This window comes from Lepisosteus platostomus, chromosome 16 (assembly GCF_059453375.1).
Source record: "Lepisosteus platostomus isolate fLepPlt1 chromosome 16, fLepPlt1.hap1, whole genome shotgun sequence".
Taxonomy (NCBI): Eukaryota; Metazoa; Chordata; class Actinopteri; order Semionotiformes; family Lepisosteidae; genus Lepisosteus; species Lepisosteus platostomus.
In genome coordinates, this window is record NC_142626.1 from 26,691,686 (window position 1) to 26,752,633 (window position 60,948).

A 60,948-nucleotide genomic window follows, 5' to 3' on the forward strand; every position below is an offset into this window, starting at 1 on the left:
CATACATCAATACACATTTTTCCAATGCTGAATGAAAACCTTCTCATTAAGTGGCCTTCCATTTCTGCTCAAATGTACAACTGTTCAGTTTACCGGAACATGTTAAATCATGAAATCTAGAAGATAGCAGATAGACTTGTACTCTTTTCCTTATTGAAAGTGCTAATCTACAGTATGTTTCCAAGATGGCACCTGTGAATGTGCTAAAGTTAAGTACGGTAGCTGGTCTCCTGTAACAGGCTTGTCACAATGTGAGCTGCCAATTACATTTGTTAAACCCGTAGTTGATTAAGGAGATGAGTTTTAATATCCTTTTCCTGACATTTAATTGCAATAAGGTTAAATGCTTCAAATGTTACACGAGAAATGTAACCCAGCCTGGTTAAGTGGAATTATTATCACATTCTTAATATCAGCACCACAATCATTGACTAAGTCTAAGGTCTGCTTTATGCAGAGCCCGTTCTTTGCTTTTTGAAACCAGCAGACTCAAGTAACGCTCTGGACCAAACTGACAATTTGTTTTATTTGAAAAACAGGAGGAAGCAATTCCTGATGATCAGCTAATCATTTGAACTTCTTTAGATTCTAATTACCTTCATAACTGATATGGAAGCAGTAAGGCTTACTGTTTTACACAAGGCTTCTGAAAGTTGTCGGATTTTTTTGTTGAATAAATCATGACAAAGTAAAATAAGTGTGTGCTATCTATCATGCGAGGTTAGATATATCTACTGGTAGGAGTTGGTGAGGACTTGGTGAAGTTCAGATATGTCTTAATAAGTAAAGCCATAGAATCATAGGGGGATTTTTACATCACTATAGTTGATCCTTATCTAAATTAAAACAGTAAAGAAAGAGTTTCAGTAAACAAAAAGGTTGAACGCAATACTAACAAAAGATGCATAATTGGAAACCATTATGAGTTTGTCTTTGTGGTATTCAGCTTTATATGATCATTTGCATGTACAGGGTTAGTCAAAATGCTGTAGAGAACTGACAGTTTATTACAAATTAATGACATGGGTTACTGTGACAAATTCATGAGACATAGGAGCTCTGTGGAGGCAAGAAAAGAGTTAAGTTCACTTTATTGGCCAATTTTCTTCTATTAGGGATTTGTCTTTTCACAAACCCCAACTTAGTCTCCATGAGAAACACAGACACATACAGGGAGAGAAGCTTGGAGCCTAAGCACAGGGTCAGCCATTTATACGGCACCACTGGAGCAGTTGGGATTAAGGGCCTTGCTCAGAAGACCAAAGGAGTAGGATTCCTCTGCCAGCCGTGGGATTTGGATCTGCAACCTTCCAGCCACAGGCACAAATCCTTAGCCCCAGAGCCACCTCACTGCCCCACATACACGTACATCTACAAAAATGCATACAGATGCAGCCATTCTAAATGAGCGAGGCACACTGCAGTAAAACTCAGTGGACGTGGCGTGTCAAAACGCATCAAAACACATCATACCTCAGTTATGATAACAGTATCACCTTATAAATCAGAATCAGAATCAGAATCACCTTATAAAACCGCCGGGTGGTGCTAATAAAGCTTAACCTCTCATGTACAGCATTGGAGCTGTTGCCAGAAAACGCATGGTTTCAAACTCGTCACTGCTGAAGGACAATCTTTTTCCAATTAAGAATTTAAGTTGTATACTCTTTAGACTTTTAATTATTTTCAACTGTGTATTACAGCATGTTAATCATTAAACATTAAAAAGTCGGTATATTTTATAAAAGCAAGATTGCTCAGTTGGACAAAAGTACACAACCTACCATCTTTATCATACAGATGCAGCCATTCAAAACAAGCGGGCGATACCGCATCATTTTGCGGTGCGCTTTACGCAGTCTACCGCGAGTTACCGTAAATTCTCCTATAATACCGCAAGTAAAATAATAGTATCCGGAATTTCCGCAAGGTGGACTTTTGAGCTGTCGCCATCAAAGTCTTTAATGAAGATATTACTAATAGTATTAATAATGAATGACCTTGGACAAGCTGTAAATTCAAAGTATTGTCCTGGTCCACATTCTTTTTTTCATTGACCGTCTTTGTAAAAGTAACACCACAGCATTTCGCAATCACGCATTTGTTTCCAATCATACAAAGTACAGTAATTTTTGAGAATCGATTCACCATGCCTTTCACATGCTCATAAAAGAGATTGATTTAGGAACATAAACATATTACTGTATGCAAACTGTACTGTATACAGTATATATATGTATATTTAATGTCTTTACTGTGCCCGTTTAAGTATTGAATATTTATATGGAATTTTACCACTGAAGGGAAATCTTAGTACCTGAACATAAAAAGAATAGGAGCATACTGTAACGCATGTGAAGGCCATAAACGATATTAATTTTGGAACTTAAACATACAGTATATGGCTGGTCTCGGTACTTTAAAGAAAACATACACACCAGTATTCCATTTCTCCCTAAACATTTTAAGCATCGAAGTCTTTAACTAACGTGATACCGGAGTCAACAAGCATACCTTTAGAACTTGATTAAAAGGGAATATAATATGGAATCGCGAATCTAAAGAAATTAATAACGATATAATTATATTCATGTACTGCAACACAAGAATAGTACACGCTGTACATTGTCTGTTGATAATGTTTCTGTAGTGCTTTTTCAGCCCTCTGCATCTGACTGCGCTGGTGGCGCTGTGGGTTAGGTTCCTGACTCCAATGTCACACGCTGTGTGTTTGAATCCTGCTGGAGACATGACTTTTTTTTTAACAAACATTTCCTTGAAAAAATAAAAAGTTTCCCTGGCTCAGAGATTAAATAAAACCTCACTCGCACCAAACAAATTTATATTTCTAAATATCACAACATGATCGAATTTAAGTCATTTTAATAACAATGAATAGTCACCTAGGCGTTACAATATAAACATTTATATTGATTTAAATCGCGTTTTGATTTAAATCGCAAACGCGGGTTTAAATATATGTGTTTTTTGATTCACAATCAGACAAATGCAACATAAATTGATATCTTTGTCTTCCAAGCATCTTAATAAACTTTCAGCATAGCTTTCTCCCCGTTTAGATTTATTTTTCTTGGGATCTTGGGATCAAACGTGGAAAGATTAGATTGTAATCGTTTTTATTTTTAAAATTCATTTTAGAAAAGTGTAATCTATACTAAAAAGCTGTACACCACCAGCTAGAGAGAGAGAGAGAGAGAGAGAGAGAGAGAGAGAGAGAGAGAGAGAGAGAGCACAGCCAGGAGAGACAGGCATTGCGTATCTAAGGAAATAGCAGTATAACCTTGTTCATGCACAAACAGTGGCATTAATTTGGGTGTCTCCTTTTGCCAGAAAGCTCTAAATTGCATTTTGAGTGTGGTTTTTGACTTTTTTTTAAATTGCAACCCATAAATAAAGCTGATACTGTTTAGACTTCTAATTATTTTAAACTGTTTTACAGCAGCACAATGCACAATGCAAACGTAAATTGCAAAAATGCACTTGGAATCTGTCCAAGCCCTACTTTGTCAGGCATTTTCTTTTACTGTAACGGACATAAAAACTCCCTTGCTTTTAACAGAGTGTTTCATAATTTCTAACTATGAAAATTATTTAAACTGCGACACTTATCATTCAACCAGAGCTCGAAATATCACAAGGATCCTCAAGAGCACAGCAAAGACTATATTAAAAGTATATTAGTGACATACTTTAGATCTTTTTTCTGAACCGGGGAAAATCTGATCATGTTTCTCTATAACAATAATAAAATACATTATTTTACATATCACCTTTATGTGATATCACCTTAAAGACAGCACATACAAGGGTTAATTGCACAATGGACCACGCAAAGAAATTTAAAATTGTCTTCTTTAGGTGTGAGGGCAGGAGTGGATCGCAGCAGGCATAAACAGCAAATTAGGAAAACAAAGAACAGGACAGGTGAGACGTGTATCCAGGGAGCGAGTGATCAGAAAAAGAAACAGCTGTTACGCCCAGGTTTTACGCTCTCTCTCTCTAATCTAAGTGGTGAGAAAGCTGTGCTCAATGATATTTAAGGGACTTAAAAGTAAAAGGAGATGCTTCATATTGCTTGACTAATTTTAAGAACTAAGTTATAAATGCAGACGCTCTCTCTTAATATCTAATATCTTTTAGATTTTTATAGAGAAAAAGAGGCTGTACAGTATGCGTTAAAATATAAACATTTACTGTCAACCTTTAAATCAACAATTGATTTAAAGACGATCTGTCAAAGCGCAATGAAACTTATTACTCGATTCTTATGGACTCCCAGTCCCGTCAGGGATTAAAAAATAACATGGATTTGCGTATCTAAAGAAATAAAAGTATATAGACCTAATTTCCATAGCCCTTATGCAAAACCAATACCCCTCCCCTGTTCTCTCTCTCTGCTGGCGTTTGTAATCGTTTTGATTTTTAAATAAATTTTAGCAAAGTCATGTATTTTAAAAATCTTAAGATTTCTTTATTTATGTCATTATTTAGTGGTTTCATTAGTGACAAAGGCTAAACTTTCTTGGAAAAATGTATTTTATGTAAACCATGTTTGCTATTAATTCATTTAGGGCTAGAATATGTTCATTGTCTTCCAATGAAAGAAGGGTTCCTTTCGTCGGGTTGACATTAGACATTAGAAGCTTGTCACGCCTGGACTGTTACACCAATGCATTAGCATGTTAAAGCGATTTCATTGAGGAGCCTAGCTTTTTTTAAATAGTAAGTACTGTACTTCCTTGGTTTTGGAGGGGGGGAGGTGTCTTTCGCTGGAAATCTCACCCCCTTCTACTTTGAAAATACCTGTGAAACCGGTTTAATTCGTCACAGCCAGCACTCCCGCTGGCCGCCCACGTGTTATGCTCTTCCTTAATGTCTAAGCCGGAACACATCATTATATCTCATTTTGTATTTCTTTAATTTTTAATTTAATTTTTACTGTTGCCCAGTCTAACAGTATTGTTGTTATTGTTTTTATCCTGTAAAGTGTTTTGAGGTGCCAGCTTTAAAGGCGCCATATACAATAAAGTTCATTATTATTACTATTGTTAATTTGCTGGACAGAGAGGTGAACATTATTACGCAGAAGACAAAGATAGCGATTTACGTTGCATTGTGCACTGTGCTGCTGTAATACAGTTTTAAATAATTAAAAGTCTAAACAGTATCAGCCTTATTTATGGGTTTTAAATAAAGGCGATTTAAACGCTCCTATTCTTTTTATGCTCAGCTACTAAGATTTCCCTTCAGTGGTAAAATTCCATATAAATATTCAATGCTAAAACGGGCACAGTAAAGACATTTACTGTAAATCTTTCTACGACCGACCAACGGACCACGAGTGCCCCTGTCAGTCAACCAATAACGTACCGCGGTATTGTGCGTCATCGCGCGTCACGATGCGTGTCTGTACGTGTCTGTACCGCGCACTTTGAACGGCTGCATCTGTATGTTTTAAACTTTCCAAATATGACTCCCTGCCAGTTTTTAAACTTTCTATCACAGAGTAGATGTAAAAATACTTATCAATTACTTACAAATTATCAGAACTGTCTTAGGTCTGGAACACTTTACAGAATTTACAATGAGAAAAAACAAATTAATATATTGAAAAGGAAAAGGACTAAAGTTAACTTAGTCAAACAACATTAGATTGATTTTGTTTGAACCTTAACCTTGAGTATTGTGTGTCAATGACTTAAGACAACAATGTGCAAAATATCTCAGTAACTGTCATGTGCTGTTAAAATACAACAATAGTTGAATTCTGAAATTAATTTAATCAAAAACAATGGACAAAATCATCCGGAAAACATGAAGTAAACTTGGGCACAAGGTTTGCTCCATGGTGTGAATCTTGGAATATCCCTGTGATAAAGTTGCAAAAACACTGTGTTATTTATCATTCAGAATGATGCAGCAGCAGATTCCAGCAGACCTGTCTTCACAGACCTCAGTGCATAAATTGTGCTTACAGCTTTTAGCAGGGGAATGTTATACTGTCTGGGACTCTTCAGGATGATGCCACCTTCAGTAACAGCACACTGGACCCTGTAATATAACTTTTTGCATGTAACTGCATCTCAGGGATGTGCAAAAATGTTTTTTACAAAGATGAATGAATGTATACTGTATGAGTGAATGATGTAATGGCCCTGCTCAACTATAGCAGCTCTACAGCTGTTCTCAGCCTCAGTCCACTGTGGTACCTTCAGTACACAACAGACCAGGTAATGAAATCAATGACTCTGAAACTCCCACTCCCACTCTCTTGAACAGACTCACGAGTTTGTTATTCACCTCAATCATGTCAAAATCTCAGGTTAGTGTTTAGAGTTTGATTTAAATGTCTCATCTGATGGACAGCAGCTCCTACAGCACTGCATCCTTGTGCTCCAGCATCATTCTGGGATTGTTTGTAAATCCTGGTTCAGCAGCTCCACTGACAGCAGGAACCTGGTCTTCCTTGGAAGTTTTCCATTATGGTTCTGATCTGGCCAAGCTGTGCTTGGCTTCTGAGATCTGATGAGACCAGGCTACAAGGGGGTAATGCTGTCCTTTCTGAACAATATGATTAAATAGCATATGTATATTGTACTGTCTTCATTTAGTGTTGATTGTTAATGACATGTGAACTAACTGCCAGGTTTTTAAGTTTCTGTCACATTGAAGATGTCAAAATACTTACCAATTACTTTCAAATTATCAGAACTGTTTTGTAAGAGTTTGTCTGAAATACTTTACAGAATTCACAAAGAGAAAAACAAATCAATATACTGAAAAGGAAATGCATATTATTTTGCACAAAATAATTTGGACTTAACTGTTCTCCCAAAAAATCTTTGGGTTTTGTCTGGATGATCCACAGTCCAAAGACAAGCTGGTGGATTAATCATGAGCTTCTGGGAAAATTGCCCGTGGTATTTTGAGTGTCTGTTTGCCATGTGTCCTGTGCAGGGTGTATCCCACCTTGTGCCCTCTGCTTTTTAGGATGGGCTCTCGTTCTCCTGTGGCCCTGTATTGTATAGAGTTTAGAAGATGGATGGATGAATTTTAAAATGATTAAAACATCTCTTGTTCATGATTTTTCTAACACAAATACTTTAGTTGCTCAGAAATAACACTAAAGCACTGTGCAGGTTTTATTGATCTGCCTAAGAAAACACATTTATTTCTTTTTTTAAATCTACCCATTGTGAGAGAGAATTATGCTAGTACTAAAATAGTGCTAAAATAATAAGATTAAATAGGATAGGATTAAATTTATTTTAGTCAAACAATTTTACATTAATTTCTGTTTCAATGATCACCTTGAGCAAAGAGCCCCAGTGTCCTCAGCAGTAATTCTTTTATAGCACGTTCTGTCTGGACTTAAAATATCTCCCACTGTCTGACAAGTCAGGGCTGGAAAAACATTCATGGCCTCCTCTTGTTTCCTAAATATACTGTACTGTAGGTACAATAACAAAAAGACAAGCTGCAGGAGAAGCACAAAACAGATTTAGTGAATTTCACCAAAGTCCTTTTCACCAAAGTCCTTGATTTCCAGGAAAATAAATTCCAGCTCTTTGACACTGATCTCAAAATACGACAGCCAAGTAAGAAGCTGTTGATTGTAAGATTATTAAACAAGAGCAAAGGGCACATAGTGTAAGTCAAAGTCAACTTCACAGCCAAAACAACCGTCTTGGGTGTTAGTAATTTTTTGTGATGCATATCGGAATAACAGATACAATAAAAATACATGAAAAAAAATACAAAGAATAAATAACATACTGTACATGTATCATAAACAAAATAAAATGCAATGCTACAGTACATTCCAGTGAAAATAGAAATCCAACAATTTAACAATTCATACTCTTATAACAATCTTGAGTTAATAGCATCCTGCCATGTTGTTATTTAAGAAAAAAACATCTTTAGGAAATCTACTTAAAATCTTTTAATAATTTAAATTTAAAAAATCAGTTCAGGTCACCTGTATCAGCAGCTGTTCTCAGTCTCAGTCCTCTGTGGTTCCTTTCGATGAGCCCGAGAACCTTCTGTAGAGCTGAGGGAGGTTTTTGTACAGACATGTATCACTGTATGAATGGGTAGCTATAGTCCTGCTGACAGTAATAATCTCCTGCATCTTCAGCCTGGACTCCAGTGATTTTCAGTGTGAAGACTGTCCCAGAGTAACTGCCAGTGAATCGATCAGGAATCCCAGTATAACGGTTAGTTGCATCATGTACCAGGAGCTGTGGAACCTGGCCAGGTTTCTGCAGGTACCAGTGTACATCATCACTAGTAGACTGACTGGCTGTACAGCTGATTGAGACAGAGCTTCCTGGGAGAACAGTTTGAGCTGGAGACTGAGTCAGAACAATTTGACCATGGCAACCTGAAATAAAATAAGGACATTTTCTAAAATGAAAATCTTAAACATGTATGACATTATTTAATGTGTGTACAATATATATATAATTGAATACATTACAAATGTCTTAAGAAAATTGAGCATTAAGCTAGTACAAACATTTAAACGTATTTTCTTTTATCCTCACCTTGAACAAAGAGCCCCAGTGTCCCCAGCAGTAGAATCAGTGACATCATTGTCCTGTGTGTGTTAATGACTCTGAAAGAGCTGAACAGTGATTGATCCACACTGTGAGTCTTAAAGTGTTTGGAGCAGTGAGGCGGCACAGGTATGCAAAGCTTCTTCCTGTATACAAATCCTGTCACAGACAGTTAGAAAAGGCCTGAGCTAGGAGAACAGGTGCAATCTGCAAGTGTTTGGTTACTTTCTACTATTTTATTTTATTTCTGTTGCATTACTAGCAGTGCACTGCAGTACTGTTAACAGTTTGTCCCTAAATAATTGAAAAGCTTGCACATTCCTTAAACTTTATAACATTTTCTGTTTTAGGGCAGTAATACTGTAGCTTTAAAACTAATACTGTAGTTACTTACTGTAGTAAGCTTTTATTTACTTAGTTTAAGCAAGTATTTGATGTAGAATCCTTCTTTAAAAAAACACACAAATGTTACTCATTTTAAAACAGTTCTGGAGCACAAAGTTGAGATGAGCATCACCTTGTGGCCACTGTTGTGTCCTGCAAGCAAGCCCTCTGGGCTCTCAGGGTTCTGTGAGATCTGAAGGCTCTTTTTTTCTCTGGATTTCTTTGGAACTCATTTATACAAATTTCATGACAATGACACACCTGTTTAAATATCATATGAGTTATTTTACAAAGGAATGTGTTTTTAACCTCTATCTCTTACAGTTCACACACTGAAGCAGCTCTCTACTAGAACTTCTGTTATACCTGCCACAGATACTGAACCCACAATGTACTAACTGTAGCCAACTGTTCAATTCAATTCAAGGTGCCTCATCTTCACACTTTAACCCCTCACAGGCTGTCAGATCTCCCAGAGCCACCAGTGTTCCACAGACAGCACAGGATTTAATATAGGACATTTATTCTTCAATCACCCTCTCGATTACTAGAGAGTGAGTACAGCTCATAGTGTCCTCATTACTCTGTACAGTAACTTGCTTTTGTTATAAGGGTAGGTAAACTATATAGAAGATGATCAATATATTCTTAACTAGAGGACATTGCAATGAAAAGTTCCAGATATGAAGATCTGGTACAAGACAGCAAAGGAAAAGGGGGGCAGGAGTGGTTGTTCCAACTGCAGGCTGGGTACAGAGGATTCCCTGCACAGTCAGTTTGGAGAGAGATGACAGCTGTGGGGCTGACTGGAAGGGTCAGACAGACAGCAGTCTGAAGGCTGGAAGAGACAGTGGAGAGAGAGCCTCAAGCTTGCTCTGGAACAGGAGAGAGGAGCCTGGTCTTCATACCGTAATGTGAACTCTGAACGCTGCAATATAAAGGGCTAAACCAACCAGTAAGATTCCATCTCACCCACAGAATCTTTAAGTGAGTATTCCTCCAAGAAATCTTCAAACCTGACACATATGACCATTTCCACACGGGTGGGGCTGCTTCATTCAGATTCCCATGGAGAGACCAGAGACAAAAGCAGATACTGTAAGCTCTACAGCCCTTGGCAAAGTGTCAGGTAACAGGTGGACAGTAGGGTGCCCCTGATGTGATGTCCCTCCTCCACTTCTGTCAGCTTGCAGACACATTGTCCATCATCGGTGTGGAGAGACTGGACTCCTTGTACTGTACAGCTAAAGAGCCCGAGACAATGGGGTGTCCAGGTTATGAAATAGACGGGAATCTGAGAGTTTGAGGTTCGGTTGGCCGGAGGTTTCATAATGGTTATCAGACCAGTACATCTATTCTCTACGTAAACCTGAATGTGTCAATTTTCTGTGAAAACCCATAGAGATGTGAAACAAGCTGGCAGTGGCAGGCCAACCTTGTCAACGTAAGTCAACACGCAGTTTCACAAGGGGTTTAAATACTTGCTTACATGTACAGAGGTGTTGTCCAAGTATGCCTGGGGCTTGCCTTTATGAGACAAGTTGGGCAAAGAGATGGTGAAAAAGTTTTATATTGACTCATGCTTACTTTCCCCAGAAACATTAGACTGAAAAGGGTGTGGAATTTCTCCCACTTTTGATACATTCAACAACTATAATGAATTTGATCTGCTCTCAGAAAATGGCTGTAAGAACTGGAACTCTTCTACACCTGCAGGGAGGTACAAATTATGAACAGATAAATGTGATGAACATGTTCTACAACAAAACGTTGAATATCCAAAAGTTTACTTCAAGTGTAACCCCATCAGCAGAAATGTTAAAGAGGTTCGTGATAAAAATATCACTTTGCTCAGAGGAGAGTGAGCACGTGTTACAAGGTTTGAGGCAGCTTGAGAGGGAAGAAGTCACCCCATCCTGCTGATCACCTGAATTTAATACCCTATCCTGCTACACAGACAACATCACCAGTTACTTGGCTACACTTACAAACCTATCCTGCACTGTGTACTTATCCAAGGATCAGAAGGATTGCTCATCATGCCCTCCTTCAATAAGTCACATTATGTTCCTGTAAATGTTGAGCCTTTCAACACAATAACGACTGAAATAAGAAGTGATTAGAACAAACCCAGCAACTTCACGTATGGAAAGTGATATTCAAGTTACAGCTCAGGCCTATGAAGAATAACCAATTAGACCCTATGGAGACTCTGTAATGTATTGGGACTATCACCAGTATCAAGCCAGTTACAGATTGACTGGTTTCGAAGGCTTGCCAGTCCAGTACTGGAGGGGATCAGTGATATATTCAGGGCCCTATTTAGGAAAGCAGTACTTTTTTGAGACATTGTTGTGAAATTGCAAAACCGCACATAAAAAGCAACAGCATATATTGCTAAAGACATGTGCAGACATGTTGCTAATGCTGTGATAAATAGTGGACCCTCAGCAGCAACAGGGTTCAGGACTAATGTTTATCAAACATGGAGTCAAATCAAACTCAGTCACAAGAAATGGGCTGTGAGAAAGAAGAAAGGTCTATGTCTGACGCAATAAGACGGTGAGATATTTTAACCATGGACACTGCAGCTCACAAGAATGCACAAAATCTGACTTTGTAAAAGTATTACCAACACAGTCAAGCACCGAAAAATGTTTAAATGGAGTCTCACTGCTAACAGGTCTTTCAAGAATTTTTTGTAACGGGAAACGGCAATGATTACATGAACTTGAACAACACCATGATCTAGCAAACAATATAACCAATATTATCAAAGGAAATGGTGACAAGATTGCAGATACCACCAGGGTAGTCGTTTTGAATTACCCTGTGGCATTGCTTTTCAGACAGATGGGCATCACTGTTGGTGACTGCGAGATCAGTCAGAGCAACAGCCCTTAATCTCACAGGGTTCTGATAGAAACCATCCTTAACTACAATGAATACACCCTGAGAACACAGCTCTCTACAGCACTGTTTTACAGAGATACTGCGGGAAAGCATGAAGTCACTACATTGGATGGCGCAAACCAAGGTTTCAGAAAAAGGAACCAAATTCACAACCGGCAATAATAAAGAAGACCTGTTGTGACACATCCAGGTGGACCTTTTTATCCAGGACAAGATAATGCTGAGCTGGGTGCAGAAATGAAACTCATGAGCAACAAAGAGTACTTCTGCCTTGTGGCCAATGAGCTGACTTTAAAATTAATGTTCTCTCAGCATCGCTGTTTGTTAAAAGGGTGAAAGTGGCACCATGGGTATGTCATTCCTAGGCCTGCTTAGGCCCAGCAAAAATGAACCCCTTTGACAATGTCCATTTGAAAATCTACAGCCCTGGTGTGAGAAGCAGAATCTATAACCAAGAAAACAACTTGGGCAGCAGTCAAAGATGCTTGTGCTGGGGTTGTAGACAATGAATCCTTCAGAGGAAGCTACACGGGAAACTACAACTTTCAACATTACAGCATTAATTTCTTGGCTTTGTACTAGGATGGCGAACACATACTGTACCTGCAAAGTCACTACAACCTGTTTTTTGTTTCCGGGGAGATCTGTGTTTGTGAATATTTTAATCTAGTTCAAACAGCAGATAAACATCTGTTTATGTACTGACCAGAAGTCAGTTCTGGTCCACTGTAATGATTTAGCAAAAGGTTACACCTTGTTTGTATTCAATCTAACCAAGAGTGCAAGGGTCATTATCCTTCAATAAAAACAGGAAACCTGAGAGGTGAAGTGCACTTCACACAACACCCATCAAGCCCTACCAGCCTTGCTTTCTAGAGTGTGTAGACATCGCTGTTTGTTTTTCTGCTCCAGAGATGCAAAAGCTTGTCTTTTAACCAAGCTGGGGAATTCCACCCCAGAAACAGTTGTGGCATTACATGGGGGTGTGTTCAGTGTGGAGGCAGAGCCCTGGATTAAGGCCGATGGATTGCTGCAGCAACCACTGCTGTGGGGGCACTTAAAGATACACTGAGCACCTCCCTGAAGGGATGCGCAGACCCCCTCAAGGGGAGGACCTTCCACCGACAGTCCTGGAGGGGATTGTGACTGAGCATAAGGCCCTCTTTTTTCCTTTTTGTTTTCTTTTTGCCGGGTATAGATACCCACCGTGTATCTATATTGGTGCAGACTGACCCTTTCCCCCCCCTCTCCTGCCATGCATCTTTCACCGAGACAGGTTGAGGTTTTATTTTTATTTAGGCCTTACGCTCCCTGCTCTCCCAGACTAGACCCTGTTAAATAGGGTATGTCCAGCCTGGCCACTGCTGTGCTAAGCGGTGTATTTTTTCTTTAGCATTTTTTAAAATCTTTTTCCAGCCCTATTTGTGTTTTTTGTGGGGGTTTTTTTCGCTAACCTCACACCAGTGTCTCTGCCCCCTCAGATGGGGCGGTGACTTTTACCAGTACTCACTGTGGCTCCTCCCACTCCTGCGCTGTTAAATAAACAAAAAACAAGTAAAACAAGACAAAAGTATCAGAGTTTGATTCAAATTTATTCAAGTAACTTCACTCAAATTTGTTTTGGCTCTAAAAAATTTAAAATGTACAATGACTGGAGATATAAAACTGTTGATGCAGAATAATGTGTTGGTGTGCAATTCTAATAAAACAGGCAAAGAAATTATATGTGCAATTCTTTAATTTTAATAATAATAATAATAATAATAATAATAATAATAATAATAATAATTACTTGCACATACATAGGGCTTTTCTGGACACTTCACCAGAAGTTCTTTGCAGGTAACAGGGGCTCCACCTGGATGATACAATTTCTTGCTTTAGGAATTTGTTTTCTCACATAATCCATCTTGCTCTCCACAAGACACACAGGCAGAGAGAGAAGCTGGGGGTCAGCCATTTATACAGCACCCCTGGAGCCTTGCTCAGGGGCCCAACAGAATAGAATTTCTCTGCCAGCCATGGGATTATAACCGGCAACCTTCTACCCTCAAGTGCAGAGCCTTAACCACAGTGCCACCATTCCACTCCATTATAAGCTTCCCAGTAGTAGTAATGATCATTTTGTGGGGGAGAGGTCTCATACTTCACTATGAATAATCAAGAGGCATCACATGTGTAATGTTCTTTCATTTACTGTGGAATGTTGTTCAAGGCATGTGAACTGACACCACATTTTTGAACTTTCATTTTTTTTCACAGACTGGGGGTAAAAATACTTACAAATTATTTAAAAGAAGTGCTTTGTGTAAGAAGTTTGTGTAAGAAGTGTTTCCTTCCGGTTTTTATTATATACACACCATTTAAATTATTAAAATATCAAAATGTTTCAGACTAAAATCCTTCAAGTGCTGAATAAGAAATCTAAACACGGTGCAGTTTTTACATCACTAGCTAGGAGGAGACAAATGTCAGCAATGGGAGAAATGGGAGTTGACGATTGTTGGAAATTAAGCCTGTTTCACTGATGAAATCATGGTGCTGTTACAGGGGAGACAGCACTGATGTGCCCTGCATCCCTCTTGAGGTCAATACTAATAATGGTAGTCAGTGTTTTTGTGGTTCTGTTTGATTAACACATCTAAATGAAAAACATCCAGATCCCCAGTGTCTCACAATAGCGTCTGTGATCTGTCTTTAGAAATGGAGTTGATTGGATTGCATTTTATATAATAAATTTTATATAATAAATATTACAAGATAAAAATAGTTATCTAGTTATGCTTAAAATATTAAATATTAAAAGGCTATACTATTAATTAACATAATTTATTTTATTTCCAATTTTCAGTTTCATAGCCTGTTAAGCTTAGTACTTAAATACATCTACACACACAAAATGATTATCAGTGTAGAGGCTGTTCCAGACCCACTGCCAGTGAATCAATCAGGAACTCCTGACTGATGGTTTGTTGCATCATAAACCAGGAGCTGTGGAGCCTGGCCAGTTTTCAGCCAGTGCATAGCTGTAACAAATCTACTGGGTGAAGAGACTCAGAGCACTCTGACAACAGCACTCTGGAAATGAAATAGTAACAAAAAATGAATCCATGTTTTCTTACTGTAAACATTTGTGTATTGATTTGCCTATAAAAACAAATTTGCTACATTTTCATTCATTTTATTTTTTAAATTTACCTATTGTGATTGAGATTTATGTTAGTATTGTTACTGCTATAGGTGACTAGGAAGTGTCTCTAAGAGTTTAGATAAAGTGTGCAACACCTGACATTGTAAACATTTCCATCTTTAAAACAGAAGGGGATGTTTGCTGAGGGGGGTTACCATTGTTGTAACAAACAAATAAGTTCTGGACCCCGAGATGAAGTTGAAACAAGTGAGTTTAATTGCATGCTAGGTACAGTATATTCAAAGAGTTGTTCAAAATTATAGGTACAAAGCTCCAGTTTATATAGCAAACTTCATCCATTTCTGACGCAAATTGTTACCGTGGTAATGGGGGAAGGTCACCTGTGTTTGGACATTCTCTAGATCTTGAACACTTTGAATGGCCAGTCTTATCTTCCCATAGTTAGGGAGTCTCTATTTTATACTTGGAATCTCTTATCAGTTAACTCCCATCCCTGCCATAACTCAAAAGAGCTTAAGCATGGAATGTTTTGTACCAAAAGAAGTCTTTGTGCATAAAGAAACAAGTAAACCATTTTTTCACATTTCCTATCTTTCTTCATTCCCCCCCTTCAGTACTACACAAACAACATGAGGCAGACTTCGCCTTTTTAGGAGTACAGGCATGCATTACCATGACTTTGTGAGTTACACGATTACAGCAAGACGTGATTAAAATCTTACCGCAAGTGACGATTACAATTGCACATACTGTATAAGCAATACTAACCCTACAAATAGGTACTGTAACAAAGTTCCACCCCAGAACCCAAACACAGACTTCAGCCATGTGGAGATCAATCATCAGGATCTCGGTATAGCAATACAGACCCAACATTAACTTTGATTATAATTTGTGGCTGATAGATATGACAATGCCAAGAATGTGTTGATACCATATTCCCCAATATCAGAGTGATGTTCCTCAGGCCTAATAAGCACACTGTTGGCCGCTCTTAGGAAGCCCGTAAGACACAGAAAGAATAGCAACAGCATTATTTCTGTTCACTCAGTCTCTGGTGCAGTGGCTCGGTGACAGTGCAATGCATGGATCCAGCGATCTCGCCCAGTCATTCGGATGGCAGAGTTGGTAGTCTGTAGCACTTGGTATGGTCCCTCTCAGCTGGGTTGCAATGTCAGTCAGGGCATCTTTTTCACTCACACCCACTCGTCAGGTATCAGGTCATGTCTTCCCTCTACTGTGTAGCGGCAATGCTTGTTAATAAGACAGAATTAAGCGTTGGTATGCTGTCCTAAAGGAGGCCCCATCTCACCCTCCATCTCTGTGGTGCAGCCACAGAGAAAGTATTCATGCAGGCTGATTTAAGATGTTTTCTTTTGATAAGGAACAAGCTCCCAGACGGGGATGCACTTAGCTAAGCCTGGCTATCATGATCAATGGTCATCCATTGGCGCCTATCAGTCTAGGGAGTGCCGAATGGACATCTGGACTGCATTCCTAAGTGTCAAGAGTAAGTGACTTATATCTCACCTTGACCAACCAATCAGGGACTGGCAGGGCGTGGTAATACCACGTGGGTCTCCAATGCCCGCCAAACTCTCAACCAATCAGCACACATCTGTGTCTTGGTCAAAAAGGGAGCGCAATCTCAGATCTGGGCTCTCCTTGGCCATTTTCGTGCATCCTCAGAGACAATCACGTGACAACTGCTGTTGTCTGCAAAAGGACTTGGACTTTGTTCTAAGCGTGAGGCAGAGGATCCCGTACATACTCAGAATTCTACTAACGTGAATGCTCCGCTTGATCAACAGCAGCCTACAGTTGGACCCTCATCGACAACCTGAATAGCTTATTCAGAAGCAGCGCTGGACCGGGAACGAACCAGCTTCTTCCCAGGCAAAAGAGTGACTTGTGAGGACTCGCGGTCACACTCTGTGCATAGAGACTTTCTACTAGCCAGCCAGACTGCTGGTAGATCCCCTCGGAGCAACGACTGCCCTGCGCACCGCAGTCAGATTCCTCCGCCCGTTCTACTCTGAGCTGCACCTCGACTGGTGGGCCGGTAGCCAGAGGACGCCGACACAACGCCCATTGGACAACCGCTGGAACAGAGGCTCCAACAGAGCCTGTCAGCTGGTTTGGTGTTCGTGCCGGGAAATTCCAATTCCAAAGTGGATAAGTAAACCCCATGTTCTACATTGCGTCTTGAGAATTCAATTGTACCTCAACACAAGTTGTTATCAATTTAATTCATGAGTAATGTATTTACTTCCGAGTTTAGAGTAACAGTGGGTAATAACACTGATTAGCGATTTGGTAACCGAACGATATATATTGACATATATTCTCTGTTGTGTATCTCTTTGTGTTTGCATCTCTTCGAGATTATATACCTTGTATATTGATAACCCTCACAGTAAGGTCTGCCGCTCGTATCCAGGCAGACTAGTATATGTTTGGTGCACAATTTATATTAATAAATGTATCTCGTGTATTGAACCCGTGTGTGTGCGTTGTTAGTTGTTCTGACGATTGATTTTCTAAAAGCCCCAACGAACAATCTTGTGATTACTGCTACAATTAATAATTGTCTCAGTAAACCCATCAAACCACTACAACTGGAAGTCCCCAAGCATCCAGCACCTGTTCACCAGCCCCGTGCACCACTTTAGTTAAGAACCTACAATACTGCAATAGAGAATTAGATAGCAAACTCAACAATCTATTAGCCAAATTTGGCCCTCCAGGGAGTTTCATTGGTTGGCCCATGATGATCTCAAATGGGCTCAGTCCCACAGTTCTGTTTGATTTAGCCAGCAGGCTACACAGGACCGTAGGCAGAGCATCTACCCACAGTGTTCCTTCAGTCATTAGATAACATCTTGTCAGTCTTTCAAGTTCTGTTCATTCGTTTCACCGTTCCTGCAGACTGAGGGTGATGGGGGCAATGAAGGTCCCATCTCACCCCTAACAACCCAGCCACAGCCTGACACACCTTCCCTGTTAAGTATGTCCCTTGATCAGAATCCAAGCGGCTGGGCAGTTAAAGAGGCAGTGGCCTCAACCCACCGGGAAAACAGATCCACAATCTTTAAGAGTCCAGTTTTCCCTTTACATACTGGCAAGCTACAATTGTCAATTTGCCAGTGCATGAAAGGTCCCTCAGGAGCAGGACGTTTGAGCTGTAGCACCCGCACCTGAGCTGTAGTTGACATAATTATCATGCAGCCCCACATTCCTTTCTAACCATTTGCATTTCTCTGTTCTGGAGGCCTCAGCCTGAATGTCCTGTAACTGTCCCTTTTCTACCAACAGAGGTCTCAAGAGACTCCTGCACTCCCAGGGCTGCCCGCCTCCCTCATGCACCAGAAAGGACCCATCGGTAAACAGTATTAAATCTTCATTAAATCTTCAAGGCCACCCCACCCTTTGGCAACAGCATCTAATGGTCCTGAATAGTATCCCACCGGGAGGTGCCTACCTCCATGCTCCTGCGTCAGCACAGCTGCCCAGAACCCATTTTCCACACTTACATACAAAGGAATGGTTGATCCATCTGAGGAAACTCCAGTCCTAGCACCTGTAAAAGAGCTTGTTTCAAATTATTACTGTATCCAAGGCAATCTTGTTCTTGGACTGCACTCCCCCCTTAAGCAGATCTGTTATGAGGTGTGCTCACTCTGTAAAAGGAGTCCATCCAAGCCTTGTTAAAATTACACAATCCTAAACACAGTTGGACCTTATCGTAACTAACTTTATGTCCCTTTTTAGCTAGAATCTCCAAAACCTGATGCAGCTCAGACTTGTGGGTTTCCTCATCAGGGGAAGCAATCAGAATATCATCGACATACTGAATGATCACAGAGGTCAGTTGCGGTAGGTCATGTAAGTGCTGTCTCAAAGCCACATGATACACTGTTCTGTATAAAGTAATTCCCTGTAAATGCTGCAGGGCATCCCAGTGGAACCCACCCACATTTGAGTGATAAAGTGCACGTCTCCTCCTAAATCAATGTAACGACCTTGTATTTAGAGAGCACAGCTCGCTGCCCCCCTACTCCTGTGGCCTCCTGCTGTCTCCCCATATAGAGATACAAACAAAGAATATGCTTCAGTATACCATTCGGCTATACTACCATTAATCAGTCTACATTAGCTACTCAAAAGTAAATACATTACTCATATGAATTGGATTGATATCAACTTGTGTTGAGGTAACAGTTGAATTCTAGAGATGCAATGTAGAACATTGGGTTTACTTTTCCAGATGTAGATTTGTATTTCCTGGTACGGATACCAAGACCAGCTAGCAGCTACGTCCAATAGCCAATAGGCATCGTCCCGGCTTCCTCTGGCTTTTTGCCAACCAGTCTTGGTGCAGCTCGGAGATGGACGAATTAGGAGGAGAGATTTCTGCTGTGGCGACATGCCGACAGCGTCTCTCTCAGGAACCTACTAGTAGTCTGGCTGATTAGTAGAAAGTCTCTATGCACAGAGCGTGACCACGGGTCCGAGCAAGTCACTTTTTAGAGGGAAGAAACTCGGTTTGCTTCCGGTGTAGCGCTGTTGCTGAATAAAAACGTATTCAAGTTGTCGACAAGAGTCCAAACGTATACTCTGGTGATCAAGCGAAGCGTCCACATTGGTGTCGGCTAGCAATTTATGTACGGGCATTCCTTGGGCCGACACTTTGCTGAAACAAGGTTCCAGTCCCAGACAACACTCACTGTCACGTGATTGTCTCTGAGGGTGTGAAAAGTGGCCGGAGAAGCAAAGTCTCTGAGCTGTGCAGTGTCTTTTAAACCAGGACCAAGACAGGTGGTGATTGGTCGAAAGTTTAGTGGCCATTTCTGACCCACATGGGGTTACCACGCCCTGCAGGTTCCTGATTGGTTGGTCAAAGTGAGAGATGAGTCACAATGACCTCTGACATCTAGGACCGCAATCCAGATGTTCCCAAGAATCTTACAGACAGATAGGTGCCAGGAATGGCCATTGATCATGATAGCCAAGCATGGCTGGCCACATCCCCATTTGGAAGCTCTTCTTATCTCAAAGATAAATCTAAATCAGAACTGCATGAATAGCTTCTCTGTGGCTGCACCACAGAGATGAGAAAGAGAGATGGGGCCTCATTTAGGAAGCACAGCAACACTTAATTCTGTCTTATTAATAAGCATTGCCGCTACAAATGTATATAAAAAGAACAGGTTAATTCTCAAATTAATTCTCAAATCTGGTAGGGATTCAGGGAAACAAGTGTGAATTAATTATTAAACAGAAAGCAGATGATACAGATAAGGATGTGTTAGTTTGACGTGATGTAATCTAGTACCACAGGGATCTCTACTAGGACCACTGCTCTTTATTAATTTTATATCTGTGACCTAGATTCCTGTTTAAATATTGAAATGGTCATATTTTCAAATATGGAGGAAGCAAACCGTAGAAGCAGCAAATGAAATTTCAAAGATTTAGAAACAAATCACGACTAAGCAAACACATTTATCATATTGTTGTAGAACAATTCTGTTGTAGACAAGATCTACTCTGAGGCTGTCCATTATAAAAGTATCATCACAATACCTGCAGGAAACACATATGTACCTAAAGCAATAAGCAATAAAAATAGAAAAATATATTCCACTCCAATTAATTCGTAATACTATAATCAAACTAATAATATTACTACAGAAATGTGTATACTGTATTATTGCAGAAAAAAATATATTAGTTTCCGTGAATCCAAACTAACTACCCCGAGCCCGTTAATTCCCATTGAACAAATCCTGCAGTTTTCTATTAAGCAATGTTTTCCAGTATCATGTCTATCATGTTATAGTATAAGCCTGTATGACAAAGAAGCATATTTTGTAGGACTCGTACATTTATTTCTTTGCATTTTCAGCAGGAAAATGTAAGAGCTAACAATACTGCCCCTCATCTTCTTCTTCTTGAGTTGACATCTTCATTCCCACTTCAACACATTGTCTAACTTCTTTTATCTCTTCCTCAGAGGCTGGGGGCAATGCTCCATTGAGGGCTTTTTCAATCTTCTCTGTTCTTGATTTTGTATTCCTTTCAAATTCTATTTTATTTTTCAGTACAATTGTTTTTATTCCTGCTTCTGCTTCTTCACAGCCAATCTGTAACTTTTTCCGTTCTGTATCAAAGTCAGATTTGCTGGGGTCTAAGGCCATGAGTTTCCCCAAGCCGCTGATTCTATCCATGAGGTACAAGTTGGAGATCTCTGTGTAGGTCCCAGAGATCATGTTCACCAAACTGGAAATATTAGATGCTTGGAAAGCTTGGTTATACAGCAGATCTCTCAGGAATGATTTTGCTGAATAGCCAAGCTTGGAAGAACCTGCTTTTTCTGCAGTTTGGACAACATCCTTTAAATGTTTGTTTAGGTTGGTTTTGATTATGTTGGAGAGCATGTGGAAAAAGAATACCATCTTCTCCCATTGTTCCTTTACTTTTCCCATCGCATCCAGTCCCTTCGTCAGCATTTTAATAGTGGTCATGAAGTCGATTTCTTTCACCTCACAGCTCCTCATTGTGACTAGGATTTCAGTCAGGTCACTATGATATTTGTCCAGATTTTCCAAGCTTTTCTGGAACATCTGTTGTGCTTGATTCATCTGAGCTCGACTCTGCTCTATGCGAAAACGGGCGTTGTCAGCTGCGACGTCGCCTGCACTTTTTCTCTGTGTACTTTGCTCCTCTTGCTGTTTGGCCAGTTGTGGGGGGGTTACAGGAAAGGCAGAGGCACCTGTGAAGCCTTTACTCTCGGTATCAAACTTCATAGCCTGTGTTTTCAACTTTTTTAGTTTTGTTATTAACTCTTTTTGTTTGCTTTCTTCACAGACATTGTCTGGAGCAATATCTGTTAGACAAGAGCAGATTGTAAGAATGTCTTCGCACATTTGCATTGCTGTTATTTTTGGCTTGCAGTCTTCTTCTTTTTCCAAAGATTCCTTAACTCTTTTCACCTGATCTGCCACCCACTCAGACTTTGCACATTCCTTCTTTTGATCATAAAGTACGCCCCAATGTATTTTGTCTTCATGAAAAAAAGACTTAACTAGTTCTAGGAGACTCAAGAGAACCTGTGATTTGGCATAAACATTGCCTAACGCAATGGGATTTTGCTCCTTACTTGTTTTTCTTCCAAGCTTCGTTACACTTGCAGTACAAGCACTATAACAGATATTAACTAAATTAGTGAGGCCCTCCACAAAGTTCATGCCAACAATATCCCAACCACTGGGCAGAGAGTCCATGGCTTTTTTATATTCTTGTTGAGCTTCATCCAACTGCTTTTGCATGTTTTCAAATGTCTTATTTGCTCTACGTTTTCCTTCTTCTGCTGTTTGTTTCCTCAACTTGGATTCCTCTATTTTCTGCTTCAGTTCTTCTAATTCTTCACTATAGGCTGCCTTAGCATTCAAACAGGCCTCCATCAGCTCTTGAATCAGATCAATGACAAAGGTGAATTTTTTCTCTGTGAGCTCTGACAGGATTTTACACTCCTCTGCTATGGAGCTGATGTTTTCTAGCTGGTCAGGGAGCATGAGCTCGATGAGCTTGTCGTCATCTCGGACAATCAACTTGACTGCTAATTTTACATACTCTGGCACATTGGCAGAGTGGAGACGAATTTGGTCCATGTTCTTATGGGCCTTGTTGAACGCACCCCATCCAGCATTGCACACTTGCATGAGACAGGCACGGAAGGACTCTGGGTAACGAATGAATTTAAAGCCATCTTTTGGGGGATTTTTATTGATAGAAAAGTCTGTATTAGAAGAGATAAAGACTAATTCTCCTAAAATGGCTATGGAAATTGGAGCTGGCATCAAAAACTCTTCCCAATTAGCATAAGGTTTCATTAGCATTTTGTTGTCATTTCGTACATCTTCAGCCTTGGTGATTTTTTTGGTACCTTGTATTATTTCCATGATTCTTCTTCCTAAGAGTAAAGGATAGAAAATCAATTTGTGATCTGCAATTATGTGTTCATGTGCACTTGTACACATGGAAACCTTTCCTAAATATTCTGGATATAACATTGTTAGGAGGTGATCCTGTTAACATTTTGTGTGACAAATGGGGGCTTATAAAATTTTACAATTTTAGCATTATATTATTGTATCAACATCAGTTCAGAAAATATTTGGATACTTTTATTTCAAGCAGAAGAAACAGTATTTATTTTTATCCAGAGCTGTAATGATCTGATTTATCATTATTAAATGTGAAGGATGCTGAATGTCAGCAAAAACTGTAAGAAGATATACAAATTGAAGTTTAGTGATAAGCAAAAGGTTTCAGACCCATAATTAAGTACAATAGAGTCGCGTTTATCTGACTTTCATTTATCTGACATTCCGTTTTATCCGACATAGCCAATTACCATAGTGTACAGTATATACTGTATGCTATGCATGTGCATGAAAGATCCCCCTTAGAATTTCTGATCTTGCTATTCACTGCTTCTATAATAACATCTTTAGCAGTGCACTGAGATTTGTGGTTGGGTTTTGATCAATCATCATGCTGCAGTACAGCTTACCAGCAGCTACAGCAAACTGATGTGAGTTAATTTGATCCTTTTCTCCTGGCAAAAGTTCTACAGTTTTCTGGGCATAGCTGATGGAATTGCCAAGTCTTACCATGAATTTCTATAGAATTTTTCTTTTGCAAGTTAACTTCAATGTGGCCGTGCTCTAGTAGAGGTCATTGTCTTGCTGAAGAGTACATTTTTCTACCTAATATAAAATTCTTAGATGACAACAAAACGAAATAAGTCATTTGAATGTCAGGTGTATGTCTCCTTAAACAACTCCTATAGGTAATAACTTGTAGAGTAGGGATTTTAGAATGGATGTACCAAAAGTTAATTAATGCAAATTATTGTATGTATGGATCTGCATATCTCTGACACAATAAAAGCCCTTTTTATTTTAATTAATAAAAGGTACCTCAAATTAAAATATAATATTTAAACTTAGTAACATGCATATCAGGCAACCCAGTGATCAGCATTGCTGCCTTGAAGCACTGGGGCCCTGAGTTTAATTCTAGTCCTTGCTCTGTGTTTGCATAGGTTTCCTTTCACAAAGCAAAAACTTACTGTTAGATTAAGTGACTTCTGAGAAAACTGGCCTTGGTACTGTATAAGTTTGTTTTTGTGTTTGTGTGTGCCCTGTGTAATGCACTGGTGTACCATCTAGGGTGTATTCTGCCTTGTGCCCATTGCTTGCTGGGATAGGCTCTTGCTCTGCAACATCACTGTATTGGATAAAATGGAAGGAAATGGGCCAGCAGCTATATCACCCTGCAGCTCTCAACTGGCTACCCACTGAAGCTAAGCAGGGTTGACCCTGGCCAACCTGGATGGGAAACCTCCTCGGAAACTACGTTTGCTGCTGGACAAGGTGTTAGTGGGACCAGTGGGGGGCACCCACCCTGCAGTCTGTATGGGTCCTAATGCCCCAGTATAGTCTTTCTGATGAGACCTTCAACCATGGTCCTGACTCTCAGTGGTCATTAAAGATCCCTGGGCATTTCTCGAGAAGAGTAGGGGATCATTCCAGTGTCCAGTGTCCCTTACCGTGGCCTCCAAATTGTCCCCATGTATGATTGGCTTGCACTTGCCTCACCGCAATCCTCACCAGGAAAAGCAGAAGTGGAAATGGATAGAAACCCTATAGTCTCTCTTGATAGTCTAAATATTGTGTCTGAGATGATAAAGTCCATAAGATTTTAAATTACACAATGAATAGTGCTGTGAAACAGATTGTTAATCTATACTCTGTACGTCTCCTGATGCAGACTTTATGTGTACATATACTTGCATATACGTGTGAGTGCCTTAAGGCAGATCAAGTAACAACAAATTTCATTATCTACACCACTGTTGTCATAGTGTTATAAACATCACAAATAGAACTCCTATCACAAGATTTTCTTTTTATAATTTGTAAAGTACAAATGACCAATTTTCTTATTAGTTTATTGTAATTATATACTTGGTACAAAATACCTTTGATGGTTTGAGATTATTTTGGTCTATTAATCTCAAATACAGAGACTTAAATGTTATAAGTTGTTGTGAAAGGTATCACTACAGTGAAAGATTAAATTTTGGAGTACAGACATTAAACACACAGAAAAGCAGAAATAGCATAGTTTTGCAATGCTTAAAAGAACTGCTCTTACCAGCCAGCAGCAAGAAAAACTCTCACAATAATGAGTGAAGGTGGAGTCCTGACTGATAGAGGCCAGGAAGATCAGGGTGGGCACCTGAAGTCACAGACTCAGCTGAGGAAACATGAGATAGCCAAACACTTACACTCACATACCATTGTATTCTAAACCATTCATTTCTAGTCACTTTTTATCCAATACAGTAAGTACCTAGTGGAAACCTAAACAAACATGCAGAGGATGTACAAATTCCATGTAGACATCACCCAAGGAAGTAAATCCAGGGCCCCAGCTCTACGAGCAGCAATGTTAACTGCTAAAAAATCATTTATGTTTTATAAATGTTTTACTAGGATTACTTGAAGTAAGAAGTAGTTCAAGTACGTAGCTGCATCAGCATCTGTAGGCTGCAAAGGAACAAGTAAAGGTTTATTCTCTGTTAAAAAGAGAAGAAAAGAAACACAATGTTTTGGCTGTGGAGCCTTCTTTGGGTTCCTCACATGGTGCAGCGAATTCCTTGATTTTCCTGTGAGAATCCAAAGAATGTGTCTCTCCTGATAAAAATAACTCCGCCCTTTGATGACTTCCCTGTGCTTACAATCTCAGCTTTGCTACAGTTATTAATATTTGTAAAGAGTTATGGCAATTGTATTAACTTCTATCCTGACTATAGAAAATATAGAATCAATAAAATGAGTATACTAATATACTCATTTTATTTCCCACTCTTTTGTAACATATATACATCTGTATTGAATGCAGAATTTATGTATCAAGCAAATGCTGTATTTATGGAAAATAACATTGAAATTATACAGTGTTTAAAAGAAGAAAAAAAGTACCAAAAGTAATGTTAAAGTACTGTTACTGTATATGTTGGACTTGAACATAGTGCACTGCAGTCATCTAAGAGGAATAATGATAATTTTGTATATATTTGCTTTGTCTCTATTTGGTTGATTTCAGACAATTAAAACTGCAAAGCATAATGCCGTCATTGCTTCACAGAAGAGGTAATGTTCTTTGGAGGTTCTGCATATCCTTGTTAACATTTTACCTTTCCATTACTTTGGGAAAGGTTCATCCTAGTCTCATCTGTACATAAAATTGCAGATGCTCTAAATGTCTTTTGACTAATCTTCAAAGCTGGTAAAGGAGAAGCATGATTAAGGTAAGGACATCTTCAGCCACCTCCAAATCTGGGAACAATGACAATAATAAATCTTCAATGACCCAATTAAATCACCACCTACTGTATAGTCAGTTAAGTAAAATATTTTAAGCACATTCTTAACTCAATTTAAAATAAGATGTTAGGTATTTCTTCCATGTTTACAATGTGTACATGTATCAAAACTGTTTTTTTTACCTTTGTTTATGGTGTTAATATCTGCAAGCAACGTAATCTGTAGTTTCTTCTTGTGCTTCTGTGGACTCTGGCTGACAGATTCAGTTCCCAGTGCTGCACACCGTGCTCGTGTTGGATTCACTGCTAAACTGCTAGGAGAGGATACAAAGTTGCAGAGGCCCATGGGATGTTTTGCACAAGGCTATACCTTTCATTGTATCTCAGGTTGTCTCAAATCATAAATTAAGGTATGTAATACAGGTAAATTGATCAATGTTCCAATAATCTTAACAAATGTCTATGACCCTAATAGGGATGACAGGAGCCTAATTAACTTTTTTCTTGGATTCTCATCACTTGATGCTTAAGGGAGACTCTAACTTTGTTCTAAACTCTACATTAAACTGTTGCTCCTCTAGGTGTATTCCTGTCAATAAGACTGCATTAAACTTTACATCATTTCTTTATTTTTACACTATCTCTGATGAGTGGAGTTTTCTTACACTCTTTCATGGCAGTTTTCAAATGTCCTCCTTTCTCTCTTTCAACAATGTCTATCTCACACAATAATTTAATGCTCAAACAGTAATTTCATTTTCAGTTGCAAATAGTAAAACTCCCCTATTACAGAACTAAATCTATCAGTTGAAGATCCTACATGTCCACCTTTGGAGAATCAACCTGTTGTTGTTCTCTGACCTGGATTTTATCTAATTTATTATTTCCCAGATAGAAATACTTTTAGACACAAACACCACCCCAGACATTTCTTATGGAACCTTATGGGAAACTCTTAAGGCTTCTCTTTGGGAGCAAATATGTCCTTCTCCTTCTTCTTAATACCAATCATTTGTATTTCCCCTTCTCTCCAAGAATGATGGGGGAAAGATCTTCAATGGAATAGAAACTAGGTTGTGACAGTTCAGCATCCACTTTAAAACAACATTTTAATGTAATTTGAAGAACTGAAAGAGTAGAGTGATACAGTGGTGGTTAGTATTGCTACTCTTACAGCTGAGGCCCTGGGTTCCATTACAGACCTTATCATGCTATCTACATGGACTTCAAATGTTTCCTCCAGGTGCTCCAGTTTCCTCACATAGTACAAAGACATACTCATAGGTTTATTAGTATCTGGATACATAGGCCTTGGTCTGAGTGTTGATAGGCTCTGGCTATTTTACAGATGCAGTCATTCAAAATGAGCGGGGTATGCTGCGGTAAAACACAGTGGGCGTGTCACCTCACAACGCATCATAACGCGTCATATCGCGTCATATGGTATAATACTGCAATTATGATAATAGTATCAGGAATCACCGCCAGGTGGAGCTAATGAAGCTAAACCTCTCATGTACAGCATTTGAGCTGTTGACAGAAAATGCATGCTTCGAAATCCCAGTCACTCCTGAAAGACAATCTTTTTCCAATTAAGAATTTAAGTTGTATACTCTTCAGACTTTTAATAAATGTCAACTGTGTATTACAGAAAGTTAATCATTAAACATTAAAAAGTCAGTATTTTTTAAAAGCAAGATAGCTAAGTTGGACAAAAGTACACAACCTACAACCTTTGTCATAAATATTTACAATTATGCAGAAATATTTTATGCATCAAAGTCTTTATGGAAGATATTACTAATAGTATTAATAATGAATGACCTTGGACAGGCTGTAAGTTCAAAGTACTACAATGGTCTACTCTCTTTGTAACTGTTTGTAAACTAAAAGACATTATTTTTTCATTGACAAAAAATAACAGCACAGCATTTCGTTGATCTGATCCTGTATTCATTTCCAATCATACAAAGTAAGTCTTGAGAATCTCCGATTCACCATGCCTTTCACATGCTCATAAACGATATTAATTTAGGAACATAAACTTATTATGTAAACTGTATATGGCTGGTATTGGTAGTTTAAAGAAAAAAATACACACCAGTATCCCACTTTCTCCCTTAACATTTTAAGCCTTACATGTGGTTATTTCGGAAACGTTTTTCTGTGCTCCTTCTGACCATATTACGTTTATATTATAACGCATACGGCCATCAGGGTGTGTAAGAGCCGGCTTACCAGAACGGTGACGTCGCCGCCCTTCCCTGTGATAGCAGGACTACAGCTACTAGGCTGTAGAGAGATCTCTTTTTGGCTCACCAGACTGGGTCCCTGTTGAGTGACACGGGAGTCCTGGGTTCGATCCCCCGACGGTGGAGGGCCAACCTAATGCAGCAAGGGCGCCCACCTGAGCCCCCGTTGCGTTACAATATACTTTATGAGAAAAGTGAAAGTTTAAAGCTTTTCTGCGAATACGCCCATTATCATAAACAAAAGCATACTTTTAGAATTTGATTAATAGGGAATATAATATGGAATTGCATATCTAAAGAAATTAACAATATAATTATATTAATCTAACGTAGCACAAACTGTTTGTGGTGTGATGGCTTAAGTGACTGAAGCTCTGGCTTAAGTGATAGCCTGAGGTTGGGTGTTTAAATCTAGCTATTGTCATGAGTTTTCATTTAACAAATAAACATTTCTTTGAAAAACTAAAATAGCAAATATTATGGACACTATATTGACATTTTTTATATTTCAAAATATCACAACATGTTCGTACTATACAGATGCAGCCAATCAAAATGGGTGGGGTATTTCGCGGCATACCCCAGTGGGCGTGTCGCAGTATCACGCGGTGTCACGCAGTGTCACGTGGTTAATCGCGCGTCATTTGACGCTCTGCCGGAAACTATCCGGTGTCACCTTGTAAAACCGCCAGGGGGAGCTTAACCTCTCATGTACAGCATTTGAGCTTTTAATTTTGAACTGTGTATTACAGCATGTTAATCATCAGTCATTAAAATGTTGGTATATTTTATGAAAGCAAGATTGCTCAGTTGGACAAAAGTATACAACCTACCTTTATCAGAAATATTTATGCATCAAAGCCTTTACCGAAGATATTACTAATAGTATTAATAATGGATGACTTTGGACAAGCTGTATACTCAAAGTATAATTTCTTTAGCACATTTGTACAAGCACTTGGAATCTGTCCAAGCCATACTTTGACAGGCATTTTGTTTTACTTCAACGGGCATAAAAACTTCCTTGCTTTTAACAGGGCGTTTCATAATTTCTAACTACAAAAATGATTTAAAATGCGACACTTATCATTCAACTAGAGCTCAAAATATCACAAGGATCCTCAAGAGCACAGCAAAGAGTGTATTAAAAGATACTTGTATGTATCAACGCTTTCTTTTCCGTATACCAGATTTTATGGAACCACTTCAGAAGGGTGTCAGCCAGTCAGATTCCAGGAATCGGTACTTTAAAGGAAAAATACACACCAGTATTCCATTTCTCCCTAACAATTTTAAGCATCGAAGTATTTAACTAGCATGTGAAATAGCGTGTGAAAAAGTGGTAGTTTTAAGCTTTTCTGCTAATATAATATGGAATTGCGTATCTAAAGAATTTAATAACGATATGATTATATTCGTGTACTGTGACAGGGCTGTGTAGGGCTGTTTCGCCTCCCTGTTCATGCGACTTGTCTTGTAGCCTACTGGTCTACGTGCCTGACTAACAACACACAGGTTGTGTGTTCAAATCCAGCTGGTGCTGGACTTTTCTTTTAACAAACATTTCTTCGAAAAAATAGAATAGCGATATTATGGACAATCAATTGACTTTTATATTTCAAAATATCACAACATGATCGATTTTAAGTCATTTTTGATAACAATGAATAGTCACCTTCTTCCCTTCTGACAACGGTTCCTGCTTCTATTGTGTGTGTGTGTACAATAGAGTAAATTTTTATAGAGAAATGGAGGCCCTACAGTATGCGTTACAATATAAACATTTATATTGATTTAAATCGTGTTCTGATTTAAATCGCAAACGCGTGTTGAATTATGTGTTTTTTAATCATAATCAGGCTAATGCATTTCTACATTTTCTACAGCTTAGAGGTTCATACAGAAAGACAGCTTGTGTTTAAATTGAGTGTAAGGTAATTTATGCTTCTAAAGTCATGGTCAGCATTTATTATTGTACTGTGCTGTAAACTTGTTCTGTGCCTAATCACATTATTTTATAGCGTTTTTATTGTGTTATTAAATCCGGTGGACTGTGTGTTAGTTTCCTGACTCCCATGTCACACGGTCTGTGATTGAATCCCATGGAACTATGACTTTATTTTTTAACAAACATTTCTTTGAAAAAATGAAACGTTTCCCTTGGTCAGAGATTAAATAAAACCTCACTCGCACCAAACAAATTTATATTTCTAAATATCACGACATGATCGAATTTAAGTCTTTTTAATAACAATCTTTTTAATCACCTATGCGTTACAAAATATACATTTATATTGATTTGAATCGCGTTTTGATTTAAATCGTAAACAAGTTTAAATATATGTGTTTAAAGGCAATATACTGTATAAAAGCGCTGATTCCTATGGAGTGTGTTCCGCCGGGGATTCAAAAAAATTATTTTAAATAGGCTGATAAAGCTTAGACTACTGTAACTGTATTCTAGCCTGTATTACAACAGAACATTGGACAATGCAACGTAAATTGCAAAAATGCACTTGGAATCTGTCCAAGCCCTCCTACAAAAATTATTTAAACTGCGACACTGATCATTCATCTCTAAATAAACTTTATTTTATATAGCGTTTTAAGCGAATAGGTAATTAGATTGCTCATAAACCTAATCGCTTTTTCTACATAAACACAGCGTGATTGCTCTCTGAAAATGCTTTTCCTTCATATTTAGGCTCAGATTTCAACTATAGATCGTATTATTATAAACTTTCTTGGAAAAATGTATTTTATGTAAACCATGTTTGCTATTAATTCATTTAGGGCTAAAATACGTTCATTGTCTTCCAATCGAGTCGAGTTGACATTGGAAGCTTCCCACACCCGGACTGTTAAACCAACACATTAGTACGTCAAAGCCCATTGAGGGTATTGAGCCAGTATTGGCTTTAGTATTAGCCATACAGAACATTAAAGTGCCCCTTTTCCATTCAGCGGGTGCCTGAGCCGCTGTGTCCTATCTTCTGACAGTCGCCGTTGTGAATGTCTGTAGAGTGCATCTTATTTTTAGTACTATATTTTTGTATTATATTCCCTATTAATCAAACTCTAAGAGTATGTATCGGCTTGTCCCCTCCTCCCGCCCCTCTCTGTGTGCAGTGGAGCCTCCTTTCCAGCCAGCACGTGTCCACAGACATTTACAACAGCGACATATCATAAAACGTTTGCACATATAGTTAAATTATTAGTTGTTTTTCAGGAAGTTAAAAAAAACACTTGAATTACTTATCCAGTCTCTCGAAATAAAGTTATTTTTCAAGCAATGCAACAGACGTCGGGCAATGTGTTTTTTTTAATCCAACATTGACAGCCACATCTTAAATCTTGTCAGTCAGGTCTTTTTTTCTCTAGTTTAATTGTGGTTTACACATCGCACGACTTTAAAAGCTAGAAAGATAGGTTTCGATTCACATTAGCTGGCAAGCCTTGTTAACAAAAAAACTAATAATAATGTAACATGCCACTGTTTGTTCATGAACAAAGTTAAACTGAGATTTCCTTAGATACGCGATTAAAAAAACAACAAAAAACAATTTGAATCCCCGGCGGAACACATTCCATAAGAATCAGAGCTTTTACAGTATATATCGCCTTTAAAGGTGGCTTCTCAAAACGCTTTACAGGATAAAAACAACAAGAACAGCAACAACAGCAATATTGTATTTCATTGAACTTTGAAAACCAAGTCATAACTTAACTATACGTGCAAACGTTTCATATGTTGCTGTTGTGAATGCCTGTGGAGTGTGTCTTATTTGCCTTGAGTTCTGGTTATCTCTCTTCCCCTCCTCCCTCTCTCCCTCAATTCAATTCAATTCAAGGTGTTTTATTTGCATGACAGATGGGTACAAGCAGTGTTGGGTATGTATATTTTGATATTTACACCCGGCGCGGCACCGAGGGAGCGTCTGCATTTATAACTTAGTTTTTAAAATTAGTCAAGCAATATGAAGCATCTCCTTTTACTTTTAAGTCCCTTAAATACATTGAGCACAGCTTTCTCACCACTTAAGATTGCTTTTTGATACCATCCTTACAAAAGCAGAAACTTTCCGATGACTTGTGGGAAAGATTACAGATTTTAATCGTCTTTAATTTTGTTACGTTATACGTTTTAGGAACGTTTCATCTAAACAAACACCACCAAACTATTCTCGATTGTATTTCTGAATGTTATGTTACACACACAGTAGTTCACTGCTTTAAATACATCGAATTAAGAAGGTAATGTGTAGCACTTTAGATCTTTTTTTCTGAACCAGGGAAAATCTGATCATGTTTCTCTATAACAATAATAAAAAACTTTATTTTACATATCACCTTTAAAAGTGGCATCTCAAAGCAATACAGTAGATCGAAAAACAGTTAAAAGGGACCAAAGTAAATACCAGACAAACGCAAACGCGTTTTTAATAAAATGCTCTTATTCATTCAGCAGAGAGTGAGAGGGACATCCAGCAGAGAGAGACACACACACCGGTTTCCATTGACAAAATTGTTTTTTTTCAATTCCTCTTGTCTAACAGGAATGTTTTGTTTGTGGACAGACTGTTAGACTAGAGGAAAAGAGCGCCTCCTTCTACGAAGCATTTCGTTGATCCGATCACAAATTCTTTTCCAGTCGCATGAAGTAAGGGTAAACTTACACCATACCGATGAGCTAATGCCAGGGAAAGACACTGTAACGCCCTCGCCTGGTGGTGAGGAGGAAGCGCCCCTAGGCGCTCGTAGTACCGCTGGGCATGCTGGGAGTGGTAGCCGGGGAGAGTCTGAGGGTCAGCACGATGACCGGTAAAAGTGTAGTGTGTTGTTAGGTAATTACCACCCTAACTATGTGTACGTGTTCCGTCAGTCTCCTCATGTGTGTGTAGATCCTGTGTTTGGTTTTGTGTGGTTATAAATGAATAAAGCTAACGCTTGTTTGTTAATCGCGTCTCCACTCCACTTCACTCGCGTCCTTGTTCTGAAAAGAACCTGCAAACGCTACATTGGTGTCAGAAGCGGGCAGAATGGACAACTCGTGGCAGACAGTACCCGATTCTATTAAGCGCCGGCTGACGATGGAAGAAACAAAACCCATCGGCAGCGCACATAGGGAGCCTGATCAACTCCTGGGTGCGACAGGTGGCCACAGCCCTTACCAGGGCTATTCAATAGTGGTTCCGCCGGTAGAATTGGGGCGACCGGCCGCTACTCCTGGTCAGCGAGCACCCCAGAGAGAGGATACTCTCCCTGCCGGAGCCGATCAGCGATTCCCACACCCATCGGCACGGGTGAGACCAGGTCACTGCAATGGAGAAGCGCCGTGGGAAATCTACGAGGCGCAGTTCAAGCTCGCGGCCCGGACGAATGGCTGGAGCCGGGCGGAGATGGTCGGCCACCTGGCGGCGGTGCTGGAAGGAGCGGCCTGCCAGGCGCTCCTGGACGTCCCGGAGGAGGACAGAGGCGAATACACGGCGCTGACGGCGGCTCTCCAGCTGCGCTTCGGTGTGGAGGAGGCGCCGGACTTGATGCGGGAGAGGCTGGCCCTGCGGCGGCGCCAACCAGGAGAGCGACTGGGCCCGGTTGCCGCTGATGTCGCGTTCCTCGCCCGCCGAGGATACCCAACTTTCCCCCGGGAGGCGCAGCGGGAGATGGCTCTCCAGGCCTTTCTCAAGGCCCTCTCACCCGAGGAGCTGCGGCGTCACGTGCAGCTGGCCGTGCCAACATCGCTGGAGCAGGCCTTGGCCCTTGCTACACGGGCTGAGGCCGTGTTCGGGGTGGCTGGAAGCGCCAGCAGACGCAGTGCGCCCTGCCGGCTGACCGAGACGGCGATGGAGGGATCCAGCGAGGGGGAAGAGGAGCCAGCCCGGGCAGCGACCCCCGCGGAACAGCCCCGCACGCTGATTTGCAACCGCTGCGGGAAGAGGGGACACCGAGCCCGGTTCTGCCGGGCACCCGAACCTCGCACTCCTCGATCGGCGTCGGGAAACGGGAACGGGGCGGCTCAACGCGGGGAAGGCCGCCCCTCGAACACCTCAACCCCCACTCTGGAGAGCGCTGTTAAGACCGGAGCCCCTCACACCACCGTGGGGCGAGTCGGCTGTAGCCGGGGCCTGTATCTCCACTGCAAGCCTGCGGCTAAGGACCATGACGGGACAGCTCGCTGCAGTCCGGGGGAAACAGGTGCTTGCCTTCCATCTAGGTGCAGCGATGGTGCGCCACCCCTGCTACCTTGCACCCATCCAGGAGGACTGCATTCTGGGGCTGGACGTACTGCAGCGAGTGGGGACCAGTTTGGACTTGAGCCGGCAGGAGTTGGTGTGGCAGGGGGAGCGACTTCACCTGGTGGAGGGTGTAGTGGTTTGATGGGTTTACTGAGACAATTATCAATTGTAGCAGTAATCACAAGGTTGTTCGTTGGGGCTTTTAGAAAATCAATCGTCAGAACAACTAACAACGCACACACACGGGTTCAATACACGAGATACATTTATTAATATAAACTGTGCACCAAACATATACTAGTCTGCCTGGATACGAGCGGCAGACCTTACTGTGAGGGTTATCAATATACAAGGTGTATAATCTCGAAGAGATGCAAACACAAAGAGATACACAACAGAGAATATATGTCAATATATATCGTTCGGTTACCAAATCGCTAATCAGTGTTATTACCCACTGTTACTCTAAACTCGGAAGTGAATACATTACTCATGAATTAAATTGACAACAACTTGTATTGAGGTACAATTAAATTCTCGAGACGCAATGTAGAACATGGGGTTTACTTATCCACTGTGTTTGGATTTGGAATTTCCCGGCACGAACACCAAACCAGCTGACAGGCTCTGTTGCAGCCTCTGTTGCAGCGGTTGTCCAATGGGCGTTGTGTCGGCGTCCTCTGGCTACCGGCCAACCAGTCGAGGTGCAGCTCGGAGTAGGACGGGCGGAGGAATCTGACTGCGGCGCGCAGGGCAGTCGTTGCTCTGAGGGGATCTACCAGCAGTCCGGCTGGCTAGTAGAAAGTCTCTATGCACAGAGTGTGACCGCGAGTCTTCACAAGTCACTCTTTTGCCTGGGAAGAAACTGGTTCGTTCCCGGTCCAGCGCTGCTTCTGAATAAGCTATTCAGGTTGTCAACGAGGGTCCAACTGGAGGCTGCCGTTGATCAAGCGGAGCATTCACGTTGGTAGAATTCTGAGTACGTACGGGATCCTCGGCCTCGCGCTTAGAACAAAGTCCAAGTCCTCTTGCAGACAACAGCAGTTGTCACGTGATTGTCTCTGAGGATGCGCGAAAATGGCCAAGGAGAGCCCAGAACTGAGCTTGCGCTCCCTTTTTGATCAAGACCCAGATGTGTGCTGATTGGTTGAGAGTTTGGCGGGCATTGGAGACCCACGTGGTATTACCAGGCCCTGATTGGTTGGTCAAGGTGAGATATAAGTCACTTACTCTTGACACTTAGGAATGCAGTCCAGATGTCCATTCGGCACTCCCTAGACAGATAGGCGCCAGTGGATGACCATTGATCATGATGGCCAGGCTTAGCTACTTGCATCCCCGTCTGGGAGCTTGCTTCTTATCAAAAGGAAAACATCTTAAATCAGCTTGCCTGAATTCTTTCTCTGTGGCTGCACCACAGAGATGGATGGTGAGATGGGGCCTCCTTTAGGAGCATACCAACGCTTAATTCTGTCTTATTAACAAGCATTGCCACTACAAGGGCAGGCCCGGCGAAGGCCGACGGACGCGGGCTTGCCGGAGCCGGGAGAAAAAGAGGCAGTGGCGGCGGCGGCGGCAGTACCTTACCTAGGCCAGGTAAGGTCGCCACAGTGAGGGGCTGGCCGACTCCACGCACCGTCGCAGAGCTGCGGAGCTTTCTGGGGTTGGCCTCGTACTACCGGAGGTACGTCCAGGACTTTGCCAGCATCGCTGCCCCGCTGCACCGCCTCACCGACAAGGGCCGCCGTTTTGACTGGGACTCGGCTGTGAGACTGCCTTCGGCCGGTTGCGTGAAGCTCTGGTGGGGGCCCCCGTGCTGGCCTACCCCGACCCGCGGTTGCCGTATGTTCTCGATACCGACGCGAGTGACTCAGGGGTGGGCGCGGTGTTGGCGCAGGAGGGGCCGGATGGGGAGCGCGTAGTGGCCTACTATAGTCGGGCTTTGACTAGGCCTGAGCGGAACTACTGCGTGACCCGTCGCGAGCTGCTGGCGGTGATGGCGGCGGTCCACCACTTCAGGCCGTACCTGTTCGGGACCCGGTTCCGGCTGAGGACCGACCATGCGTCCCTCACCTGGCTGCTCCACTTTAAGGAGCCAGAGGGGCAGATGGCGCGATGGATAGAGATCCTGCAGGAGTACGACTTCACTGTCGTGCACCGTGCGGGGTCTCGCCATCTCAATGCCGACGCTCTCTCGCGGCGCCCCTGCGAGGCCGCGGACTGCCACCACTGTGCCAGGCGGGAGCAGCGTGAGGAGGCTGTCCGCACCGTGGCGGGGGTGAGCACTGCGGCCACGGCCCGGGAGGGGCCGCTGGGGGTGAGCCTGCCAGACCTGGCGCAGCGTCAGGCAGCTGATCCTGACGTGGGGCCGGTGCTCCGCTGGAGGGCAGCAGGAGTGCGGCCTACGCGAGAGGAGCTCGCCCCGCACCCAAAGTCCGTCAAGGCCCTCTGCGCCCTGTGGGAGGCCTTGGAGGTAAAGGACGGGGTGCTGCGCCGGGGGTGGCGGGTACCCTCCAGTGGCGAGGTACGGTGGCAGCTGGTGGTGCCTCGGTCGCTCCGCGGGGCGGTGCTCCGAGCGGTGCACGGCCAGCCGGGTGTGGGGCACTTCGGCGGTAAAAAAACCCTGCAGCGTCTCCGAGGCCATTTTTATTGGGGTCTTTGCCACCGGGACGTGGAGCGGTACTGCCGAACATGTGCGGTGTGCGTGGCGCAGAAGGGTCCCCCCGAGCGCTCCCGGGCCCCCCTCCAACAACACCAGGTGGGGGCTCCTATGGAGCGGGTGGGGGTGGACGTTTTGGGCCCGTTTCCGCGCACCGAGGTCGGGAACCGCTACGTCTTGGTGGCCATGGATTATTTTACGAAGTGGCCGGAGGCCTACACCCTCCCGGGCCAGAGTGCCCCCACGGTTGCCGATGCACTGCTGGAGGGGATGTTTGCCAGGCTGGGGGTGCCAGAGGAGTTACACAGTGACCAGGGGCGTAACTTTGAGTCCCAGGTCTTCGCCAGAGTGTGCCAGCGCCTGGGGATCACTAAGAAGCGGACCACACCGCTGCATCCCCAGAGCGACGGGTTGGTGGAGCGGTTTAATCGGACGCTCGCCACCCAGCTGGCCACCCTAGTGTCCCGGCACCAACGGGACTGGGACCGCCACCTCCCCCTTGCGCTCTGGGCGTACAGGACTGCGGTCCAGGAATCCACCGGGTGCACCCCGGCCTCGCTCATGCTGGGCCGGGAAATGCGAACACCGGTGGACCTGGTCTTCGGCCCGCCGCCCGGAGACGGGTCGGCACCGCCGGCTGGACCGGACTACGAGTGGGACCTGCGGCAGCGGATGCAGCGGGTGCACAGCTTTGCACAGACCCACCTGACACAGGTGGGGGTCCGGCAGAAGCGGTACTACGACCTGCGCTGCAGGGGGCCTGCCTTCCAGCCCGGGGACTCGGTTTGGGTGTACAACCCGCGCCGCCGCAAAGGCCTCAGCCCTAAGCTGGCGCCGTCGTGGGAGGGGCCCGCTGAGGTACTCGGGGTAGTGGGCGAGGTCTGTTACCGTGTCCGGTTGCGAACACGGGGGAGAGTGGTGGTCCTGCACCGAGACCGCCTGGCCCCCTACAGGGCCCGGGAGGAGGAGCCGTGTGGGGAGGCTCTAGAGGAGCAGCCGGGGCTGGAGCCGGCCGATAGTGGGGTGTCCGTGGGTCGCCAGCCGTCACCGCGGTGCAGCGGCCGCTCACGCAGGGTTCCGCAGCAGTTGGCCGAATACGAATACAGCCTGAGGGGGGTGTTCGACGTCGGCGAGACGCCAGATGCTTCAGGTGGGGGCAGTGTAACGCCCTCGCCTGGTGGTGAGGAGGAAGCGCCCCTAGGCGCTCGTAGTACCGCCGGGCATGCTGGGAGTGGTAGCCGGGGAGAGTCTGAGGGTCAGCACGATGACCAGCGGCTGACCCTACCTGTGTAAATAATGTCCTAGTAATTCTAGTGCCCTGTGTAGTCCTGTAAAAGTGTAGTGTGTTGTTAGGTAATTACCACCCTAACTATGTGTATGTGTTCCGTCAGTCTCCTCATGTGTGTGTAGATCCTGTGTTTGGTTTTGTGTGGTTGTAAACGAATAAAGCTAATGCTTGTTTGTTAATTGCGTCTCCACTCGTCCTTGTTCTGAAAAGAACCTGCAAACGCTACAACACCATTTCCTTTTTCTGATCACTCGCTTTCTGGATACACATCTCACCTGTCCTGTTCTTTGTTTTCCTGGTTTGCTGATTATGCCTGCTGCGGTCCACTCCTACTCTCACACCTAAAGAATACTATTTTAAATTTCTTGGCGCAGTTCATTAACCCTTGTATGTGCTGTCCGCGCCCAAAATGCAATTTAAAAAAAGTCAAAAACCGCGCTCAAAATGCAATTTAGAGCTTTTTGGCAAGAGGAGACACCCAAATCAATGTAACATGCCACAGTTTGTGCATGAACAGGGCTATACTGCCTATTCCCTTCGATACCCGATTAAAAAAAAAATGTTTTGAATCCCCGGTGGAACCGGGCATCCATATGAATCAAGTAACAGGTTTATTCCATGCTGAAAAAAGATCCAGGGGGATCACTGCGTGGTACAGAGCGGAGCTCAATCAATTCTTATGGAATGTGTTTTCTTTCTTCTTTTTTTCAGCATGGAATAAACCTGTTACTTGATTCAAAACATTTTTTTTTTAATCGGGTATCGAAGGGAATAGCAGTATAACCCTGTTCATGTACAAACAGTGGCATGTTACATTATTGATTTGGGTGTCTCCTCTTGCCAGAAAGCTCTAAATTGCATTTTGAGTGCGGTTTTTGACTTTTTTTAAATTGCATTTTGGGCGCGGACAGCACATACAAAGGTTAATGAACTGCGCCAAGAAATTTAAAATAGTATTCTTTAGGTGTGAGGGTAGGAGTGGACCGCAGCAGGCATAATCAGCAAACCAGGAAAACAAAGAACAGGACAGGTGAGATGTGTATCCAGAAAGCGAGTGATCAGAAAAAGGAAATGGTGTCTTTCCCTGGCATTAGCTCATCGGTATGGTGTAAGTTTACCCTTACTTCGTGCGACTGGAAAAGAATTCGTGATCGGATCAACGAAATGCTTCGTAGAAGGAGGCGCTCTTTTCCTCTAGTCTAACAGTCTGTCCACAAACAAAACATTCCTGTTAGACAAGACGAATGTAAAAAAACAATTACTTTTTGTCAATGAAAACCGGTGTGTGTGTCTCTCTCTGCTGGATGTCCCTCTCACTCTCTGCTGAATGAATAAGAGCATTTTATTAAAAACGCGTTTGCGTTTGTCTGGTATTTACTTTGGTCCCTTTTAACTGTTTTTCGATCTACTGTATTGCTTTGAGATGCCACTTTTAAAGGTGATATGTAAAATAAAGTTTTTTATTATTGTTATAGAGAAACATGATCAGATTTTCCCTGGTTCAGAAAAAAAGATCTAAAGTGCTACACATTACCTTCCTAATTCGATGTATTTAAAGCAGTGAACTACTGTGTGTGTAACATAACATTCAGAAATACAATCGAGAATAGTTTGGTGGTGTTTGTTTAGATGAAACGTTCCTAAAACGTATAACGTAACAAAATTAAAGACGATTAAAATCTGTAATCTTTCCCACAAGTCATCGGAAAGTTTCTGCTTTTGTAAGGATGGTATCAAAAAGCAATCTTAAGTGGTGAGAAAGCTGTGCTCAATGTATTTAAGGGACTTAAAAGTAAAAGGAGATGCTTCATATTGCTTGACTAATTTTAAAAACTAAGTTATAAATGCAGACGCTCCCTCGGTGCCGCGCCGGGTGTAAATATCAAAATATACATACCCAACACTGCTTGTACCCATCTGTCATGCAAATAAAACACCTTGAATTGAATTGAATTGAGGGAGAGAGGGAGGAGGGGAAGAGAGATAACCAGGACTCAAGGCAAATAAGACACACTCCACAGGCATTCACAACAGCAACATATGAAACGTTTGCACATATAGTTAAGTTATGACTTGGTTTTCAAAGTTCAATGAAATACAATATTGCTGTTGTTGCTGTTCTTGTTGTTTTTATCCTGTAAAGCGTTTTGAGAAGCCACCTTTAAAGGCGATATATACTGTAAAAGCTCTGATTCTTATGGAATGTGTTCCGCCGGGGATTCAAATTGTTTTTTGTTGTTTTTTTAATCGCGTATCTAAGGAAATCTCAGTTTAACTTTGTTCATGAACAAACAGTGGCATGTTACATTATTATTAGTTTTTTTGTTAACAAGGCTTGCCAGCTAATGTGAATCGAAACCTATCTTTCTAGCTTTTAAAGTCGTGCGATGTGTAAACCACAATTAAACTAGAGAAAAAAAGACCTGACTGACAAGATTTAAGATGTTGCTGTCAATGTTGGATTAAAAAAAACATATTGCCCGACGTCTGTTGCATTGCTTGAAAAATAACTTTATTTCGAGAGACTGGATAAGTAATTCAAGTGTTTTTTTTAACTTCCTGAAAAACAACTAATAATTTAACTATATGTGCAAACGTTTTATGATATGTCGCTGTTGTGAATGTCTGTGGACACGTGCTGGCTGGAAAGGAGGCTCCACTGCACACAGAGAGGGGCGGGAAGAGGGGACAAGCCGATACATACTCTTAGAGTTTGATTAATAGGGAATATAATACAAAAATATAGTACTAAAAATAAGATGCACTCTACAGACATTCACAACGGCGACTGTCAGAAGATAGGACACAGCGGCTCAGGCACCCGCTGAATGGAAAAGGGGCACTTTAATGTTCTGTATGGCTAATACTAAAGCCAATACTGGCTCAATACCCTCAATGGGCTTTGACGTACTAATGCGTTGGTTTAACAGTTCGGGTGTGGGAAGCTTCCAATGTCAACTCGACTCGATTGGAAGACAATGAACGTATTTTAGCCCTAAATGAATTAATAGCAAACATGGTTTACATAAAATACATTTTTCCAAGAAAGTTTATAATAATACGATCTATAGTTGAAATCTGAGCCTAAATATGAAGGAAAAGCATTTTCAGAGAGCAATCACGCTGTGTTTATGTAGAAAAAGCGATTAGGTTTATGAGCAATCTAATTACCTATTCGCTTAAAACGCTATATAAAATAAAGTTTATTTAGAGATGAATGATCAGTGTCGCAGTTTAAATAATTTTTGTAGGAGGGCTTGGACAGATTCCAAGTGCATTTTTGCAATTTACGTTGCATTGTCCAATGTTCTGTTGTAATACAGTCTAGAATACAGTTAGTCTAAGCTTTATCATCTTATTTAAAATAAATGTTTTGAATCCCCGGCAGAACACACTCCATAAGAATCAGCGCTTTTATACAGTATATCACCTTTAAACACATATATTTAAACACGCGTTTACGATTTAAATCAAAACGCGATTCAAATCAATATAAATGTATATTTTGTAACCCATAGGTGACTATTCATTGTTATTAAAAATACTTAAATTCGATCATGTTGTGATATTTAGAAATATAAATTTGTTTGGTGAGAGTGAGGTTTTATTTAATCTCTGACCAAGGGAAACGTTTCATTTTTTCAAAGAAATGTTTGTTAAAAAATAAAGTCATAGTTCCATGGGATTCAATCACAGACCATGTGACATGGGAGTCAGGAAACTAACACACAGCACCACCGGATTTAATAACGCTATAAAAACGCTATAAAATAATGTGATTAGGCACAGAACAAGTTTACAGCACAGTACAATAATAAATGCTGACCATGACTTTAGAAGCATAAATTACCTTACACTCAATTTAAACACAAGCTGTCTTTCTGTATGAACCTCTAAGCTGGTTCATACAGAAATGTAGAAATGCATTAGCCTGATTATGATTAAAAAACACATAATTCAACACGCGTTTGCGATTTAAATCAGAACACGATTTAAATCAATATAAATGTTTATATTGTAACGCGTACTGTCCAGCCTCCATTTCTCTATAAAAATTTACTCTATTGCACACACACACACAATAGAAGCAGGAACCGTTGTCAGAAGGGAAGAAGGTGACTATTCATTGTTATCAAAAATGACTTAAAATCGATCATGTTGTGATATTTTGAAATATAAAAGTCAATTGATTGTCCATAATATCGCTATTCTATTTTTTCGAAGAAATGTTTGTTAAAAGAAAAATCCAGCACCAGCTGGATTTGAACACACAACCTGTGCATTGTTAGTCAGGCATGTAGACCAGTAGGCTACAAGACAAGTCGCATGAACAGGGAGGCGAAACAGCCCTACACAGCTCTGTCGCAGTACACGACTATAATCATATCGTCATTAAATTCTTTAGATGCGCGATTCCATATTATATTCCATATTAATCAAATTCTTAAAGTATGCTTGTTGACTCCGGTATCTCTTTAGTTAAAGACTTCGATGCTTAAAATGTTTAGGGAGAAATGGAATACTGGTGTGTATTTTTTCTTTAAAGTACCAAGACCAGCTATATATAGTACTGTATGTTTATGTTCCAAAATTAATATCATTTATGGCCTTCACACGCGTTACAGTATGCTCCTATTCTTTTTATACTCAGCTACTAAGATTTCTCTTCAGTGGTAAAATTCAATATCTACAACGGGCACAGTAAAGACGTTTACTGTAAGTCTTTCTACGACAGACCAACTGTCGGTCAACCAATCACGTACCGCGGTACCCCGTGTCATCTTGCGTCATGATACGCGACACCGCAGCCAATTACCTGCGGTACGTGTCTGTACCGCTCACTTTGAATGGCTGCATCTGTATGTACACAGTGGTACAGCAGGGTGTAGGGCTCAAACCCACATGACCCCATAAGCCCTAAATTATTAATAATATCTTCTGTGTCACATTAATATAGGAATGTTCTTTTTCACAAATGTAAAAAGAGGCGATATACTTTAACTGTTCTTCAACTTTTTAACTCTTCTTCCAACAAAGCCTCACAACATTGTCCAATAATACTCTTCTTGTGTCTAATTTCTAGTTTAACAGGATTTGAGCTACAGTATATGAATATAATTATATTGTTATTAATTTCTTTAGATACATGATTCCATATTATATTCCAATTTAATCAAATTCTAAAAATGTCAATATAGTGTCCATAATATTTGCTCTTTTAGTTTTTCAAAGAAGACTCTCAAGGGCTTGAGGCGTCTGTTAAATTGCCCCACTGAATAAAGTGTTTTGAATTAAACCGGTTTAACAGCTCTTAAGCATACTGTAGTTTTTGTTAACACAACTTTGTCAGTGAATAAAATGACCGCTGGCACTTTTCCTCCCCCCCTACATTCTCAGAGTAGAATAGGTGAACCTTCCAATGAAAGACAGTCCCCCTTCCCCCCGCGGACAGACTGACAAATGTTTTCACTGCCTATTATTTGAGCTACATTAATATAATTGTATCATTATTAATTTCTTTATATAAGCTATTCCATATTATATTCGCCATTAATCAAATTAAATTAATCAAATTAATCAAATCAAAAGTATGATTTTGTTTACTCCGAGAATGAGTGTATTTGCAGAAAAGGTTAAAACATTATAACTTTTTATTAACACCCTCCACATTGCGTCGGGCCTAACAACACCTTTTAACTGTGGCTATATCCACGATATAGCACAGGCCTCGAGTGCCTTATTGCTTAAATAATTAAATTCTGAAAAGTATGAGTTTATTTTATTGTGATAATGAGCAAAAGTATACGTGGAAAATGGTAATCACTTAACTTTGAACATTTTGTGATATTAAGAAATACCAACAAATCCAATATAGTGTCGATAATATTTATTATCAATAATAACGACAATAGGTGCAGCTTCAAATTATTCGTTGTTATTAGTAAATGACATAGCTTCGAACAGTTGTGATATTTAGAAATATAAAAAAGTCAATATACAGTAGTGTCCATAACATTTTCTATTTTAGTTTTTCAGAGAAATGTTTATTTGTTAAAAGAAAACTTAAGGCAATAGCTGGGTTTAAAAACCAGACCTCAGGCTCATAAGACAAGCACTTAAGCCATCACACGGGAAGCACTGAAACTGAAGCACACATAGAAAGTGTATTATACTACTGGTTGAGCTACAGTAGATGAATATAATTTATTGTTATTAATTTCTTTAAATATGTGATTCCACATTATATTCCCTATTAATCAAATTCTGAAAAGTATGCTTTTGTTTACTGCAATAACGAGCGTATTTGCAGAAAAGATTAAAACATTATACTTTTTTACAAAGTATATAAACTTAATATGGTTGGTAGAAGCATGTAAAAACTTTTCCAAAATAACCTCAGTATGTAACTGAATGCAAACCTTTGAGGCATAAAATGTTTAGGAAGAAAGTGGAATACTGGTGTGCATTTTTCATTTAAACTACCAATACCAGCCATATACAGTTTACATAATGTTTATGTTCCTAATTTTATATTGTTTATGACCTTCAGACGTGTTATGCTCCTATTCTTTTTATGCACAGCTATCAGAATTTCCCTTTAGTTGTAAAATTCCATATAAATATTCAATACTAAGCGGATTAAATCATGCACAGTAAAGATATTAAATGATTAAATCTTTTCACTAATGACCAATTCACCACGAGTGCCCCTGCCTTAATTGACAAGATATAGGATACATGTGGAGCTCTAGCCTGATAAACCCTTCAGTAATTCATTGTTTTTCCTTTGAGATTAGAATTATTGTTATGTGTAGTTAAACACTTCATATCCCTGATATAATTAAAATACACAAGATTGTTCACAGATTACAAGACATAAAATATGCTTATTTTTGTATTGCCACTGCAACAGTCACAGATTTTTGCACAGGGACTATTCTAGCTATTATCAACAATAACAATAGAAGATTTTGGTGGACAGTTCTAGTAGTTCAACAGATATAGTCAGTTAAGTAAAATAGTTTACAAGGAAAAACTACAATAACAACTCAAATTTACTCATAGTGTTGGGTATGTATTTTACTAACAATCATTGCATTTCTCAGATTAAAAAAAATGTTTTCTCTAACAATTGAATTGTTGTTTCTTACCTCTGTTAACGCTGTTAAGATCTGTGAGAAGTGCAATCTGTAGATTGTTCTTGTGCTTCTGTGGGCTCCTGGCTGAGAGATTCAGTTCCCAGTACTGCACACAATACTGATACAAAGCTACAGAGCTTTTATATTAGAGAGATGCACTTTCACTTTCAATTTCCTGTAATAGGTCCTGTGTATTAGTTTACATATTCCATGACTTTTAACTTATAAGAATTTATTTTGATTTAAACTAGCCCTTCTAAATCATCCCCTGCTTTATAAATTGTACTAAATGTGCAGTCATAAATAAAAATAATTGTATTAAGTATTCCAATTGCATATTGCAACTTAATAAATGTCTTTAGGTAACTAAAAAGTGTATTTTTCTTTCCAAATGCTACAGTTAAATATTAAACATTAAATCAAAATAAATTCTTATAAGTTAAAAGTCATGGAATATGTAAACTAATACACAACACCAGTTACAGGAAATTGAAAGTGAAAGTGCATCTCTCTAATATAAAAGCTCTGTAGCTTTGTATCGGTATTGTGTGCAGTACTGGGAACTGAATCTCTCTGCCAGGAGCCCACAGAAGCACAAGATCTATCTACAGATTACACTACTCACAGATCTTAACAGTGTTAACAAAGGTAAGCAACAACAATTCAATTGTTAGAGAAAACATCTTTTAATCTGAGAAAAGCACTGATTGTTAGAAAAATACATACCCAACACTTTGTGAGTAAATTTGAGTTGTTATTGTAGTTCTGACTATATCTAATGAACTACTGAAACTGTGCACCAAATCTTCTATTGTTATTGTCGACAGTCCCAGAGGTGGCTGTGAATGCTAAAATAACAGCTAGGATAGTCCCTGTGCAAAAATCTGTGACTGTTGCAGCTGCAATACAAAAACAAATGGTGAAAGTTAATGCAATGATGCATGTTGGAAAATAAGTAAGTTTTAAGTTTATTTAAAAAATATTTTTTTTTTAATGTTGTAATCTGGAAACAATCTTGTATATTTTATATATGTCAGGGATATGTTGTAACAGAAAGAATAAGGTTCCGGATCCCGAGATGAAGTTAAACAGATGAGTTTATTGCATGCAAGGAACAATAAAGCCGAAGTCTTGTTTCCCCGCAAGAAACAACAAAACCAAAATATTGTTCAATGTGCCGGTACAAACTTTTAGTTTATTTAGTATTTTCTTTCCGCTTCTGACGTCACTTGGTATTATGGTAAAGAGGGGGGTCATGGTATTTGGCCAGTTTACAGCTTTTTGGCCAAATGGTCAGGGATTAAGTGCCCAGGGGGTTCCCTAGCTCTTTTAGCTTGCATCTGGAATCCTTATCAGTTCTCCCTTTCCTGCCATAAACTCCTGTTGCTTAGAAGTCTAATGTTCATGCAGAATGAACTTAAAGTTAACATCTTGTATCTTTCTTCAGTTATGAAGTGTTTAACTACACCTAACAATAATTCTTAAATCTAATAATAAATCTTTAAGGATAAACAATGAATTACTGAAGTTGTCAGATGAGTGAGTACATGCAGATGAGTACATATGTTGTCCACTCCAAAAGAAGTCAACAGGCTTAAGTTCTTGTTTGCCATGGTGAAGGATTCTGGTGGCTCTGTAATTGTGTGAGGAGCTTTTCAGACATGGTTAAGGGCCACTCAATCCCCCTAGAGGACATGAGGACAAGATAAATGCCAATAATTATAATAATTACAAAATCATGCTGAATAACTGTCACATCACTCCAGTGGAGTTCTAGATCTTTGTAGAATCTATGCCAAGGCACATTGAAGCTGTTCTGGTGTCACATTGTGACCCTAAACCATATTAATACACTTCATGTTGTCATTTCCTTGATTTTTATAGTTACCTATAGTTAGGCTTCACAGCCTGCTAGCAGCGTGTATCATAAACCAACCAAGTTAACATCTACAGTATTTCACTCCACTAACAGTGAGAAAAATATAAAAGTTAAAACTTCAGTAAGTTGTGCACAAAAAATTGCAGCAGTCAGCTGACACCCCTACCTTACACGAATCATAAGTTTAATAGACCCATACCTATTGTTAAGAATGTTCTTTTTATGAAAATGCAATGCTTTGGAACATGAATTGTTACCCAAATTTGAATTAATGAAAGGTGAATTCAAACTATGAAGAAGCAATTTAAAGAAATTTAGAAAGCTCCTGCAAATGTAGAGAGTAAAAAGGAAGGTGTCATGCAACTCATTTCATATCGAGTGTACACCTCATATTCCACTAACTAGTATGTGTGAGAGCTAGCAGAGAGCCTATGGAGTAGTACAAGCCATGTGTGATATGAAATATAGATGAATGGGTTTCAGGGAATTAATTACATTCATAAAAAGAGGTATGGGTGAAATTAATCTGAAGAGGAAATTTGCCACTTAAAATACCTAATAGAGCACACCAATGGTTTGCCTTAATAAAAAGTAACTGAAAACTGTATCTAAAAATAACTGAAGGAAAGAAGAAAAAATATCACATTCATTAACAAATGATAACATTAACTGGTAACAGAAGTAAAAACATACAGTACATGCAAATACAGTATATAAACATGCTCAAAACTATAATGCTAAGATTCCAATATGAATTCAATCCGTAATCTGTAAATAGCAAACTTTGTGTGTTTCAGTTTGTAAATACAGTAATTGGAATCTTTTGTCTTTTAACTTGTTGAGTAGTTTATTGCTCAATTACAGATCCATTACAGAGTGTGGTACGCTGCGGTAAAACTTGGTAGGCATGGCACAACACAACGCGTCATACCGCATCATACCGCATGTTATGATAGTATCTAGAATCACCTTGTAAAACTGCCAGGTAGAGCTAATAAAGCTTACTGTCTCATGTATAGCCTTTGAGCTGTTGCCAAAAAACACCGGGTTTTGAATCCCGGTTGCTACTAAGGGGCAATCGTTTTTCCAATTAAGAATTTAAGTTGTATACTCTTTAGACTTTTAATTTTAAATTGTGTATTACAGCATGTTAATCATTAAACATTAAAAAGTTAGTATATTTTATAAAAGCAAGATTGCTCAGCTGGACAAAAGTACACAACCTTCCACTTCCATCATAAATATTTCAATTTTTCATAAATATTTTATGCATTAAAGTCTTTACAGAAGATATTACTAATAGTATTAATAATGAATGACCTTGGATAGGCTGTAATCTCAAAGTACAACCTTGGTCCACTTTCTTTGTAACTGTCTGCATCAGTTTAACTGTTGCGACACTAAATTACTTTATTTTTTCATTGACAAAAAGTAACACCACACTCTCTTGTCTCAGTCATTCAGTCTTGTGGACTGTTTTGTTGCTCCCCAGACTGTTAAACCAAAGGAAAACAGCGCCTCTTTCTTCGTAGCATTCTGTTGATCCGATCACGTATTCGTTTCCAATCACCCAAAGTAAGTTTTGAGAATTTTCGATTCACCATGCATATAATGTTTTCCAAAAGATTGCTCATAAATGGTATTAATGTAGGAACATAAAAATATTATGTAACCTGTATATGGTTGGTATTGGTAGTTTAAATAAAAAAATCCACACCAGTATTCCACTTTCTTCCTAAACATTGAAAAGTCTTTCATTCAGTTACATACTGTGGTTATTTTGGAATAGGTTTTACGTGCTCCTTCAACTATATGAAGTTTATATACTTCATAAAACGTAAACATGTTTTAACATTCCTATGAATATTTGCGCTCGGTATAGCAGTAAAAAAAAAAGTACTTTTTAGAATTTGATTAATAGGGATATAATATAGAATCGCATATCTAAAGAAATTGATAATGATATAATTATATTCATATAGCTCAAATTATCACAGTAGTGCATGTCTGCATCAGTTTAACACTTACCATTGTGATTATGTGTGTGGCATAATGGCTTAGGCATGTGCCTTATATGCTGGAAGCCAGGCGTTCAATCTTAGTTATCACCATGATATTTCCTCTAACATATAAACATTTCTTTGAAAAACTAAAATAGCAAATATTATGGACACTATATTGACATTTTTGATATTTCTAAATATCACAACATTTTCGAAGCTAAGTGATTTACAAATAACAATGAATATTTTCAAGCTGCTACTGTACTGCCACTACAGTATAGCTTGTGGGAAATACATTTACAGTATTTGACCTGCAGCAAAGTTTAACTCATTCAGAGCACCCTACAGAACATTACAAACTTTCTTCGTGAAATTCTTTAATTCTTTAATTCTTTAAATGAAGGAAGAAGGGTTATTTTTACAATTGGCACTCCGAATTTCTGGCTGATTTAATTCCCCTCACTTAGCTGAAATGGATAAAGAAATCAAGCAGTGGTTATATGTATTGAAAGGCGTTCTGTTTTATTAACAGACACTCCGACTCAAACCTATGTTGTACAGTGATATAGATGTGGGTAATGTCATCCCCATTAAACAATGTGCTTATTGCGCAAATTCTGCTTAACACAAAAAGAGTATTATTGGACAATGTTGTGTGGCTCTGGCAGAATTTCTCTGTAAACTGAAGAGTTATAGAGGAGACACATTGTGTATCACCTCTTTTTACACTTGTAAGAACATTCCAATGTTAATGTAACACGGAAGATATTATTAATAACCCTTTAAATCTGAAGCTGTTAACTCTACTTCACACCTGCATGTCAAAGATCACAGTTTCAAAATAAAAAAAACATCAAAACTTTGATTGGATGAGAATGTCATGATTGTTTCACATGTATGTGAAACGTGACAATTTGTTACAGTTACCTTCAGGAGAAAAAATGTTTATTTTTTATTTATTTGTTGCTGCTGCAGTGGCTTGCAATGGCTGGATAGTTAACACTTCAAAATTGCTTTATCAGTCTGTCCGTGGGGGAAAGGGGGGAGCTTTCCTTGACAGCTGACATTCCTCCATACACTTAAGTGAAAAATTTATAAAAACACCAATGTAAACATCATATTTACAATTGATTGAAAATAAAAATGTTAAGTTCTCTAAAGCTTTCTCAGTCAAGTACAATAATTCATGTAGGGAGCTGTGTAGGCATATGTTGGCAGCAAAAGATCAGCTTAAGAGGGAAGAAAACGCTTTCAGAGATAACAATGTTTAAGCTGTGAAAAATAAAAACCTCAATTCAATTGCAGCCTAAATCTTTCCCCACACACCCTGCCCCCACTGCGATTGGAATATACATAAACAAAGCACTGAAAGCTTTACAGTAAATGATCAGGCATTTCGCAGACGTGGGGATACGTAATTCTGGTATTATGAACTCACACCTGGGATTCGATTAATTTAAAATAAGTTTTAATTTTATTTTAATTTAAACTAATAAAGATTAAAGATTAATTTAAGTGTTTCAAATGTTTAATTAAGAAGCTAAAAGAACTTACAGCTCACACAAAGACTCAATCTATGTACATAAAAGTGTTTTAACTGTCTTTTCATATTGATTTAAGTGTCCTTCTTTCAGTTGGATTGCATGATTACTGTTATGATTTCTTTATTATTACTGAATCCATCAACTCGTTCACTTGTGATTACTTGGAAATATTTTGACATGTTCCTTTTAACTCTGAGTTTGTAATGTCGGGCGTTCTGAACGAGTTAGCCTTTGATGCAGTAGAAATAAAATGTATTTCCCATGAGCTGTACTGTAGTGGCTTTAAAACGATGCAACATCATGCTGTTTGCATGTGGCACGTCTTTGTTCAAGTTTTAGAAGTACAGTATGGAAAAACTAGTGTTAAGAAAAAAACAGGATATTTTATTTATTTTATTTTTAAAAATGAAATAAAAAATAAGATACAATGACGTGTTCCTGCCTTGTTCAAACATTGCGTGATTTTAAAAGCTGTAAAAACTGGTTTAGATAGCAGAAAGTCACCTAGCTCTTACAAGAGGCTCTGTTAAGCAGAGTTTGTGTTAACACAATACTCCCTTTGAATTAGTTTAAATCAACTTTGTCAGTGAAGAAAATGACCGCAGGCACTTTTCCTTCCCCTCTGATGCAAGGTAACAATGCGTTTTTTTGGGTTTTTTATTTTGCTGGGAATGTGAACATTGAATGAGCCCTGGGGTGTACAGTGAGACTAACACAGTGAAATTACTGAGATGGCTAGTTTAAGTAAAGGAACTAGTAATAGGTTTATTCCATGTTGAAAAGTGTTACGATCCCTGCCTCCCGGCAACGGAAGAGGCAGAAGTAGGCGTAACCCCAATCAATCAGTTCACCTGTCAGTTTTCCTATTCACCACCACACCCCCGTCTCATCCTACTTAAACACCTGTCTTTCCCTACCTCTTTGCTCAGTATTGGTTTTCCTCTCGAGCTTCCTGGTTGCGCTACTCCTACTTCTACCTTGTGTTTGTCTTGGCTTTCGGTTTACGGTTTTTTCCCTTTTGACTACGGCTTTTCGGATCATGGCTTGGCTTCGTTACTTATGCTCTGTTTCGGATCACTGGCTACACCTGGACTATTGGATTGCTCTACTGTCTACGATTTCGGATCACGCTTCGGCTTCGGTAACTCATTCCCTTTTGATCTCTGGCTTCCCCTGGACTCTCGGCTCACTCCTTTGACTACGGCTTTCTTTGGATCACGGCTAGGCTTTGTCAGCTCCCGCAAGTGGGTTCACTCACTGGTTTCGGTCCCTCTACCGAATTCATAACAAAAAGAGAAGAAAGAAAACACAATGTTTTGGCCGTGGAACCTTCTAGGCTCATTTTGTTTTCTTTCTTCTCTTTTCAGCATGAATAAACTATTACTTGTTCCTTTGCAGCCTATGCATGCTGACACAGCTACCCACCTGAACTAGTTTAAGTAAATATGTTAACAAATGTCTGAATTGTTAGATAAAATTGCATCCAGCTGTGAATCAGCTACGTGACTTTGCCCCCGTGAAAATGTGGGAAAGAGGTTTAGTGGGCAGTGTAGTCACCATAGTTTATTTTGATACACTGTACAGTATAATAGTATAAATCAAGTATGTTTTTTAATGTTTGTAATCACTATTCTTGCAAGCACATTTTATATTCAGTTTGCTTCTGTGTGTTAGCTGAAGTGTTAGCTAGTTGGCAAAGTTATTGAAATCTGAAACATCGTGTCTCATAAATAAGTATTTTAATATGCGAAGCTCATGAAAACTGAGGAAAACAATGACTCTGAAAAAGATACAAGAAGCTTGAAATTATTATAATTAAATTGATACTGTTAATAATGACCAGACACATTATTATAGTTTCAGTGGTATTTTTAATACCACTTTGTTATTCTCAATCCTAATCACAATATATACGATTTCATTTTAAGGCGTCTGTGAAATTCCCCACTGAATAAAGTGTTTTGAATTAAACCGGTTGAAGAGTTAACAGTATTCACGATTTTTATTTCATTATTAATATAACTTAACAGTGAATATGTTATAATATATATACAAAAAACTGTTAATATAGTGTACATAATACTTTGACATGCGTGAATGAGTCAAATTAAAAATAAAACTTGTTAACAAAGAAAGTGGATTACAGTAATACTACCAGCTATAAAGATACATAAATTTAGATCCTTAAATTAATACTGTTATTAAATTCTTTAGATACACGATTCCATGTTATGTTCCATATTAATCAAAGTCTAAAAAATTTGCGTTTTTTTACTATGATAACGAGCGCAAATATCAATAGATGAGGTTAAAACATTATAACTTTTTATGAATGATATAAACTTAATATAGTCAGGATCACATACAAACTTTTGCAAATTAACCACAGCATGTAACCAAATGAAAGACTTTAAAATGTTTAGGAAGAAAGTGAATACGGGTGTATATTTTTTTTAAACTACCAAAACCAGACATATACAGTTTACATAATATGTTTATGTTCCTAAATTAATATTGTTTATGACCTTCAAACATGTTGTGCTCCTCTTTTGCTCTTTTGTTTTTACTCAGCTACATAAATTTCCCTTTAGTTGTAAAATTCCATATTAATATTCAATATTAAGTGGATTAAAACATGCACAGTAAAGAGATTAAATGATTATATCGTTTCACTAACAACCAATACATCATGAGACCCCTGTCGTTCATTTTGGCTAGTCAATCACGTACTGCGGTACAACGTGGTGAACTGTAGATAATTTCGCGCGATACGGGGTTGTACCATTCATTTATAATGGCTGCATTTGCATGTTTCACAATATTGAACTTAAATCTGTAGTAATAGCTGTTTTATTGAACTCTAATACTTGAATCTTCTCTTCTGTAGAGAAATCATGTCATTGTCAACTGTAGAGACACTCGCTGTCATCTGTAACGAAGACTTGGAGGAATTTGGTGAGGCTGTTATATCATCCATGAAGGAAGGTGTCCTCTCACTGCAGAATCTCTTTGCGATTCTCCTGGTTGTGGACAGAAATCACATGGAGCAGGAACATGCAGACATTAGGAAACTGATTCTGGCAGCAAAGGAATGGCTAGAACGATCAGATAAAGCTGCAACATGCAAAGTGGAAAAGGTGGACAAGCACTGTGAGGAGCTGACAATGGAGAAGGGCAGGCTGCAACGAGAACATGGTAGCAAGAAAACAGAATTGGCCAACCTGAAAGACCAGCTCACAGCCAACACTGAAATATTGGAGAGACACAGAAATGAACTGCAGTCAGCAAAAAGTAATCTTCAGTCCAAACAGCAGATTGTTAATGATATTAAAGCCAGAATGCAGCATGATGAAGCTATTAGAAACACTGGAATTGGACTGATGTTTATTCCTACTATTGGGACTATAATAGGTAAGTGCTGAAAGGGGACATGTAGTGTACAGTAATAATAACATTTGGTAGAAAGAAGTGCCAAAATTGCTTCTACCACTGAATCAACATATTTACATATCCACATTATACCCCAAAGTTACTTGAAATCAGAAGTTTGTTACAGCATTAAGATTAAAAAATACTAGTGTTCTTTATTTACACTACAGTGAAATAAAGAAAAAAACAGCCACAACCAAATACCAAAACGAAACCTTCATCGAAAAGTGTAGTCAGAAGCATAAAATCTCTGACTATCATAGCCAAGCAGCTAAGCCATTTACTGGCTTCAAAACAATATTTACACAGTCTCAGTCTCCCTTCGGTGGTCAGTCAGTCCTTTTCTCTATGTTGAGTGGAGCCAATAGGCCTTCTATTCTCCAGATGGCAGACATAATTCCATTGACTTACCCAGAAAGCCTCCACTTCCCACTTTTAAATTTCTCCTGGCCAATTATCTTCCAGCAACTGGTCAGGTGACTGAAAGAAGCAGGTTATTCCCCCAGAGGTTCCTGGTGAATGTGCTTTCACACAAGGATGAGAATAAAATATGAAAATATCAATTCATATTGGTCTTTCCTGGACACAAAATAATACACTATTGTTTTTTTTTCCTTTTTTCATTTTTCAGGAGCTACTCTGATTGGTGTCTATCAAACGGACTTAAACAATGCCACAGAGGCTGCCAACACTGCTGAAATGGCTTTGAGGACATCTGAGGAAAATGTCACCACATCTCTTAGTAGAGTAGAGGAATATGAGCAAATGGTTGAAAAGAAGAGAGAGGAGCTCAACAACACTGATGCATGCTTAAGACAAATTCAGAATGACATTCAAGACATTTCCTCTAAGATCTCATACATGGTGACTGTCCAGCAAGACTTGAGGAATGCCACACAGATGCTCAACACATTGTCAGGGAAAGCACAGGTGTTGGTGAAACAGACTGAGTATGTCATCATCTTTGATGTGGTGATTAACATTCTACAGGATATCTCTCTGAAACTGTGTGAAATCTTGGGCATGGAAAAATACCATCTTCTCTTTCAGGAAGATATTGCAACACTCATAAGTGCTTTGAGAGAAGACAATGAGAAACTGAAAGCCATTTCTTTTCAAGAGGATCAGGAAACTATTGTATCATTAATATGAACAGGCTTGTCATAAAATCATAAAATTAATGACTTACTCAATTAAAAAATAAATAAAACAAGGTACTGTTGTTGTGTAATACTAGTGAGTGGCTTTATAGTTGCAATGGGAAAAAAGTTTAAATCTTATACAGTACAGAGCTCTAATCCTAATCTTTACCATCGTTGTTCCAATGAAAACTGAAGTGTATAAATACTGTATTTTTTGGTTACAAGCTCACTGTGGATGAAAGTTATATTGTACTCTGCTCTCCCTGGAAACAGTATTTTGTAGAAATGTTGCGATGTCGGCTGACATACTGTATAGATTTGCCTCTACTGTATGTTTTACATTCACTTACATTATCAGTATTTGACACTCAGTAAAATGCAAATATGTCTAAGAATATCAAAGCATTAGCATTAGTTTTGTATCTGCAAGCTTATTTTGACATTTATCAAATTATTATTTTTAAATGTCATATACAATGCTTTCTCAATGTAATCTTTTAATAAAGTAGCAGTGAACAAAGAAGCCTGATAATAATATTATTGGGATAAATAAAACAAAGCAATCACATTGGTTTTGTGCACATTAGTTTGCACAAATAATGTTTTACATTTATATAACACAATAACACTTAAATCAGAAATGTGTCTTTCATCAGGGGAACTTCTAGAAACATAAAAATAGTACAAGTAAACATTAAATTAAATATATTATTGCATTATAGACATCAACCATATATTATAAAACATTTTTATTATATCACAGTACGTGAACAGTGCACTTACAGAGAGGGGCTAATACAGTTACAAATAGGGAGTTGTGAAAATGAAAAAATCTATCAGGAAATGACCAAGCAGATTAATCAATAAATGAAATAAATAATCATAATCCCCAGACTTGTAAAACATTGTGGCCAAAAATACACCAGAGTTGTTGGTATAGTTAGTGGCACATGAGCTCTTTGTTCTCCGGGACAGCTTTGGTGAAAAGAGTAATAATTCAGGCACACTGGGATTAACAAATATTTATTAATAATTAAATTCACACACTAACGCACACACAGTATAAACATACCTCACACAAGTTATACTATTGTATGTACAAACTTTCAAATAATGTGTCTCAGAGGCCCAAAGTTATCAAGAATTTTTATAATGTCTACAATATCCCAAAATAAAAGATAAGTCTTCTAAACTAACCAGAATACGACCTGAGGTTAAATCTTTCACTGTAAACCCAAATGCCACTAAATGAAGGGAACCTGCTGAATCTCTCTATTTTAAAAATGCACTCACCAGCCAGGAGAGGCCATTTATTAACCAAAGGATTCTTTGCACAGGAAAACAGACTTCCCTAGAAAACAGAGAATAGCAAGCTCTGTTCAGTACTGTACTTACAGTAGCTCCAGTCTGGTCTTTTTGGGTGATCTGGAACAAGAAGCTCTCGAGATTTAGGATTTGTTAGTGTCAATAAATTGTCGTCCTCATAAAAAAAATATTTTATATTTGCCATTAGGACTGACTTCCTGGATGTCATTAAGATTAAAAAGAAGAGGGGGAAAGAGAACACCCTTGTCTTGTAATCTATGTACAGTATAATAAAGGATTTATATATAGATAATCTAGTAGAAACAGAAGCACTAGATACAGATGCACCCATTCAAAATGCACGGTAAAACCCCATACTGCATGAAATTATCTGCAGTTTAGCGCGTTATACCGCAGTTTGTGATTGGCTGGCCAAAATGACCGACAGGCGGCGTACGTGTGTAATTGGTTGCTTCATTTAATCTCTTTACTGTGCATGTTTAAATCCACTTAATATTGAATATTAATATGGAATTTTACAACAAAAGGGAAATTTTAGTAGCTGAGCCTAAAAAGAAGAGGAGCATAACATGTCTGAAGGTCATAAACAATATTAATTTAGGAACATAAATATATTATGTAAACTGTATATGGTTGGTATTGGTAGTTTAAATAAAAAATACACACCAGTAATCCACTTTTTTCCTAAACATTTTAAGCATCAAAGTATTTCATTCGGTTACATATTGTGTTTATATTGGAAACGTTTTTACTCCTTCTGACTATAATAAGTTTATATACTTCATAAAACGTTATAATGTTTTAACCTTTCTATGAATATTTGCACTCGTTATAACAGTAAAAACACACATACTTTTTAGAATTTGATTAATATGGAATTTAATATGGAATCGTGTAAATTAATAACAATATAATTATATTAATATAGCTCAATTTATCATGGTAGTACACTTTCTTTGTAAACATCTGCATCATGCTTAAGTTGTAAAGCAGTGTGTAGGTCCGGGGCTTAGCCATGTGCCTTGCATGTGAGAGGTCTGGGGTTCAAACCCAGCTGTCGGGATGAGTTTTCTTTGAAAAACTAAAATAGCAAATATTATGGACACTATACTGAATTTGTTGATATTTCTTAATATCACAATATGTACAAAGCTAAATGATTTATTAACTACAATGAATAATTTCAAACTGCTACTGTACTGCCACTACAGTATAGCTTGAGGGAAATCATTTATTTGTCCTGCATCAATCTTTAACTCATTCAGAGCGCCCTACATTACAAACTCCAAGTGTTTCATTCTGTCTATTGCTACAATATCGACAGCAATGTAGTTAATAGAAACATGTCCAAATGTTTCCAAAATAACCACAAGTGAATGAGTTGAGGGTTTTGATAAAAACAGAGAAATCATAACAATGACCACGAGCTGTTTCATGCTAATCAAGCTTACCCAACTGAAAGAAGGACACTTAATTCAACACAAAAATACTTTATTTATTCATGGACAAAAAGAAACACCACACTCTCTTGTTTAAATTGATTGTTTTGTTGCTGCACAGACTGTTAAACCAGAGGAAAAGAGCACTTCTTTCTTCTCAGCATTCCGTTGATCCGATCACGTATTCATTTCCAATCATATAAGGTAAGTTTTGAGAATCTCCGATTCACCATGCCTATAATGGTTTCCTAGAGATTGCAAGGCAAGGCCCTACCTGCTTCATTTGCGCATAACAGCCATCTAATATCCCTCCTTCTATTTCCCTTTATCATCATCCAGTAAACTCCTTAGTCTTCACCGCTGAACAGACTCCAAAAATAATTAATTTGCCGTGCCCCTTTTCCGACCATGGGCCCGGCATAACAGTAATTACGAGAAAAGTATTTCGTAATTATGAGATAATTTGTTATCTTGTAATTACGAGGTACTGTTCTCGTACTTACGAAATAGCAATGCTTACGTCAGTGTATGTACAACTTATGTTGTTCGCTAAACACATTTAGAAGCTACAGTGAGCTTGGCTGGTTTAATGATGGTCTCAATATCCAACGCTGCAGAATTTGTATAGATCTACTTTTGACTGGGGTTTAGTCAAAATGAAATCTAGCAATTTTTAGCAAATATGAACAGAATCATGATAAGCATTAGGATCAGTTGTGTGGGATTTAGAGATAAAAGCAATGATGGTTCCGTTATGAACAGTTATAAGTGCAATCAGTTCCACTGCTTTAAACTGTAAATCCACACATACTGGTACTGGTACTACTCACCAGGTACTGACCAGGCTCAACCCTGCTGAGCTTCAGTGGGTAGCCAGTTGAGAGCTGCAGGGTGATATAACTGCAAGCAAAAATGACATGAAAATAAAGTAGAAGAGAAATTTAAGCAAGGCAGGACATTAAAACACAATATCAGTGAGGGCCAAACAAATTCATCCACATGGATGGAATTATTGGATATACCCGTGCCATGATTTGGTGACGCTGCCTGAACTGATGTCTCCATATATGATGTCATAGGCTGTTCTCCTGAGCTGGGTACACTGCACTGCATTGTGTGCTGGAGAAACATAGGACTCAACAGGAGATACTGTGTACGGTATCCTGTAGGCTGCTTCAGAAGAAAGCACACTTTATCTGAATTCTCTTCCAATGCAAAAATACATCAGATGAGACCAGAAATGAATTCACACTGTATGAAGGGCGGAGTATAGTGTATGTTTAAAGTAATGAAGCTGTTTTATTTTCATCTATACAATATTTAATACAAAATCATTGCACTAAATAATTATAAAGATAATCAATTGCACAGTGTACTATACCTGTGTAGCTATAGCTACATGACAAGATAATGTTGACTGACATAAATAAAATTGAAGTTTATGATCCGTAGGGTACAGATTGCACTGGTTGAATAGGAAAAATCAGAATCTTTTTAAATTTCAATGAGTCCCCCCCGTTGCAATTTGGGCAGGAGTTTCACTCGTGAGTTTTCTTCCCACCGGGGCCAGACTGTCGTTTCAGTGCGTCACAGGAGGTCAGGTAGGCTTCTGCTCTCTGCTGTTTAATGCCTTGATGGGTCATGGCTTCGCCTGTCTGGTTATGGATGTATTGAGTTCCACTGTTTCCTACTTGCACACCTACAGATTCTGCACTAGATCTCCTGTCTGCTGGTCTCGTGGGCCATGGTCCGTGGTCACTCCCTGACTGCCTGTGTTCTGTTTCACTGTCTGTGTGGGTGGAAGGGAGAGCCTGGGAGCAGGGTGTGACCTGGACAGGGCAGGAGGACCATCTCATCTGACTGTTCCAGAAAACAAATGTTGGAATGAACCCACCGGTGGGGACCCACTCTGTGTCTGAACTTTGCTGCTGCCCCTGAGTTGAAAACTGTTGTCTCACAAGAGACATGACCTTTTGCTTCCTGAAAGTCTCTGTGCTCCTGTTTGTCAACATCCCCCTGTGAACTGCCTTGGGGTGGCTTTCTGGAGACGAAGACACATGCTCCCCAGCTCCCCTGCTCCCTCGCCCAGGCTGTAAGGTCAGAGGACTTCTCCAGCCCCAGTGTGGAAGCCTGTTGTCAGTATGATGAACTCAGGTGTCAACGTACAGTAGCTGCTCTGCT

At 39.6% G+C, this 60,948-nt stretch overlaps 3 protein-coding genes and 1 long non-coding RNA gene across 7 annotated transcripts; 2 read left to right on the top strand and 2 right to left on the bottom strand.

Annotated features, from left to right (window-relative positions):
- Nucleotides 1–5,781: 5,781 nt before the first annotated feature.
- On the bottom strand, nt 5,782–7,497 carry LOC148647120 (uncharacterized). Of its 2 annotated transcripts, XR_015927781.1 has the most exons (3): nt 7,332–7,497; nt 6,846–7,036; nt 5,782–6,072 (listed from the first exon to the last, which is right to left on the bottom strand). It is a non-coding gene; the product is annotated as an uncharacterized LOC148647120 (long non-coding RNA). The 2 variants fall into 2 exon arrangements; XR_015927780.1 differs by having other exon boundaries at nt 5,782–7,036.
- A 7,767-nt stretch (nt 7,498–15,264) lies between these two features.
- LOC148647121 (uncharacterized) lies at nt 15,265–46,427 on the bottom strand. 3 transcript variants are annotated; one of them, XM_088609349.1, is made up of 4 exons: nt 46,018–46,427; nt 26,615–26,742; nt 25,258–25,359; nt 15,265–23,005 (listed from the first exon to the last, which is right to left on the bottom strand). In XM_088609349.1, the coding sequence occupies exon 4, from the start codon at nt 22,992–22,994 to the stop codon at nt 20,955–20,957; it is 2,040 nt and encodes a 679-aa protein (XP_088465475.1). In that variant the 5' UTR covers nt 22,995–23,005; nt 25,258–25,359; nt 26,615–26,742; nt 46,018–46,427; the 3' UTR covers nt 15,265–20,954. The 3 variants fall into 3 exon arrangements, with proteins under 3 accessions (XP_088465475.1, XP_088465474.1, XP_088465476.1); XM_088609348.1 differs by having other exon boundaries at nt 26,615–26,745; XM_088609350.1 differs by lacking the exon at nt 26,615–26,742.
- On the top strand, nt 26,234–37,172 carry LOC148647122 (uncharacterized). Its single transcript, XM_088609488.1, has 3 exons — nt 26,234–26,258; nt 33,685–34,878; nt 37,132–37,172. The coding sequence occupies exons 1-3, from the start codon at nt 26,234–26,236 to the stop codon at nt 37,170–37,172; spliced, it is 1,260 nt and encodes a 419-aa protein (XP_088465614.1).
- Nucleotides 46,428–46,542: 115 nt separating the features above from the next.
- Nucleotides 46,543–56,525, top strand: LOC148647123 (uncharacterized). Its single transcript, XM_088609360.1, has 3 exons — nt 46,543–46,653; nt 54,319–54,842; nt 55,492–56,525. Exons 2-3 carry the CDS (start codon nt 54,326–54,328, stop codon nt 56,010–56,012), a joined length of 1,038 nt encoding a protein of 345 aa, XP_088465486.1. The 5' UTR covers nt 46,543–46,653; nt 54,319–54,325; the 3' UTR covers nt 56,013–56,525.
- The last annotated feature ends 4,423 nt before the right edge of the window (nt 56,526–60,948 follow it).

Excerpts from the sequence above, each read along its gene's own strand:
- LOC148647122 (XM_088609488.1), top strand. The coding sequence starts at position 26,234 with ATGCCGTCATTGCTTCACAGAAGAG. Across the intron at positions 26,259-33,684 it reads GTCATTGCTTCACAGAAGAG|AACCTGCAAACGCTACATTG; the intron begins GTAATGTTCTTT and ends TGTTCTGAAAAG. Across the intron at positions 34,879-37,131 it reads CTGCAGTCCGGGGGAAACAG|GCCGCGGACTGCCACCACTG; the intron begins GTGCTTGCCTTC and ends CGCCCCTGCGAG.
- LOC148647123 (XM_088609360.1), top strand. The coding sequence starts at position 54,326 with ATGTCATTGTCAACTGTAGAGACACTCGCTGTCATCTGTAACGAAGAC. Across the intron at positions 54,843-55,491 it reads TACTATTGGGACTATAATAG|GAGCTACTCTGATTGGTGTC; the intron begins GTAAGTGCTGAA and ends TTCATTTTTCAG.
- LOC148647121 (XM_088609350.1), bottom strand. The coding sequence starts at position 22,994 with ATGGAAATAATACAAGGTACCAAAAAAATCACCAAGGCTGAAGATGTA.